The 64,086-nt window shown below is 32.6% G+C and overlaps 4 protein-coding genes, 1 long non-coding RNA gene and 1 pseudogene across 17 annotated transcripts; 3 read left to right on the top strand and 3 right to left on the bottom strand.

The window, feature by feature from the left end:
* Nucleotides 1-1,876: 1,876 nt before the first annotated feature.
* LOC130825006 (secreted RxLR effector protein 161-like) lies at nucleotides 1,877-2,629 on the top strand. The gene has a single exon (XM_057690040.1). It carries the CDS (start codon nucleotides 1,877-1,879, stop codon nucleotides 2,627-2,629), a length of 753 nt encoding a protein of 250 aa, XP_057546023.1.
* A 1,137-nt stretch (nucleotides 2,630-3,766) lies between these two features.
* Nucleotides 3,767-4,780, bottom strand: LOC130825054 (abscisic acid 8'-hydroxylase CYP707A2-like). Its single transcript, XM_057690116.1, has 4 exons — nucleotides 4,723-4,780; nucleotides 4,480-4,586; nucleotides 3,977-4,095; nucleotides 3,767-3,857 (listed from the first exon to the last, which is right to left on the bottom strand). Exons 1-4 carry the CDS (start codon nucleotides 4,778-4,780, stop codon nucleotides 3,767-3,769), a joined length of 375 nt encoding a protein of 124 aa, XP_057546099.1.
* Nucleotides 4,781-8,805: 4,025 nt separating this feature from the next.
* Nucleotides 8,806-29,453, top strand: LOC130824999 (uncharacterized). Of its 3 annotated transcripts, none has more exons than XM_057690026.1 (18): nucleotides 8,806-9,363; nucleotides 11,095-11,545; nucleotides 11,625-11,696; nucleotides 11,787-11,900; nucleotides 13,078-13,290; nucleotides 14,300-14,863; nucleotides 15,351-16,109; nucleotides 16,433-16,717; nucleotides 21,457-21,609; nucleotides 21,982-22,126; nucleotides 22,231-22,306; nucleotides 23,011-23,380; nucleotides 24,312-24,626; nucleotides 25,538-26,315; nucleotides 26,404-26,462; nucleotides 26,710-27,144; nucleotides 27,353-27,394; nucleotides 28,708-29,453. In XM_057690026.1, the coding sequence occupies exons 1-18, from the start codon at nucleotides 9,005-9,007 to the stop codon at nucleotides 28,891-28,893; spliced, it is 5,376 nt and encodes a 1,791-aa protein (XP_057546009.1). In that variant the 5' UTR covers nucleotides 8,806-9,004; the 3' UTR covers nucleotides 28,894-29,453. The 3 variants fall into 3 exon arrangements, with proteins under 3 accessions (XP_057546009.1, XP_057546011.1, XP_057546015.1); XM_057690028.1 differs by having other exon boundaries at nucleotides 11,095-11,491; nucleotides 28,708-29,446; XM_057690032.1 differs by having other exon boundaries at nucleotides 9,224-9,363; nucleotides 10,990-11,545; nucleotides 28,708-29,452.
* Nucleotides 29,454-30,400: 947 nt separating this feature from the next.
* On the top strand, nucleotides 30,401-40,422 carry LOC130825012 (uncharacterized). 11 transcript variants are annotated; one of them, XR_009046818.1, is made up of 10 exons: nucleotides 30,401-33,847; nucleotides 33,923-34,000; nucleotides 34,103-34,183; nucleotides 34,275-34,351; nucleotides 34,777-34,790; nucleotides 34,874-34,947; nucleotides 35,894-35,968; nucleotides 36,163-36,406; nucleotides 37,754-39,345; nucleotides 39,467-40,422. It is a non-coding gene; the product is annotated as an uncharacterized LOC130825012 (long non-coding RNA). The 11 variants fall into 11 exon arrangements; XR_009046815.1 differs by having other exon boundaries at nucleotides 30,401-33,635; nucleotides 33,742-33,847; nucleotides 34,275-34,790; XR_009046816.1 differs by having other exon boundaries at nucleotides 30,413-30,653; nucleotides 33,742-33,847; nucleotides 34,275-34,790.
* LOC130825010 (sodium/proton antiporter 1) lies at nucleotides 38,600-50,703 on the bottom strand. The gene is made up of 10 exons (XM_057690036.1): nucleotides 50,272-50,703; nucleotides 48,104-48,286; nucleotides 47,616-47,744; nucleotides 46,527-46,703; nucleotides 43,890-43,996; nucleotides 42,932-43,052; nucleotides 40,004-40,065; nucleotides 39,602-39,904; nucleotides 39,011-39,305; nucleotides 38,600-38,925 (listed from the first exon to the last, which is right to left on the bottom strand). Exons 1-10 carry the CDS (start codon nucleotides 50,521-50,523, stop codon nucleotides 38,809-38,811), a joined length of 1,746 nt encoding a protein of 581 aa, XP_057546019.1. The 5' UTR covers nucleotides 50,524-50,703; the 3' UTR covers nucleotides 38,600-38,808.
* Nucleotides 50,704-52,502: 1,799 nt separating this feature from the next.
* Nucleotides 52,503-56,944, bottom strand: LOC130825020 (uncharacterized; annotated as a pseudogene).
* Nucleotides 56,945-64,086: the final 7,142 nt, after the last annotated feature.

Here is a 64,086-nt window from a genome sequence, read left to right on the forward strand (position 1 = left end):
ATAAAGAATTATTAATCGGTTTATCGGTAAAATAGTCAAACAAATTTGTTAAAATGCTTAGCATTGTTTTTCTTGAAAACTCATTTCATATAGATTTTGGACCCTTAATAATTTGTTGGATTATGTTATTTTTATAGTGATGATAGATCCGTTTTACTATTTCACTGGTTATTTGATAAAATATGTTATTAAGTACTTAGAAATATTACCCGTGACTGTTATGATTATTTATGACACAATAATGACTTAGATTAGCCTCAGGAATCTTAGTATAGCTACGAAAATTTGTTATTTAATTAATATTAATTTATTAAATACTAGTAATTTTTTTTCTATTAAAAGGGTAGAATTGTCAAAAATTTGACTAGTGGAAGTTTGACTTATAAGAATGTAAACTATTTTGGTTTAGAGTCTTGTTTGATATTGCATGATATTGATTGTATGACTCTGATAGTAAGGTAACGTTGAACCATGGACCGGCATGTAAAATCCCGGCGTCCGTGTTAGCCGGCACGTAAAATGCGGTGTCAGACAGGGGGTCCGAGAAAAACCCATCCTGTGAAGTCTCGAGCATAACAGTATTGAGAGGAGTGACGACTCCCACCACAGTTAGGGTTTAGGACTACAGTCCTCACCTAACCAGACCCTTACATATATCAGTTGTCATTATTGTTGTGATCTTGTGATGTGCTATGATGGTAAAGCTATGAGGATTAATTGAACTTGATTAAATAAGCATTAAGGTTACCAAGTATTTAGTAGCAGTGTTGAACTTCTGCAAGTATTGAGAATGTAACTTAATGGCTTAGTAAAGGTCAATAATGAGTAATAACCTTCTATATTGTGCTTGATGATTATTTTGTAAGCATAATTTAACTATTGCATCATAAGCTTGTTGAGAAAATTGTACTCGGCTTTATCGCTGACCGATTTAATCGACTGTCATCCGTATTATGGATGACAGTATTTTGCAGGAAAAATTAGCTCAGGTTTCGATCCAGGCCTCAACTTTAATTATTCTATCGAGGACTTAGCTTCAATGATTTTACTTGATGACTATATTGTACTTACGTTTTTTTTATCGTATTTAAGTAAACCTTATTTTATATTTCCTTAGTTGTAAGATTTTTTTTTTTACTTATGTTTTGAACGATTTTTAGTTCAAATGGTTTTTAGCAGTTCGGCGTTTTACACTTCCGCATTATTTATCCTAAGTATAATTATTAATGTTAATTATGTATCGAGAGTGCCGCTCCTGCTACAAAACTGGAACCCCGTGTTGTTAAGTGTATCTTTGTGGGCTATGGTACTAACCAAAAGGGATATTGTTGCTTTCATCCGACTTAGAATAAATTGTATACCATAATGGATTGTGACTTAGAATAAATTGTATAGCACATGGGACATGTGTATGCTACCTAAAGGGAAAAAACCGTTAGGTTGCAAATGGGTTTTTACAATAAAGTATCATGCAGACGAAATTATTGAGAGATACAAAGCTCGCCTTGTGGCAAAGGGGTATACACAGACTTACGGGATTGACTACTCCGAAACCTTCTCTCCGGTTGCCAAGATAAACACCATCAGGGTCATATTCTCCATAGCTGCTAATAAGGATTGGCCTCTCTACCACTTCGATGTAAAGAACGCATTCCTACATGGCGAGATTGAAGAAGAGGTGTATATAATTTACTCCAGGAGAAGGATGCAGTCTTAAAAGGGCGTTGTATGGCTTGAAACAGTCTCCGAGAGCTTGGTTCGGTAGGTTTACCACAACAATGAAGAAATTTGGGTATGAACAGAGCCATTTTGACCATACTCTGTTCCTGAAGAAAGGGGTGGTCAGATCACATGTCTAATCATTTATGTGGATGATATGGTAATGATTGGGAATAATGAGAGGGAGATAAAGGAGCTTAAGAGGAAATTATTCATGGAGTTCGAGATGAAGAATTTGGGGAACTTGAAGTACTTCCTTGGTATAGAAGTTTTCCGGTCCAAGAAGGGAATCTTCATCAATCAAAAGAAATATGTCTTAAATATGTTAGCAGAGGTAGGTATGCTTGACTGTAAACCAGCAGAAACACCAATCGTTGCTAATCATAAACTCCAGACAACACCTGGAGAAGAACCAGCTGACAAGGAGAAGTATCAAAAACTGGTGGGCAAACTGATCTATCTATCTCACACTAGACCCGACATATCATATGCAGTTGGGGTTGTGAGTCGATTCATGCACTTACTACAGATTCCACATATGGAAGCAGTGGTAAGAATCTTGAGATACTTGAAAGGCACAAGTGATAGAGGAGTCTTCTTTGGCAAAAACCATCACCTTGACCTCGTAGCTTATACAGATGCTGATTGGTCAGGTGATCGAGACAGTAGGAAATCTACATCTGGATACTTCACCCTTGTAGGGGGTAACTTGGTTACTTGGAGGAGTAAGAAACAGAAAGTAGTCGCATTATCAAGTGCAGAAGCAGAGTTCAGAGGGGTAGCAAAAGAAATAACAGAGATTCTATGTCTAAGAAAACTCTTATACGAACTCGACTTTCCGCCAACAGAAGCATGCAAGTTATTCTGTGACAATAAAGCAGCTATTGATATCTCAGAAAATCCAAGTTAGGCATCGGAAACCCTATAACCTAACTTGAGGGGGAGCGTGGAAATATATTTTTTGAGGATATTCTGATTTTGTTACTCTTTTTAGCAAATGTATTAGGGCAAGTATATATTTCCTAGTTATATTATTTCTTTAATTAACTCCTAATTTGTGTATATAATGGAACTATAATGGTAATTAAAATGTAATACAAAATAGTATTCCTTAACCCTAAATTTCGTATTCTTAAATTCTTCAATTTCTTCCCCTTTATATGTCTTACAGGTGTACAACGTGATCCAAATGTAAATAGTAGTTTATTTTTAGATGCACTGCTTTCCAAAAAAAACATACTATTAATATATGCTATTAATATTTTATTATACACCACAAAGCATATAAACAAGCTAAGCACACTAAGATTGAGCATGATTACAATAAATAATTAAACAAGATTAAATGAAATTTTGAAAATTCAATCTTGCTGAAAAAACTCTTATTCAACTTTCATTTTTGATAAGGTCCGTAAATTTAACCATAATTCATAATTTTCTACATATTAATTTTCTTTTACCATTTTGCTATTTCCATCGGATGACTGATTTAAAGTTAAGTAATTTTATTTTGTGAATTCATATTTTTATGTTTTATTAATAATTTTAGTAGTTACTATATTGTAGAATATTGTTATAATATAATTAACCGTTTTATATTTTATATTTTTAGCTTTAGGTTTTTCATTATTTATTATAGTATATCTATGTAAGTTTTTTTGAGACTCAAAAATAAAAATATTAAAAATGTAGTTATATATTTCCTTATCGTTTTTCTCTCTTAACACATAATTTGAATAAATTGAATGGAAAAGTAAACAAGCAATGCAAGTTCAGGGAACAGGAGGCAAGAATAATTGACTACTTTTTCTAATTTTGATTTATTAATTATAGCAATAAATATAGTATTATTAATATATTAAAGTAATATACAAGAATAAATAATGTCATGACTCATGAATTAGGCCCTAAAATAGAATTTTTGTATTACACTTTATCATGTATAAATAATTAAAAAAATGTTTCAAGAGTAAACCCTAGAACATGTAATTTTAATTATTCATTTATTCTGTGTAAGTTGGATCATATGGTTGATGAATGGTTGAACTTAGAGCTTAGTCATGGAAGTCTCAAGGCCATTGGCAGGCAACGGATGTGATAAATAAGAGATTGGTACATTTGGATTCACCATTTCCCACCTGCATCATCCAAACACACATCATTAATAAAATATTCAGTATTTATTATATTGTATTAATTGAATAATTAAGTGTAATTAATCATGTTTAATTTCTGAATAAAATTAATGAACACTTACTTATATCCGATGGCCAAATGATGGATGAAAAGGGTCATTATTAGACGAATAATCTTGCTTCCTGGACAAGATCTTAAACCTCCTCCAAATGGAAGGTATGTACCATGTTTTGGGCGTGTCTGCACATTCACAGTTGATTTATTAAAAAATAATTTAAAGTTGAAATTATTCATAGCGCAGGGTGAAAGGTTGGATTATTAATATTAATTTTTTTTTATTTATATTATTAAATATTATAATAATAATTTGATTTTTATATATTACTCTCGCTATTTCGTTCCAATTATACCATTTAGTTTTTGTAGTCTATCCAATGTATTTATTAATACTAAATATTTCTATTTAAGAATAAAATACAAATTGAGAGTGTTTAATGGATAGGGTGAAAAAAGAAATGAGTTAATTGCTTTAAATTGAATAGATTATTTGACATTAGGAAAAAACACTAGAATAATTATCATATAATGTAAAAAATAAAAGATATATTATACTAAAAAACTTACATTCCATCTATCTGGATTGAAACACATAGGATCATCAAAGTTGTTTGGATCATTGTGAAGTTGTCTTAGCCATACCATTACTCTCCAACCTTTTGGGATTAAGTAATCTGAAATTTAAATATGTCAATTTCTTAAATATTAGCATATATTCCATAACATGTAACGTGTTGCCATATTATTATACATTGATGTTCTAGCTATTAATGAAGTAACTAAACAATATTTATGTCTTAAAATACATACCTTTAAATTCGGCATTTTCCATGACTCTTCTGAAAAGAAATTCAGAAAGATTTGCCATTCTAAGTACTTTCTCAACCACTTGAATTGTTGTTCCAAATGAAAACAATTTTTAGAGTTGGGTACATGAGTAGGTTTACTTCAAACATGAAATGAGTACATAAATTTTAGAGAAAATTATAAGAAACTACCTGATTTATACCCCTTTTTGTAAAAAACTACCTTATGTAAATTTTTTTGCAAAAAACTACCTTATATAATTAATAATACAATTCTTTGCAAAACACTACTAATCAACGGATTTTAACAGTTGACCGTTAATTTTAACCTTTGACCGTCACGTGACCCTTAAAAGACACCTCCCTCCTCATTTAATATTTATTGATTTTTTTACTGTGTAATTCCAATAATTTATCAGACAATATATAATTTTCTACACAGTACATCATATATATTTCCTAGTATAATTTTGTAAACAATATATTTATATATAATAGTGTAATTGAAATAGTTGTAATTTATTGTATTCACTAATATATAAATTTTTCCAAAAATGCAAATTCTTAAATATGGTAAATTCAAAAATAAATGTCAATCACTCAAATTTGTCAAATGAAAAAAAGACAAATGGTATGCTCACAATCAAACGTACTTATATTATTATATAATAAAATTAATAGAATGTATGATATGTAGATGAGATGAAAAAGAAATTCACTTTGTTGAGTACGTCTATAAATAAAAATGTACCAAAATGGTAAGTTGACTACGAATATACAATGCAATTAAAATTCATAAAGAATGTAGCATAATTTAATTCTCTATCTAATAGAATAAATAATTATTTTACAATTTACCAAAATAACTTTTTTTTTTGAAGAATCCTTCCTCTAAAAGTAATAGGGTGAGAAAATTACTACCTTTAGGAAGTGGTAGAAATTAAACCAATCACAATGATGAAAGAGAAAATCTTCAATCGCTAAGCTAATGTTAATTCTCAATTAAAAAAAAATCATTGATATGCTTTTATTAAAGGATTTCTCCCTCCTATGCATAATTCAAAATTACTTCTCTACACGGGAAAAAAAAGAACAATTGAATTAAAAAGGAAAGTAATGAATTAAAGTCAAAATGAAAAGTGGCCACAAACTAAGAATCTCAACTAAAAAACTAATTTTTTTTCATTGTTGAGAAAATAATGGATTTTTTTTTAAAACTTGGATATTTATTTTCTTATAGGCTATTTGTTTATACTACTACTTTAAACGTTACAACTATCAACATTTTGTAAACTGTTGTCAAATTGCTAAATGCTACTTAAAACACTACTTTACCTCAGATCAATATTTATTTATTAAGTAGCATTATAATCAAAATAAACAATTAAGCGTTACTTAATATGCTACGCCAAACGCATCAAAGTTAATTAGAGATTTTCAAAAATGTAAAAAAAAGATGTAAATTGTAATTTCTTCTTTGACTTTGTTGAGTACATGGCTATAAATAGAAATGTACCAAAATCGGTTGATTACAAATATACAATGCAATTAAAATTCATAAAGAAATTAAAGTACCATAATTTTAATCTCTATCTAATAGAATAAGTAATTATTTTACAATTTACTAAAAGAATTTTTATTTGATTTGGGAAAAGTATGAAGAATCCTTCCTCTAGGGTTAGTACTTTCAGTGAGTGGTAGAAATTCAACCAGTCATAATGATTAAAGAAAACCTTCAACCACTAAGCTAATCATTGATTCTCAATTAAAAAAAATCACTAATATGCTTTTATTAAAGAATTTCTCCCTCCGATGCATAAATCAATTGCTTCTTTGCACAAGAAAAAAAAAAAGCAATTAAATTAAAGAGAAAAGTAATGAATTACAAGTCAAAATGAAAAGTGACCGCAAACTTGGGATCTCAACTAAAAAACTAATTTTTTTCATTGTTGAAAAAATAATGGGTTTTTTATCTTTTTTTTTTTTTGAAACTTGAATATTTATTTTCTTAAAGGCTACTTTGTTTATACTACTACTTCATACGTCACAACTATCAATATTTTGTAAATTACTGTTAAGTTGCTAAATACTACTTAAAACACTATTTTACCTCAGACCAATATTTATTTATTAGGTAGCATTATAATTAAAATAAGCAATTAAGCGCTACTTAATACGCTACGTCAAACGTACCCAAGGTAATTAGAGCTTTTTAAAGATGTTAAAAAAGATGTAAATAGTATTTTCTTCTTTAACATCCAATTAATGGGAGAAACACCTACACAGTCAATGCGAAACAGGTACTTAAATCATCAATTTATCTTTTTTATGGTACTATATATTAAAACTTAAAAATTTCAAATAACAACATTAGAGAACTCTGCCACTTCAAATTAAATTATTAGTTGATTCTTTTTACAGTCAAACGTTTTAAATAAAATAATTATTAAGTTTAACGGCTTCCAAGAAATAAAGTGAGTAAAATAAAATTTGTAGGATTTTTTTTTGTTAGTCTTAAATTTTTTTTAGTTAATGGGTACACAATTAAATTTGAATATTATTTGTTTTTGCAATTGTTTAACGTCTAAGAGTTTCCTATAGCAGGTGAATACTGAATTTAAAGGAAATTTATAAACGGAATAAAATAATTTGATCAAAATATTTGTGTTTAGTAAGTCTCGTAGAAGACCATCTCAAAATATAATTATTACATTTTTATAATTGATCATTTTAATATTATAAGCGTAAAACTATAAAAAATGGTTAGCGGAGTGATCACGTTAAAACTATAAGTGATCACTTTAAGGTTATAAGTGATTAAGTGATCAGCAAGTCCGAGACCGTATCACCGTGAGACAAGTCCATACAAACGGCCCATTAATACAAAAATATAAAAAAATATTGAAAATTTGAATTTTGCAATAATTGTACAGGAAGCAATTTTTTTTAATTGTTTGGGCTGATCCAATTGAAATCGTCTCACCGTAAGACGACTCTCAATAAAAAATTAGTGTAAAATTATAAAGGAGATTTGAAACTATAAAAACTGATCATTAAAATGATCACATTAAAAATGTAAGTGATCACTTTATTATAGGTGATAAAGTGATCACTTTATAAAGGTAAAGGTGATAAAGTGATCACTTTAAAGTCAAAAAAATTACTTCTAAGATTATAAAAAATATTACTTCATTAAAATTTAAAAACAAATGACTATAGTAATATCACTAATTAATATTAAGGTCGTTTCATCGTGAGATGACTTTTATTATGTTAGCCCAAACGACTATTTAAAAAAAATTGCTTCTTATACAAGTGTAAATTCAGATTCATTGTTTTTTATGCCTTTTTTAGGAATGAGTTGCTTGTATGGACCCGTCTCACGGTGAGATGGTCTCATACAAGACTTGTAGGAAAATTTGAAATGAATAAGATAAATTATCAACAAAATGAATGAAATAAGATAAGTTTCAACTTATTTCCAAAAGTAAGCGTGCAATTCTAAACCTGTGGTTTGGGGTAGTTCGCAGTTAATAACTGCGAATAGGTAAAAAAAAAAAACAAACTAGTTGTTCCCAGTTACTAATTGCGAATAACTTTGACTTTTTTTTGACCTGTTCGCAATTAGTTACTGCTAACATCTACTTCACTTTTTTTTGACCTGTGCGTATTTGTGGAGCATGTTGTTCGCACTGCGAACAAGTTAAAAAAAAGTCAAAGTTGTTCCCAGTTAGTAATTGGGAACAACTAGTTTGTTTTTTTGACTTGTTCGCAGTTAGTAACTGGGAACAGCTAGTTTGTTTTTTTTGACCTGTTCGCAGTTAGTAACTGTGAACAGTCTCAAACCACAAGTTTGAAAATAAGTTGAAATTTATCTTATTTCGTTTATTTTGTTGTTAATTTGTCTTCATCATTTCAAATTTTCGACTTGTAGTAATATATAACACAAATTATTGTGAGAGATGATATTTCAGAGAGACACATTAGATGTATGGGCTAAATAGCCCGATCAACACAAGCCCAATAGAATTAGTCAAACTACGAAAACCTCTCGTAGGGAAATTGTGCTTTTTGTTTTAACAAAAAAACATGTAACTCCCTCCGCTTTCCTATTCACGTCGTCTATGTTTTCTGGACTCAGAGAACCCAAAACCTCTCAAGTCTCAACCGTTACCTTCAATTCCCGCCATCTACAACTTTTTATTTCTTATTCTTCTTCTTTAAACATAATAATTTAATCAAAAAAACCCTAATTTTTCTTACCGTCATCATTTTCTTCAATATAAATGGACGAAATTGTTAATTCAGCACTTGAAGGGATATGTTCACAAGGTATTAATGGAATTTCAATCTCCCTCTTATGGCCACGACTCCGTAATTTTTTGTCTTCTTCTGGGGACCTTTGCCCCGACGTTAAACGGGCTATCTGGTCAAGTCTTATTAATGTTCCGGGTCTTCAATTTAAGGACCAAAATGCATCTGAATTTGACCCGAAAGTAAAACCGTTTGATGAAATTGAGAATTTGGGTGTAAAGGTTTTTGCAAATGAGCAACTTCGGCGGTGCTTTGTTGGGCTATATGATGTCAAGGCTTCGAATATCACTCCTTCTCAACAGCGTGTTCTTGAGCGTCTGGCTCTTGCAAGGTTTGTTTTTTGATGATTTTAGATTGTGGTTTTGTTTGTTATTGTTGTTGATAGTGATTAATTTTAATGGGTAATTGGATTTTAATTGAATTATTGTTTGCATTTTGCAACTAAGACATTTTCTACTATGTAGAAAAATTGCTATTTTCGTGTTAAATTGTTTTGTTTGTATCATTAGGATGAAAATGAAGATGGGTTAGGACTGTTGTAATCCAACAGTAGTAGGGTTATCCATGATTTATGTTAGAGGAAAGTTGTTTTTTTGGTTAGTTTCTGGTAAAATCCTGGTCTTTTTATCTCACAAACAGTGACAGATTTAATGTATTTAATGATAATTTGTTGCTCATTTTGATACAAGGTAGTAGCTTTTTCCTTTTTTAGAAAGTGTGGTATGATTTGCAGAAATTCTGGGAATCAATTTTTAAAGCTATAGAGAGTGTATGACTGCCTTTTCTCAATTATCATTTGGAAATTCGTCCTAAAGTATTATAATTAGCATAACTTCCGTTGCCTTTCCAACTGATGATGCGGATGTATCCATTGTTACCCATGGATCATCATCGCCTTGATCATCATTGTTCTTGAGTCTTTGTGTTCGGACATCATCTTAATTTTTCTTGCAAACACATTTGTATAGTATGTGGACCGTGGAGCAAGATGAGATCTCTTTTCATCAAGCACACTCCTATTTGCATTAAAAGCAAGACTCCGACGCAATAGTAGAAGCTGAATCTTTTGTAATTCTCGATAATATTGAGAAATTTATAGATTTTCTTTCCATTATTCTAAAATATTGAAACAATCTGGTGCAATTTCGAAATGATTTTTTAGATAATTATCTAATTCTACTTTTGAAGAGGATGGATATGGAGATGAAGAAGACCCTATAAAACTATCATATTGACTGATTATGTTATTTATGATGGGATAAAACCTAGTAGAACGTACAGAGACGCTAGCACCCTAGATCTATCGCGGTCAGGGACTTAGGGTTATATACACTTGTATAGAAATCATAAAATTTCCCTAAAAGTTATTTACGGTTTTCAATATAATTATCTACATGACTTTGTGGACGACCTACACATTGATAATTGCGTAATTTAGTTAGTGGAGAGAGAATTAGAGAGAGTATTAGAGGAGGTGTGGATGAAAGGATCAAATTCATCCCATATTTATAGGCAAAATTCGACTATTTTTTGAATCCCAACGGCTAGTTAGGCGGTCTCAAGGAACCAGTGGGTCAGAGATACTGTATGGTTCTGGGGCGGTTCCATGGAACATGGCGGGGTAGGACGAGTGAACCGTGCGATTCGGGTGAACCAAACCCGTTCGTGGTTCGGGTTCTAATAGCGGTTCCGCAGGTTTTTTAGAAAAATTTTGGAACCTGAATGGACTCACGGGTTAGGCCTGTTCAGCAAACCCAAAATTCGTGTTAATTTGTAAATTTTCTTCCGTAAGGTGATTATTTTTCAATGTAATTACAGTAGGGTAATTGTAACAAAATTTTACCTTGTAGTTTTGCTCCTACCATTGATTTAAGCATCTTAACTGACATTTAATGCTACCAGGATTAGTAGAATATGATTGCATGAAAGTGATTTGTAACTATCGTGTTTTTTGTAGGAAACCTGGCAACTTTTGCTCAGTTTTGGAATTTTGATTTGAGGAAGCTTAAGTTCTTACAGACTCTTTTTTACTATACTAAGGGAATGGTTTAGTGTTTTACAGAGAGAATGGAGTAACACAGCATCAACTTAGCAAGGAACTTGAAATTGCTCCTAATAGTTTCTTTTATGTGGTCAAGAGGCTCGAGTCCTGGGGTTTGATTACTCGGCAGTCAACTATAGTGAGAACAAAAGAAGCTTCCTGCGGTAAGGAGCCAAAGAATAGTAATCCAATGCATACCAATTTGATTCACTTACATCGTTATGCATTGCCCTTGAGCTCTCAACAAAGACTTGAGATTACAAAAGAGAATATTAATTCTGAAGAAAAGCTTGGAGAGAATCAGAATGACAGTGGAGGAGACCGCCTTGAAGAATGTGGTCAAGATGATATGCTAGTCAATGATTTCTTGCCTGATATTAAAGCTGTTTGTGACAGACTTGAGCAAGCTGAAGGAAAGGTCTGCTATATTGGAATTGTCTACAATCTGCTTAGTTTTTGTGAAGCCAATAATGTATTTCTAACACTTGTTTTTTTTATTTTTTATTTATTTTATTTATTTTTTTTAATTTCTGTGATATCTTTTCTTGAAGGTTTTGGTGGTCTCGGATATTAAACGGGAACTTGGTTATCGAGAAGCGCGAGGACATAGAGCTTGGAGAAATGTAAATTGTCACGATTTCATGCTTGTCAATATGCTTTTTAGATGATGGCACACTCTAGAAATTGTTTGGCATCATGCTGTTTGTTTTCAGATTCTGAAAAGGTTGAAGCAGGCTGGTCTTGTTGATGTTTTTGAGGCAAAAGTAGAGAGCAAAGTGGAAGCCCCTACAAAACCGAAAAAGAGAAAATCCGGGGGGCAAAACAAGGTATTATTGTCTTATATTGACTTCATTGGGAGTTTTCAATGTGGTTTTGTAAGGAGATTTTTCGGAAGGCCATGTCATGAAGTTCTAAAGTTATATCTTACGTTTTTTATTTAACATAATAACTTGTGGATATGGTTTGATTTGTACTTCTATCGTTAAAGCCTAAAAACCTAAAGAACGTTGATGTTGAAGGAAATCTGAATTGACCAAAAATTTCCCAAGCTATTATTTGCTAGGGTTTACTTCTATAGTTCTATATATTAAATGCTTTATACCAACTAAAAATATGTTAGTTTTCTTGTTAATGAGTTGAGTTGGTGCTCATTCACCTTTTTAAAATTTCAATCCGTATAGTTATATCCAGTATTATATGTACTATTTTTGTTGTCTCAATTTCCCAAATTTATCTTCATAGTGCAAAAATAAGGCGGCATTGTACCGTTTCGGTTTTCAAATTTACTAAAGTGGTATTACCCGCATCGTAAAGGTGTAAAAAAACCGTGCTTTAGTCCATATCAAGCGATATTTCACAGTTTATGCCAAAAATTGACGGTACAACAACCACATCACCCCCCAATACGGCATTACCATATCCGTTACTGCAATCGCTCGTTACTGTATTTTGGCACTATGGGTTTCCTTCAAGACTTGTGGTATTTCCTCTTTGTGTAACTAAAAGGTTTTGATTTGAATGTGACAAGGTCTGGTCTAGTCACATATGAGTGGTTCTGATGTAATCTTATGAAAATCCCTAGTTTGGTTTAATCTTTTTAGTTTGGTTTGATTAGCCCGGTCAGATGTGATCTGAATTGTTTAGGTTTGATATGTTCAGTACTTCAGTATAACATAATTCACTAGCTAATTCTTTTTTTGAATTCGCGATTCGTTCAGCCCAAAAACAACCATAATTGGCTTTTTTACATTTGCGATTCGCGAAGAGATTGGTGAATCATGTGACACTGGTCTGGTTTGGTTAGTCTAATGAGGTTTGATCTGAATGTTTCTGGTCTGATTTGAAATGGCTTTGGTCTGATTTGATCCTAATTAGAATAAGTAATAAGTTGAAGAGAATAAGCATCTTGTTTTCTACTTTTGCTTTGATCAATTTACGCCTGTTATTGCTTGGAGTGCTCTTCAAAATTTAAGGTGAATAATAAATTTTCTTTTGGTTTGGCAGCCTGTCAGTTGTTTGCGACTGCTGAAGCAATTTTCTCGGAAACTTTTCCAACAAAAGATTTCAGATTGCCAGGATGACAATCTTGTATCAGAGCAGACTATCACATCGGGAAACAAAGTTCAAAGCACAGATCAGCTTGTAGAGCTTCCTCTCGAGCAACAAATTTTTGACATGATTGATAAGGAAGGATCAAAGGGGCTGCTTGGAGTTGACGTATGTTATTTTCTTTCTTGATATATCTTTCCAGATTAAGATGTTTCTCTTCCTGTCTTTCCAGTCTTCTTTATTAACTAATCTGTAAATCTGAGCTAAGTTTTTTAAACTTTAAAGCTTTGAGTGTTCAACCAAAACTACAAAAGGGAACATAGAATGTAAATGCTGTAACTGTAATGTCAATGTAATAATAGTAGTAATAAGAGTTAGAAAGGAGAAGAGAATAATAGAGAATGATTTTATATTAATCGATAATAAGCCCTTTGAGTGGCTTCACTCTAATTGGCTAGAAGGCATTACAAAACTTCCAAAAAACATCACATTCTCTACGAGTATTGCAATGTATATATATGTCTATTACTTTTGCTTTGTCTCCCAATTCTCAGTACGATGCTACATTGCTACCATGCTACTACCAAAAACTACTACTAAAGGAGGAAATGCCAGTCATCATGTTCTACTCTTCATGGCTCATGTGACCCATTTGCCCATTGTGAATTTGAGTTTGTCCCTTGCCACGCCTGGATTAAGTAAACTTTAGCATTGGACCTTGAGTGTCCTGATTCATTACAGAATCATGATTCATGAAGTCGTACCTTTGTCCACGAACAACGTTTCCTCTTTGGATTAGCCATACATAAATAATGATAGGGAAGAGAAAGAAAGAGAGTAGTGGGTTGAATGAAGAGGAATAGAACAACTTCAATGTAGTAGGAACCCGACTTGCAAAAGAAATTATAGTGCCATGTAAAATGGTACACAATCTTTCTTTTGTTTAAGTGAGGACTCACAGCTGACTAACTCTTCTGTACTCTTAAATCCTAATAGCTGAAATATTGATTGTGAGGTGCCAATTTCACAATTATTGTATTAACTTTTTTTATTCACTTGTCTATGGTTGAATGAATGTTTGAGTAATTGCATTTGTGCATATGAATTCAATTTCTTTTTTGTTTTTGTTTTTGTTAGTGGATTAATTTCTTTGACATCCTAATTCCTATGCGAGCAGGTTTGTAGAAGGCTTGGTATCAGCTCTAGAATGCTCGATAATTTATCCAATACGATGGTTTCACGGTTTGGTTTGCATCAGGTTTCAGAAAACCGTAAAAAAGGGTCAGCATATCGATTTTGGACGAGAGGAAATTTCTGCCCTGATTTGCCTAATCCTCCATCTAAAGGATTGCCTCATGATCCTGATGGTCATCAATCAGCTTCAGCCCCAGTTCTGGAGCCACCCCAAAATGTAAACTCCCAAAGACCCATTGCTGACATGGCTTCCTTATACTCACAAAAATGGCTAATTGATGAAAATGAGGAAAACAAGGATGCTGAGAAGAACCTTAAGCATGACTCTCAGCAAGGAAGTGGATCAAGCCAAATGTGTCTTGGAGGTTCTCCGGGTTTGGCCAATAATGTTATGAACAAGGTTGTGCCTGGTTCAACTAGTGAAATTGAATCAACTGAGGCTGCAGATAATAATCCATCCTCCAAGCCGACTAAACTTAAAAAAAGCCTGAGATATCCATCGCTGACTAGGTCCCAAAGAGAGATACGGATACTTGAAAGACTCAAGGTTTGTGGTCTATTTATTTGTTGAATTGAACTTAAACATGTTCTTTTCTCTTATGTTGTATTGTACTTTACTTCTGAAGATAAAATAAGGACATAAGGTTGTAGGTCTGTTGTCTTTTTCGCACATGTTGATTGGAGAGGCCCTTGTAGTCTTTAGAAACTTGACAAATGTTGGGATATGTAACTTCTGTGTTTCCTATATGAAATGATGTAATAAATAGCGGAAACATGACTCCATAGGCTGCATGGTGATATTGGGTTAGGATGTCTTACGAGGTTGGCTGAATAATAAGATTGGATTCTTAGCTGAGTCTTCTGTGAAATGTAGAATAATATTACTAAACCAATTGGTTTTGACAAATTGCATTATTTTAAGTGTTCGTGTTTTAATGATAGATTGGAGCTGTGTGTGGCAATGTGATCATCATACTTGTTCTTTTTCCTCGTATGCTTAGTATTTCTGGCATCTCTGTTTTTGTACTGTACAGGAGGAGAAAATTGTCATAAAACCTGAACTCCAGCAGTGGCTCGAGAGTTTTGAGAAGGACAAGAAGACTAGAATGGGCAGTAGAACCTTGACTCACTGTGTCAAGAAACTTGAGCAGGAAGGGAAGTGTAAACTCATGGTCTTTAGTATACCAGCTGTCACTAATTGTGGCCATCACCGTGAAATATTTGTAATCCTTCATCCGTCTGTTAAAGGTTCAGCTAATGAATTGTCAGACCAAGTGATGGATAGACTGAAATCCTTTGAGATGAAAACTCGTGGAGCTGTTTCTCTTTCAAAGAAGAATGTTCCCGTCCCTGAACTAATTGGCATTGAGAGAATTCCTCCAAATGCAAACTCAGATACTCAAAGTACTAAGTCAGAAGTTATGCGAGCTAATGGATTTGTCTTGGCTAAAATGGTTCGTGTAAAGCTCCTTCATCGTTTTTTATGGGATCATGTGAATAACTCTGCCACATGTAATGCGGTATCATCATCATCATCGACTAAAAATGGGGATCACTCAAGAAACCCACACAGTTCATGTGTATTGTTTGGGTTGGATACTGCTATCAAGGCTATGCCTTTTGAGTTATTTTTGCAAGTGGTTGGTTCTCCTCTTAAATGGACTAATATGATTGAGAAGTGCAAGAATGGTCATCTTCTGTCTGATTTTCCTGATGAGGAATACAGAAGTCTGATGGATCACCGAGCAAATGGAAGACTATCATGGCTTATTAATATTTTGCGGCGTCTCAAGGTATAATACGTGAATGTATTGTTCAATACTTTTTGATAATTTCTCTTTGCCTGTGCTTGACTTTTTCTTTCGCACTAAACTGAGCTTGTTTATACGTTGGAAATTGGCTATTAGTTTTTTGTCTATATAGTGCGTTGAAGCTTCTTTTTTAGTTTTACTCACATTTTCTTTGCCCTTTTTAGGGATGTGTTTTTGTTTTACTGGTTGCCAATTTTAACTATGACTTTGGTTTAGTCTCATCTGAACTCGATATAAATCAAATATAAAGTTGAACATTCTATCTATTGTTTCTTACTTGTTCCTTTTAAATTGGATTAATCCAGCTAATCCGGATGGTAGCTGAGGAATGTGACACGGATGCAGCCAAGATCTTACATGCCAACCTTATATATGCGTTAGAGCTAAAACCTTACATTGAAGAACCACCATCTATGGACTTTCTGCTTCAGGGCTCTGGTTCTGTGGACTGTAGACAGCATTTGAGGCACGACTTTTTGTTGTCCACCAGCGAAGCTGTTGAAAAATATTGGAAGACTTTGGAGTATTTTTATGCTGTGGCTGATCCAAAAGCTGCTGTGCTTGCATTCCCTGGATCTGTGGTTTCTGAGGTAAGAAGCTGACTTTTTTTCCAGTGTTTATATATCTGGCACCGTCACTTTTGGTGTTCTACTGTCTTTGTGTTCGCTGTTTTCATATAGCTCAGCTTTGCAGCATTTACGTAGAGTCAACTTTCCCTCCTAGGCAGATGCACGCCATCTTATCTTGTTAGAGATAATAAGGAGTTTGTTTTCGATTGACCTTGGTAGCAAATATTATATGCAACTTATTTTAGAAGACTTTTGAAACAGCCCAAACCAGCGTAAACAGTGTAATGATACTGTCTACAAGGCACAGCGGAAGACTTATAGAAGTCTGGGCTGAATCCGACCTGTGGCTAATAGCCACAACAAACCAATATCAAAGTATTTAAAAACTTTTTACATAATTAAGTGAATACTATTTACAAATTACAATTTAATTTACAAATATCTAATTTACATTATGAATTTCAAAAAGAAGTTCTCGCCTCGCATGTAACCCGTAATACAAGTATGCATCGTCTCCACTGCAGAGCTAACCTGAAAATGGATCTATCCCCCGCAAGGGATAGGCCCCATCAAACACTGTCAACAATTGAATTGTTGAGTGATCCAACCAACTATTATATTTATATACAAGTCATTAGCAAACATCTCCAATTTAATCTTTTGCTCGTTTGATATCTCCATATGAAACATTAATTTATCAAAACCCAAATTCTTTTAAAAGACCGTTTGGTATCGACATAAATACGACTAAGAACCTTTGGTTTATAGTGAATCAAAACACGGCTATAAATTTACAAGTTAATAGCGAAAATCAAAATGCGGCTATTACTTTACAAGTCAATAGCGAAACAATACGGCAAATGAAACATATGATATCATTTGCGAAACAAACAAAATTTTATGTACCAAACATAATTATTCAAAACTCATATTAAATCAATAATATAACAACACTTTAAAACGTGGGAATATATGGACCGTCATAAAGTAGGCTTGATCTAAATTCTGAGAACACGGGTGATCGTCATCACCGAAAATATTGTTCTTGCAATAATGAAACGGGATCGGAGGCTCGAAACCGATCCGAATAACCATTACCTAATATCAAGCTATAGGATTTCACAATAGTCCAGATACAAATATTCGTTGCCAATTCCCAAAAATGGACATTTTTCAATGTCGAATTTTATATTATAAAACCAAATAATAATTCACTTGATTTTCTTTGAAATCAATGACCATAACTCATTTTCATAATACAGTATATTTAAAAGCTCATATTTATATAGTTGTGAACATACAAAACATAATTTTGATCAAGGACTAGAAGCAGGGTAAGCAAAGTCAAAATCCAAAATTTCGAACACTAAAAATTATACAATTTTGCTCCAATATCAATAGTAGTAATACCACACCTTATAAAACATAACTTGAACTTTGAAATACTTAAATTTAATTTTAAATATAGTAGTTTGCTTGTAGGTTACCTTTCTATGCCATGAATAACAATCAATGATTAAAATACCAATCAATTCATCATCAACCATCAACATGTAAAAGCTTAAGTTACTATCAATGAAATTTAACTAATTTTACACAAATCTTAAATCCCAATATCCAACTTATATCACATCCAAATATATCAACTAATCAATACCCAATTGATACTTATGTTCCCATATTTATACTTGAACCAAACATCCATATTTATCAAATAAGAACCATAACTTAACAATAACAATCAGTAAAGAAAGAATAATAACCCTAATTTGATCTCAAATATCAAATAAATAACCTTAAGCATCCAATTTATTTCATAGTTTCTAATCCCACTTTATAAATTCTGTATTAGTACCATATCAAGACACCCTGTTAGTATTTTGGTCATAACTTCCTCATACGAACTCGTATAAAGGTGATTCAAGCGGCTACGCAACCGTGACTCAGAGCTCTACAATTCTTATGAAGGCACCAAAACCAAGAAACAATCAGAACTGCCGCGGAAATGGTAAAACAGAAAGCTTATTCTCGATTTTCATGACAGGCTGTTAGTATTTTGGACATAACTCTCTCATACGAACTCATTTTGGGGCGATTCAAGTGCCCCCGCGACCGTGACTCGGAGCTCTACAAATGTTATGAAGACACCAGATCTCAAAAACAATCAGAACTACCCCGAATATGGCTAAAACAGAACACTCAGTTTCTGAACTGAAATTTCAATATCCAAATACTAAATTTTATACTAGAACCCAAATAACCAATTCTAATCAACACTAAAAACAACCCAATTACTAATTGAATCCATATACTCATCTTAAATTCAAGTTGATACTTAAATTTGAATCAAAGACCCAAATTGAATCCACAAATACTAAACTACTTTAAAACATTCAATTAATACTTAAATAGAATAGTTTGTGGGTTACCTCAATCACCATTGAAATACCTTCCAACTTTCAATCTTGAACTTCAATACCATATAATCACCAAATAAACCCCAATTTAGCTTCTCTTACTTAAAATTCAGATTTGTAGAGATTAAATTGAAACCTTCAAACCCTAGACTTATTGGGGATTTCCAATTTATAGAAGTATTATTACTTATAAGAGTCTAGAATTGGTGATGGAAGAATAGGTAAATTTTTATAGAGTTTAAGAAAGCTTTATTCAACAAAAGGAATGAAATAGGGTTTAGAACTTTCTTTTAGAAACTAAGGTAGAAGAAGATGAGTAATGTTTGATTATACAAGGTCATAACCTAAAAGATGGGTTTTTAACTTTGTGTGGCTCATAGTTTGGATGAGTCATATAATGTAGTGGCATTACATGAGCTTATAGCTTCTTACATACACCTATTCATCTATTTAATTTTAATCTCAATTTTCATCATATAACTTACTTTGTCCCCAAAAATAATACGACTAATACCCAAATACATCTTTTACTTGTTCCCAATTAACTTAATTAACATACTTAAAATTTAATACCCAAATTAACTTAATTAATTACTATTGATTAAGCCGCTAAAATAGAGGCTGTATCAATTTCTCTCTCCTTTTATGGGTCTTTTTCGCCAGTAATTACCCTATAATATTGTTTATAGCTTGCAATTTCTTTTGTAAGCTACTTACATAAAAAGTTTGTCGAAATTCATTAATTGAACCCCTTGACTCTTTTTTAGGGGGTGCTTGGCTATTGGCTATTATTGTTGGCTTTTTTAATTGACTCGTTTGACCAACTGAAAATGTTGGTTGTTTTTGTTGGCTTCTAAGTTAGCTGAAAAGCATCTGTTTATGGAGATGTTTGATAAATTTAGGCATTGGCTGTTAGCTGTTTATTAGAGAAAAAGTGGGTCCACAAGCCAAAAGCCAACATGAAAAGCTAACTGAGTAGCTTTTTTATTTTGGCTTGAAAGCTGGCTTAAAAGCCGTTTACCAAACACTTTTTTGGCTGTTTGACCAACCAACAAGCCAAAAGCCAAAAGCAACCAAAAAACTTATGTAAAAGCCAACTAACAAACATCCCCTTAATCTAGAGGGAAAATAGAAAGGGAATGAAATCGTTTTAACCTCACTTCTAAGACTTTCTTCTCTTTCACCACCTCCAACCTTGCTATTTACAGCTTCCACTTCCATAACTAGTTTATTCGTTATCCCTTTCGCCAATTTCACCCCAGAAATTCTCTCGTCCTCTTTTAATTATTCATGCTCCCTTGAACTCATATCATTTCACTCCTCCGTACCTCTCTGCTCCTCACTTAAAATACCATCGCCGTTAATGTTGGCTCAAACTCTTAGAAATACATTCTATTGCCTTAATTTTAACAGCCAAGCTTGTAAAAAACTATTACTAGGAGAACCGTTGCTCTTAATTGAATTCGTTGGAAAATTTTCTTACCCATGAGAATGACTATTGACTTTAGCTTGAGCATTACCGTAGATCTATATTGACATAATTTACATCGATAGCACTTATAGCAATTAGTTCAGTGAAAAAAAATACAGTATACTGCTTTACTTTAATTAATTTGGACTCACTTAGAAGACCAAATAAAGAAACTAACAGTCATTAAATGAGGGAGAAACTTCAACAATTTTCCAAACGAAAAAAAAAATGAAAACTGCTAATAAAAATACATTAGAAAGCTTTTCTACTTTGACAAAGGATCCCAGATAAAGAAGATCATCCTCAAATTCAGCTTTTTGGGTGGATGGGGAAGTCACTTGCTCAAGGAAAAACCTTTTAAGGAAGAGAAACAGGTGGATCATAAATATGAACAATGAAGAGTTGAAACCGTTTTGGTAATTTGCATTGATGGCGTCAAAGAAGACGATGAGATGTAGAGGGAGAAAGCGACAGAGGGAGAAGATATGGCCAAGAAGATAGTTAGTGCGGCAGGTGAGGCCATTGAAGGAGAGAGATGGGAAGAGGTTTTACTGCTTTTATTTGGTGCAAATTTATTTTCTATGATTAAATGGTGTTTTGGTTTAAGTTAATAGCTTTAATTGTGTATTTGAATGACACTGGCAAGCTTTTGATGACTAATTAAACCAGATTAGCTATTTGGGTAGTAATATGAGGCAATATAAGGTAGTAGGTGATAGGAAAAAATAATCTGAAAAATTTAAATATACAAAATTACTAACTATATGGTAATAATTGGAAAAATGTCCCTTTTTAAATCTCTAGGATTGCAAGTAGGTGATACATGATAGGCAAAAAAGTAAATAAATTAAACAATATGAGGTTTCATGCAGGTATGTCTCTGTCGATCCTGGAATACAATTAGGCTTATGAAGGCGGAGCAACGTGCTGATCTCCTCAAGCGCATAAAGGATCAGCAAAGCAGAAGGCTCAGCTTTCAGGAGTGTGGCGAAATCGCCAAGGATCTTAATCTTTCTTTAGAGCAGGTGAAACAGCCTTTTGGTTCTTTAAAGTTTTCGATGTCTTAAATTCGATGGATAAACTATGGATGGAAATCTAGTCTTCTTCGTATATACGAAGCAAAACATTTTTTTCTGTCTTCTAGTTCGTTTTTTTTGTCAGAGTTGGTGTAAAAAGCATGCTAAGACACTTACAGGGACAGAGAGTGAGCTTATGTTACTAAATTTGCTAGTGAGAGTTTGTTCTTGTAGTATGTAATGGCGTTTACAGAATCCCAAATGGAGAATAAGTATCAATTGTTGGCTATTGATTGATAAGAGTGCTTTTTTAGCTGCACTTTTGTAATGCAGGTGGGAATTATGTGAACTGATTTCTAAGATCTCAAAAATATTTCGCAGGTTCTTGGTGTATACTATGATAATAGGCAGAAGAGTCTTAATAGGATCCAGGGAGATTTGGATATTCAACGTGAACCATGTCGCAAACGGAAAATTACTCTTGAAGATAGGCCGCCAAAGCATCCAGAAGCCAATCTACCAAGCGGTCTCTTTGAAATTTCACGTTTTTAGTCTTATCTACAGTGATTAACTGAGCCTACATGTTACTGATATTGAAGCATGTTGTGTTTTACGGCATCTATTTTTCAGAATCCTGTGAAGATGGTGACATCGAGAAGAAGCATACGTGTAAACAAAAGTTCTTCTGGACAGAGGAAGCAGACAGGTATACAAGGATTGTTATTTTAGATATATCTGCTTCTTCTAAGGCCATGTTTGTATTGGGAGTGAATATTTATGTAATACTTTCTCTGATTTTTATTAGTTGCTACAGATAGTGACATCTTGTACCAATAGTGACATGAATGACATTTTGTGAGGAGAAATGTCACTATCTGTGGCAACTAATAAAACCAGAGGAAGTAAAAGTCAAACCCAGAAAACAAGGCTATTAGAGCATATAATTGTTGTCAAGGGTAAAAAATGGTTGTAAATTGAGGAAATGGAGGAATTAGTCCCCTCATTTTGGGGTAAATATTTTTACCCGGGTAGGATAGAGGGGAAATATTTCCCTCCTTCTCCCACAAATGAGGATGATAATCTCCCTTTTCCTTCATTCTCTATCCTTCACCTCCCTTCAAAATTCACCTCTCTTCACCTTCATTTCTATAGTTTGACTTTTATTTCTCCTTAAATATTTACTGCCAATATAATAAGCATGCCCTGAAGCTTAGTGATTTATATAATCAATGAAATGGGATAGAAAATTGGTAGTTTTTAGGTCATGTACTGCTTGCTTGTTACACCTATTCACCCCTTAGACAAACATGTTTTGAATTTGAAAATCGTGCATGCAATTTAGTGATTTTTTTCATCAATTTGTGTGAATCACGTTTCACTATTTCTTTTTTCTCCCTCTGTTGTTTTCAGACAATTACTAATTCAGTATGCAAGACAAAGAGCAATGCAAGGTGCTAGGCGTGGCACAGACTGGTCCTTAATTAGTGACCTTCCCGCCCCTCCAAATGCATGTTGTAGAAGAGTATCTTTCCTGAAGAGAGACGTAATGTTCAGAAAATCTTTGATGAGGCTTTGTAACTTGCTTACTCAACGGTATGCTCAGAAGTTGGATCGTGAAAGTAAATTAAATGGAAATGAGTTTGGTCAAGGGTTCGATTCTCAGTGTCAACGCTGGGATGATTTTGATGATAGTAAGGTTAAGTCAGCTCTTCAAGAGGTTCTTACGCTTAAGAAGATAATGAAATTGGACCCTACCAAGAGAAGTGAATCTGCTGCTCAGGTATTTTTCTTGCCTTGGTGTAAATGCACTCCCTTTGATGAAATATAACCAGAAAATGACAAATTCTGAAAATTTTGATTGTGTCATCTTAAAGACGAAGTAGCTTAAAACCATACATCATTCAGACATTTAAACTTCACTAATTGGTGATCTATTTATCAACCTGTCGATAGATACCGTCGTTATCCTTTATCTGAGTGGATTATCTCATCTATTCATTTAGTAGTTAGTACATAGTGCTTATCCAATTTCGAATACCTTTTTCTCCATTCAATATCATTTATTCACTGTACCAGCATTTTCAGCTCATATCATTGCACTTATGGCTTGTTTTGTTAACGGTACCGATTATTGGTAATGGGAATGATTAGTAGTGTAAATTTTTATGATATATATTATGTCATTCCCATGGTAATGAAAGTTTGATCATAAAAAAAGTTTTTTTTTTCAAAATTTTCCATTACTACTTAATACCACATGATCAAATAATAATGCATTGGAATGAATTTTGTGAAGAAAATGAGATTGTTGAGGGAGAATAAGTATGGCCATTAAACATTTCAAGAGATATTCCTACCAAAATTACATTAACTTTCCATTACCATTCCCGCCATTTAGTACCGATTACCAAATGGGCCATAAAAGTCGTCCATTGCCATACCATGTTTTCAAAGTATCATTAATATTCTAGTACTCGGGTTTAGTATATTGCCATAATGAATGACTAGTCCAAAATATGTGTGCTTAATCTTAAAAAATAGATGAGAATTGGAGAAGCATTTTACATATATCTACACTTATCCTTCTGCACTTTTCTCTTTGAGGTTGGAGTTACTATAACTTCTCGTGCCAGGAACTCATCACCTGTATATATCTATTTATTAATTTTTTGAACTTATACTATCTTGTAATTAATTATCTATGGTTGTAGGACTCCTTTAATCCCACCACAACTAGTCGTGAGCTTGACGACAATTCTGAAAGACAAAAAACATGTTCCAGTCGTAGATCTTGGCACCATCGCCTTCCTAAGAAGTTTGTCATGCATTTGAAAAAGAGGGTTAGTGCTACGAAGAAAATAAATCAGTCTCTAGCTAGTTCTTGTGCTGTTGAGCTTTTTAAGCTGGTCTTCTTGTCCAACTCAAAAGTGGCAGAATTTCCAAATTTACTGGAGAAAACATTACGTTGCTACTCAGAGCATGATCTTTTCTCGGCTTTTGACTATCTCAGGCAGAAGAAAATCTTGGTACATAACTTTTGTTCATGTTCTCTGCTCCACGCTTCTTTCTGTGGGTATTTAAGTCATTCAGTGGAGGGCCTATGAAAAAGACTAGAACTGAATTGGGTTAGGAAAATATTCCGAGTTTTAATGCATAACCCATTTCAAAGCTGAAACTCTGATTTTCATGGGTGAAATATTTGCTTGATATCTCCCGAATATAGATTATATCTGAATGCTCTAGGGTTTTGATTAGCATTGCAGGTTTGGTAGCTTGCTAATTTGCATGAGTTTAGTATGCAAATAAAACTAAATTTAAAACGTCTTGCGTCTTCGGATGAGGTTGCAATCAGCCAGGGCCGGTTCTTAGCATAATCCGGGTAGCTGACTGCCTAGGGCCCCAAAAATAAGGAGCCTCAAATATTAAGTAGTGTAATTCAGGCCCTGTTTCGAGCAATACTTTTTAAGTGATTTGTTTGTAAACTTTAATTATATTTGAAGTAATTTTAGAATATAATGTTACAATACAATTTGTCTTGAATTATTTTTTTTGAAGTGGAAAATTTTTATCTTTTGATATAATGAAGGAGACATCGTAAAATAAATAGGGTCTCCAAAATCTTTGATCCGCCCCTGCATTCAGCCTATGAGATGACATAAGGGTGAAATTGTATTGGAAAAAGAGTGAAGTAATATCATTATGGGTAGGGGGTATTTTATTTGATTGGGGATTCTAAGAAAGTGGGTTAACCTGAGATTTATTTATTTTTTGTGGGAGGATGCATGTCCTTTTTTCTGTGTAAAGAATAGAACCTGAGCCAAATTTTTGATAAAATTGGAGTTCAAACTGATTTATGCTTGCTTTATTTTCAGAAAACAGTAATTGAAAGTACTATAAATCAAAAATAACTTTTCTTTGGGCTAAATGTTTGTAACAGGTTGGAGGTGGTACCGGCCACCCATTTTTTTTGTCTCAAAATTTCTTAAGTGCTATGTCTTTGAGTAAATTTCCAGCAAACACGGGGAAGCGAGCCACTAAGTTCGCAAGGTGGTTAAGTGAAAAAGAGAAGGATCTGATGGAAAGGAAGGTTGATCTTCCTTTAGATGGGCAGTGTGGAGATGTTCTCCATTTGTTTGCTTTAGTTTATTCCGGAGAGTTGTCTATTTTGCCTGTTTTGCCTCTTGAAGGTGTTGGAGAGGCTGAAGACTCTAGAGGTACAAAACGCATATATGATGACCATGAAATTGAGGACGAACGTGCGAGCAAAAAACTCAAATGCCATTCTTCGCAAGATTCTGACATCTATTCCCGACGAGAGAAAGGCTTCCCGGGTTTAAAAGTTTCTCTAAGTCGAGCCACAATTTTGAGGCCTAGAGTAGTTGAGATTTCCAAAGATGAAGATTATGCAACCCTGAACCGTAAAGATGATCAATCTTATCCGACTGTTGGTGAAAAAGTTAGCTGCCCATCATCTTCCATTAATAGTGTCGAAGAACCCCCTGATTTTGGCAGTGTTGTTCCAGCTACTGTTATTTCTGGTGAATCCATATGGGAAGCTACGACAAAATACCTTATCCATGATCTTTGCAAACTTAATAACCAGATACATGTTCAACTGCATCCAGAGCATATCAAAGCTGTATACACGAGTGTTAAGAAAGCTGGTGACCAGGGTTTGAGCATGTCGAAGATTTCCGAGTGCTTGGGCATGGAATGTATGTTTTGTTTCGATTTTACGTTTATGTTACTGCTTTTTTTTTCCTTTTCTCAATATGACACCGACTCTTTTGGTGTTTTTTCTAGGCTCCATTATAGCTGAACATGTTGTTGACACGCTTCAATCATTTGGCCTTGTATTGAGGGTTAGTACCGCTAATGATTACTGGATGAAGTGATGAACCAGTGTCACATGATTCACTAATTTCCTTGCGAATCGCGAATCAAAAAAGCGAATTATTGTCGGTTATGGGCTATTTTAGGGTCATTTTGAGTGAATCGCAAATTCAAAAAAGGAATTAGCAGGCGAATCATGTTACACTGGGATGAACACCTAATGATTTTTATGACCGCCATGATTAAATGAACTCATACAATTTCTCTACAATTTAGGTCAATGGCTACAATTGTGTCCATGTTGTCGATGGTAAATATCTTACCAAGTACTTTTTGACCTCAAAGCCGGCTTGTTCTCTTGGTGTTGCTTCATCCTTAGTCCCGAGGGAGGAGACACAAATGGTTGAAGAGAGTGAAAATTGTGAAAACATAGCAAATCGCATAGATGACATTGAATCACATGCTACAAACTCATCCGGAGAGGGTCTACCACCCTCAAATGCCATCCATGCTCGTAAGGAGCTTAAAGGATGCAGCACAACGAATTGTACATCCACTGGTGGGAGAAAGGAGAACCAAACCTTTGGTAACTCAACATTTCAGCCGATATTGCCTTGGATCAACGGGGATGGAACGATCAATGGGATTGTCCACAGAGGGCTTACACGTCGTATACTTGGTATTGTGTGTCAAAATCCCGGCATACTAGAGGTACTTATTATTCCTATGTCTGCTACTTTCTGCAGGGGAGGGGACTTGAAATTTCGCGTAAGGCCAAGATGCATGAATCTGAACTTTTCCAGACCGTGAGGTCGGGTGGGGGCCACAAGGATGTTGTTTTAAGTTATTTACTGAGTTGCATTATTTCATATCTGGTTGAGTCTCTTCTGATGTTGTATTGTGTGTGTGAATCTGACAGGATAATATCGTTGGTCAAATGGAAGCAGTACTAAATCCACAGGTATTTTTTTGCTTTCCCTGTTTGCTTTAAGCAGTATCTGGCTTCAGTTTGTTATGTAGAGGATATGGATACAAAAGAGATGAAAGACTAAACTTAAGTTTGACATTCCCGTGTTTGATTCTAACCATCATACGATCATTGTAAGACGAAGAAAAAGAAAAAGAAATGGAAGGAATTTAGGAGTTGATAGAAAAAGTTATCGACCTTTCCCCTTCCCTTCTCTTCCTTTCGTATTACACAGTAATAGCTAGCCTATTTACCTTCCCAGTCTCGAGTCTCGACTGTATTAGTCAAAGTTGTTTGAGAACTATACATTTTGACATGTCCCGGGGGGCCCTGAGTGGGAATCAAGCACTGTTTTGTTTAAACATAATATGTGAATCTCCAAGTGCTTGTTATTAGCTGCGATTACATGGAATATATGTTGTCAAAGTTAAGTTAACTAGGAATCGACCTGAGGGAGGGGGGGCACCGGGAATCACATACTGATCATGTTTGGAGTATCATCTAGGAGAAGACTAAGGAGTCAGTTGTAGAGAGATAGGTAGTTATAGAAAGGCGAGAAATGATAGTCTTTATCTAGCGTAAGTACCTTGAGGAAAGGATAACACCATCATCATCGTCATCGTATCCAATGTATCCTGACTAGGGGTGTTCAATGGCTAAATAAGGGCTGGGCTGGGACAGATTAGGGCTCTTTAAATTTGATATGACTTTATTTCAAGCGTGGCCCGTTTTCATTAATAGAAACTATTATTATCCCTATTGATCAATTTATATTAATTAAATTATCATCTATAATAATTAAATTGTAGAAATGTTAATAATTCCCATTGACATTGTCATTTATAATAACTATAGTAGAGCTCATTTGTTTATTTATAAAGGCCTGTTCCCGGCCCTTATTAGGTCCTTTTATAGCCCGCTCCATTTTAATTGTAGCAGAGCCCGTTTTAGGCCCATCTTATTTTCAACCCGACTCGTTGAACACCCCGACCATAGGTGAGGAAAGGATTACAAAGCAATTTAATGTTTCTTTCAGCAATCTCGCTTCAGTAATTTTTCCAGTTTTTAGCAAATAGAATTTTGTTTCCATTATCTTAGCAAAGTTCACCTATTTCACAATCAAATTATGAAATTTCGTCTCTTCATTGAATTATTTTGCTGCTAGAATCCTCGTGTTTAAGGACTGTTTCATGTTTCGGATGCCATACAAGATCTTATGGAAATCCGACGTTTTATATTTCACTATTTTTCGACTTTTGGAGTTGTTGAAGCTGCATTTTCCGACTATTGTTTGCATTTTTCCTCAGAGTTGTCGAACGCTTTTGGAGTCGATGATTTTGAATAAACATGTCATTGTGCGGAAGATGATTCAAAGCACTTCTTCAACACCTCCTGCATTGTTGGAAAACCTCTTTTACACCCATTTTGAGAAATCTAAGTTTGTTTCTCGACAACACTACTTCGCAAATCCGATGAGAAGTTCATTATTGTGATATTTGTATAGAGATAGTAAAAGTTATAATCTGATTTTGATCCAAATATTTATGATATTCGAAAATCCGGATATTCGAATATTAAATGTTAGCTTATTCCTTAATTAAAAAAATAGCCAATTTTCATTTAAAGTTAAGAGTTTTTTTCTCTCTATTTAGTTTAACGTTAAGTACATAATGTAATAAACATACATTTAGGATATTAAATCATACAATCACTCAACATAGTTGTTGGCTTGCTGCCACTGGTATAATGCCTACTATTGCATTTTAGAATGCTACTATGACAAAGAAAATTTGAAACAAATTAGTAATTTTCAAAAAAAAAAAAAAAACATAAACTCAATTTCAAAAATAAGCATCTTTGTGTCTGAGCTTAATGTTAGATATGGTTACAATTTGGATTATTATCAAGTTTTATTCTAAATGTAATTCGAACCTAAGGTCAAGTATATTCGCAGTTTGGATAATTGTCATAACATATGAAGGGTGGATAATTCGACATTGCTCCAGAATACACTTGGGTTACAAGTTCAGTTTACCTCCACTCATAGTCGAATTCTGCATACAGAAATTTGCTCCGACTCAAATTCTCATATCTTTAACGGAATGTGGATTATTATCAAGTTCAATTCTAAATGCATAAAATATTAACAGTAGTCTTTCAAATACAATTTAACAAAGAAAAGACGTCATTTAAATTCAATTTAGTTTGACTTTTTTATTTCTTAAATATTTACACCCAATTTAAGCGAGCAATAAGGACACTGAAAGAACTTCAAGTGCATCCAATAGCCTTAACTTCATGATCACTTTCATTTCTAGTTCAAAGCTTTCTAAATACTATAACTAGTAGAATGTAGAAACAGACCCTCCTGTCTGTAATCTGTATGTATGCAGTGTGTAGTAGAATGCAGAAACAAAATAAATTAATTTAAATCGACAAAAAATAAGCTTAATTCATTCATAAATAGTTAGTTTACTTTATTTAATGAAAGAAACCATCAAAAATATACTTTGGTATCGATTCAAAAAAATATATATTTTAGTATAAGTTTAGAGTTAAATTGGATTAAATATTTTAATAAGTTGATTTGTTATCCAAAGTAATTATTTTATTAAAATATATATCATTTATATACTTTTCTTAAACAAAGGAGTATATTCTTCTTGCATCATTCTTTGAAAATTTTATTTATACGTATTTCTATACTAAATTTCGTGCATTGCACGAGCTTTTAAACTAGATTTATATAATTAATCAAGTATTCTTGTGAGAGACCATCTTTTTGAAAAATGACCTCAAAACATAAAGCCAACAATCTTATTTCCATTTGTACTTCTATTAATTGAATTATTTAGTTACGTCATTTTCTATTTTGGTCCGTTCCACTTAATTTATATTATTTATATTTTTGAATACTTGCCCACCATCTTTTTTCAGTCTCATCCATATATATTTAACTCTCAATTCATTCCATCCAGATAATTTATTCTTCCTCTCGATTCATTACCATTTTCTTAGAAAATACGTCTTTCTCTTAAATGCAAATGAAAGTGGAGACTGGAGAGAGCAGTATATATAATTAATAATTAATATATGCTCCCACGGCTTCTCCTACGAAAACGACGGCGACGGAGACCACCCTGATTGCCACCCACTCCCACGGCCTTGATTGCCATAACCACCTTCAAAAGAACTTCCGCTTCCACTCCCACGGCCTCTATTGTCACCAGCGCTTCCACTCCCACTACAATCTGTAAGTATATACCTTTGGTATTTAAATCAGAATTCCATACATTCTTTTGAATTATGGTATTGCAAAATCTCTATTACACTCTCTACTCGGCGATAAGCGAAAATCTTTGTCGCTTTTGAGTTTTGATCCCTCTAATACATTCTACGCAGTAATTCCCTCTCTTATTTCTTTATTTTCGGCCATTATCGTCAATTATTTAATTCTCATGCTAAATTATTTCTATTTTTAAACACTTCAATCGTTACACTAATTTTTTTATGGCCAATTTGTGTTAGTTTTCATGCCGTTTTGCGCTGAATCCCCCATAAATCTTATAGTTGGAGTTAAAATAGGTTTGTGATTTTAATCAGTTATGGATTCCTTGGCATGGACATTGAAGAGTAATGGTAGCTTTTGTCCAACTTTTCAATTTTTTACTTTTTATTTCTATCTTCTGTGGGTATGTTTATATAATACAACTATTTAATTGTTTGGTCAATACTTTTTGTATTATCGTATGAGAACGATGATACTGTTTGTAATTGTTTAATGGGTTTTATTAACTTTATCTCTTATAAAAGATTTAACTTTGTCTTGTATTTCGATGTTGTTTACATAGTTCCTTTGTTTACTCCATTATATTTTTAAGAAAAAATTGTTTGGGAATAATTTTATTTATTGACAATCTGCTGTGAATAATTCGTACTATCGATTATTTATGAATAATTTTATCTTTTCACTATTTTTACTAGTGACACCCTTGAAAAAAGTGATTGGCTAACGAAGGTTTTCATGTGGATTTTATTTCTTCTATCCCCTTTATTTCATCTATCTCCTTAGAAATCTATTTTCAAACCATCATCTTCAAATTCCTCTTCCATCTTCAAATTCCAAATCATCATCTTCAAACCAAGAAGTAAACCAATACATTTTGCTGGCTTGATGTTGGTATTGAAGTTCATATTTTCAGAAATAAAAAAAATGAAGAAGATGGGTGAACAAGGTAAGTGAAGAAGAAGAAGAACCAAAATGAAGAAAGTAAGTGAAGAAGAAGAATAAGAATGAAGAAAATTAAGGTCAAGGAAGAAGATGGATGAACAAGATAAAGGGATAAAAGGGAATGAAAATAGTACCTGCAACAACTACATGGAAACCTGCATTAGTCGGTCACTTTTTTTTCAGGGGTGTCACGAGTAAAAATAGTGGAAAGGTGGGATTATTCATAAATAATCGATAGTATAGATTATTTACAGTGAATCGTCAATAATAAATGAGATTATTCATGACAATTTTTCATATTTTTAAAAAGTTTCTTTTATGTGGTGCATGTTTGTTACTTGATGTTGTTATTTGCTTTGTATAAATTTGACATTGGAAACACTTTAGTTTAAGCCAAGTAGTTGTCATGCTTGGATGTTTAGGGACTTGGAAGATTGCTTTTGTCTTGCATGATAATTGTTGTGTTTCGCCCATTGATGATTGAGTGGATGATCAATTATGTGCCACCTGGATTGTTTCATGTTTGATTCAATTTTTCTATAACAGTATATGTACGCATCCCTTTTCCCTTTGTTTTTTTTGGGAGTGGAGCGGAGGGTAGGGGTGTAGCTGTTAAAATGTGATTCGACTTGATAACTTGAATAGACCTGAAAGTTATCCGATTTGAAAATGTGTTTATTTTTAAGGTTTATTGAACCAAACTTGTACCCGTACCGATTGACAACTGAATCCGAACTGCGACCGATTTTTATAACCGACATATAACCGTTAACCGAGTCATCGAACCTAATAATGACCGAACTAAATCATATCTAACCCGAATCATGCGAAATCGAACTCGAACCGGTTAAAACCGATTTAACCCGAACTAATTCAAAATCGAACTACTGTAAACCTCAACCAATTTTTAATATAGAAGTATGATCGATTCATATTCAGTCATCTTATTAGTTAATCTAATAAAGTTATAGATCTTTTCATAAATTAAATTTTATAAAATACATAATTTCACATATTTAGAGTTAATAATCAATGGTCAATGTTTATTAAATTATTTTTAATCAAATTAGATGAAAAATGATAGAACTTAAATTTTAGTTTAAAGGCAAACAAGTAATAGTAACAAACTAATAATCACTATTGATTTGCATGGTAACTATTTTTCCGTAAGTAAAGAGAATCTGATCATTGATTAAAATACAACTAGTAAGTTAATCTGATATTGACTCGATCGAAAGTAATTAGTAAATTGTAGCCGAATTCTACTTGAAGAAAATACCCTTCCCGATCTGTACCAGGTAAAACCAAAGTATTTATTAACCGATGACAAATCGAGACCAATTGACACTCGACTCGAACTTCATCTGACACTGAACCGATGCAAACACAATATCTCGAATAACTAATGTTCAACCGAACCGCGACTAACTGTCGCGACTGGAGTGTGACCCGGCGGAACATGCATCCGGGAAAGAACTGATCCGAAATACAATCGAACTAAATTACAACGGTCTGAAACCGATCCGATAACCCGAATGAACACTTAGAGGAGTGATGTTAGAAACCTGTTTTTGGACAGAAGATGCATTAGCTTTTTCTAGTAAGCATTTGTTTGTCACATATTACATTACGCTTTGCTTTGGCTCTGTAATTACTTGACCAGATTCAGGATCTAGTTCTGAACTGGAGTTAGAATTAGATTCTTTTTAGTTAGATGATATTGTAAAAAAAAATCAAGAGCTATTGGTGAGGAACAAGCTATACAACAAAGGGAAGCACAAAAAGAATTGTATTTGCAGCTCAACATTCAAGAGGAATAAGATGGATTCATATTGCCAATACAGGAAGTGTTTTGTTTCTCTTTTAAATCAATATTTCCTAAGTGTATCTTACTCAATCTAGAGATGTTTAAATATTTTAGGAGCTGGAAGAAGAGGCTCATCAACCTCCTGATCTTACAAGTCGTGGAAGGCGAATACACCAAAGAATGTTGTGATTTACTATGTAAAATGTCACATGTCTGTGCATGACTTTATTAACAAGGAGCAGTTGAAGTTCATTTTCAGCCAGTCATGTTGTTCATGCCTAATATCTTTTTCAATGATTTTAGTTGTGCGGGTGCTCTCCAACTTTAAGGCTTTAAAGCAGAAAGGAGTGGCGAGTTCTTGTCCTCATACTATGGCTACAATGAGCTCCTTATTGGGGTGCTAATGGAGGTAAATTGATAATTTATTTTGTTAATTCAGATGTTATGTTGTATTGTGTTTAGCTTTGTGATTGTTCTTGTGCAGATGTTTCCACCTCATGACTTACTAAGGCTTATTGAAGCTTTTAAAACCCCGCGTCCTATTTGCTGAAGAACTATAAAGGTTTGCTCATGAATTTGATGTTCATATGATGTGTTAGTTCCATCCCTGCTCATTTTTCGCTTTACTATTTAAGGTTTAAGGTTGTATAATTTGTTCTTTTAGATGTAGACCCGCGGGCGTGACTTTGCTGATGTTCTATTAAACAGAGGAGTGAACTTAGCACCTATTGGCAAGTGGTCAAAGGTAAACTTGGCATTCATGTTTCGCGGGAAATGATGTGATCTTTATGTAGCTATTACAAAGTTACATTGATTTTTCCTTCTCTCTCTTAAAGGTTGGGCTGGTTTTGGATGGGTCACAAATGCCAGTTGGTGCTACTCCAGAATATATGGGAAAATTTGAAAGATATAAGTAAGTTAATGTAAAAGAATCTTAAAATAAATATTGTTTAAACAAATTTCCCAAACAAGTACTTTAAGTCCAATGCTAAAGATTTGTAGTACGTTCGCTCTTAGTAACAACGGCCAATTATTAAGTTGAGTCAACAAAAGTCAGCCCAGTAATGGGCCACTTCAAATGAACCTCTTTTACTAATAGTAGCCCATTAATAAGTTGAGTCAAAGAAAGTCAGCCCAATAATCGGCCGCTGTTACCAATTGTTGGGCCGACTTTCTTTGACTCAACTTATTAATGAGCCGCTGTTAGTAAGTGAGAACATATACCAAACCTTAGTATTGGGCTAAAAATACTTATTTTGGGAAATATGTTTAAACAATGTCTAATTTAAGATTTTTTTATATCAAATTGCTTATTTATTTCAAATTTTCAATATATAGCTGGACATTTCATGGTAATACATGAACGTATTGTTTGCGTTTTATGTAATTTTTTCTATGCATGAGATGTAAAGGCTTAGCATCGACCTTTCTGCAGCTTCAAAGTGCATCTTCTTTTTTGCCGGTGGTGGCCTTAGCTGCACAAGAAAATGAGAAAGTTGCAGATATGGCGTAAGTAATCATTGCTCATAATTCATGAATAAGCCTTCCCTCCTCCCATCCTTAAGGATTTCACCAATAAAATATTGATGATACTAAGAAATTAGAGGTGAATGTACATTGGGGCCTTGGCACCACTGAAAAAATGTATGACATGCTGAATACCTTAAGAAAAACTCTTAAAAATGCTGAATTTCTCACGTAAAAATTGTCATGGCTCACTTTTTTTTGGTTTTCGCCTATTTATCATGGGTGTCATTTTCAAGCTCCATGATAAAAACTCTGGAACCTATTTATCATGGGTGTCATTTTCAAGGCTCCATGATAAAAACTCCTTGATAAAAATTCATGAATAATCTTTGGTGCACATTGGCCTCCATGTGACCATATCCCTTACCAACAACTTCCCTTAAATTTTCTGTGTGCTTATTCTAAGTACAAGGCTCCATATTTATTTCCACCATCTTACATATTCCGTTGATATGCACTCTTGTTTGCTACTCTATATGCTCATAAGAGGCCAACCCTATATCTTACCAGAGCCTATTTGGCAGGTTTGGGATTATGATGTAAATAACTAAGAAATGGTTCACCTATTAAGGTCTGACATGATTGGTGGAGAGGCATAATTAAAGGATTGTGTAAACTATCCATAGTCAAAGTTTTTTTGCCTATGAATCTTAGGGAGCGAGTGATTGTGCAAAGAGTTAGATTAATCGTCGCCAATTCAATTGAAACAATCCCTTATGGCTGTTTATGTTGGGAAACTCTGAATTTCCTAACCATCTTAGCTATCAAGCTCAACACATCAAGAGACCTATTTCAGTTACCCGTCTTGCTACTTATCAACCTTGCAGAGTAGGCCCAGTTATGAAATCTTGTACTAGTATCTTTCTCTGTCATGATCTTTTTTTGGATCCTCTGATGTTTGTACTTGATTTGGCTTTTTTCTATATAGGTGATATCCAAAGACGTGTCTGTAAAATCCACAAAAAGTTTCAAAGAAGTCCAGAATTGTTCCCAGTTGTAGAAGGTTAGTAATTGTGATTGATTCGGTAGAATAATTATTTTGATGTGCCAAATTGAGTAAGAAAATTGCAAAATATTTAAGGAAAAATGGTTTAGAAAATCCCAACCTTGGGACATTTTAATAAAGAACTCTTACTTTTAGGATAGTCTAGCACAATAAAATTTAGAAGTGTGACGAAGAAAATTGACAATGGGCAGCCTGCACCTTATTCCTTCGAGGCATCTGACACATCATTGCGGTGTGTCCTCAACGACACCGAGGAAATTGATGAGGAGAAAACTAAGAAAAGAAAGAGAGGAGATGAAAAGCCACAAGAGAAAAAAGGCCACACAAAAGAGCAAGCTACACAATCGCCTTATGCGAAACGGGAAGGAAGAATCTCTAAAACATGCTGTCAAAAAGATTAGTGAGGATGCAGCTCCTGTACCAGCAAAGAGCAAGGTGAGCTCCAAGATTACAATCTTATAATATATGTAGCTTATTTTATGATTGGAAAGTTTTGACTAATTTATTCCGTTCAAGGAATTGCACTGTTTGAAGGCCATATTCTGCTAGGATTGTTTTGTTTATATTTTGCCTTTTATATATCAGGAAATTCTACTAATGACTTGTCAATATTCATTAAATTTTTAAATTATCTTTACAAACTTTCTCAAAAATAATTTTTTAGTTTATTTATTATGATATATTTATATGCTTGTTCATCAATTTTTTTGTAACTTTGACTTTGACCAAAGATAAAATTGCTGTCTTATTTTGCGAGAAGTTTAGTTTCCAATTTATTTTGAAGTTTATTTCTCTATTTTTTTTCGAAAAGAGTAAAAATATAAAAATATTCCAAACCCATATGATCCGGACTCCGGATGTTTAAAAACAAATTTGAAACCTGCATGCAACATCAAGTCAAGATATTGTAACTTCAAGAATTGAACCTGGAGTTTTTGTCCAAGGAATTGTTTGATAAGTGAGAATGAGGTATTAGGGACTTGGGTCCTGGAGTTTCTAGAATTGATAACTTTTTTTGTATTTAAAAAGAATTATTTATTGATACAACTATTGCTATGCTGTTGGTCTATACGTGATAACTTTTAATATACTACCTCCGGTCTTTTAATTATTGTTATTATAGCATTAATTATTCATTAGTTGATCTTATTTGACTTATATTTAGGTGTTTGATGTAAAATATATTCAATTGAGATTTTGTTTAGTTCATGTGCATTTTTGTAAAATTAATTTTTTAGAAATTTTTTACATATAAAATTGCTCATACAAAACGAGTTCTTGAATACACGGACTTCAAATCGATAATAATAACGTCATTTGTCTGTTATTACATAATACTATAAATTTCATGACAAAACTCTGGAAATATTTGTATGTAATCCCTGTTGACTTCATCAAATCAATAATTACCTGTTTTTCAAGGGAAATGTGATATAGTACAATCATTTGTGATGATGTCATTTAAAATTGTTAATGATCTCTCTTTAATAATCCTGTACATTGGGCAGGGGGTTCGGAATCCGTGTGAGACCTTAATGCAGCTCTTAATTATGAGGGTTTTATAAGGTGAAAATTTGAAATGATTAAGACAAATTATCAACAAAATAAACCAAATAAAATAAGTTTTAACTTAATTTCTAAAATAAGCGTAAAATTTCCAAACCTGTGGTTTGGGACTGTTCGCAGTTAATAACTATTAACTGCGAACAGGTTAAAAAAAACACAATAGTTGTTCACAGTTACTAATTGCGAACTTTGACTTATTTTTTTACCTGTTTGCAGTTTGACCTGTTCACGGTGTAAGCTGCTGTGCGTATTTGTGGAGCTAGCTGTTCGCAATTACTAACTGCGAACAGGTCAAAAAAAAAGCGAAAGTTGTTCGCAGTTAGTAACTGCGAACAATTATTGTGTTTTTTATGACTTGTTCGTAGTTAAAAATTGCAAACAGTCTCAAACCACAGGTTTGAAAATTTCACGCTTACTTTTGAAAATAAGTTGAAACTTATCTTATTTGGTTCATTTTGTTGATAATTCGGCTTAATCATTTCAAATTTTCTTATAAGGTTTGGGCTGAATAAAGTGACTATTAAAATAAAAGAACATGGGCTAGATAAAGGTCGACATTAACTCCCCCTTCAACTTAAACCCTAACGTTACGAATCTCGCTAGCCCTTCCTCTTCCCTAATTTTCAAAATTGAAAACTTAAACATCCTCCCTTCTGTCTTACACCAAACTCTTCCCAACCAGATTAGTTGCAGAACATACTGGGGAGATGCAAAGGAGAAATTTATGGCAGCAATTGAAGATCTGAAACTTGATTTCTTGGTCTCTGTGGGCCTCAAAAGGTCTTATAATGATCTATTTTTAAAAATTGATTTTCTGGAGAGTTTTGGTCTGAACGGCCTGTTTGGAACTTCATTTTCTATAATCTAAAAGGAAAGCTAATAACTCTTTTTGAATTAAGAAAGTTATACACAATTTTATAGCATCACAGTCCTAAAAAATATGATAAATGGGTTGGATTGGGCTTGATGGACCCATTCTGTTTCTACTAGAGGCCAACCCGGCCCTTATATGACCTGTTGCACAGCTTATGCCAGATGTCCTTTCCATGAAGAAATTACAAATACAAACAAAAGTTTACCTTTAAGTCTTTAATAATTACAAAAGTATGGACGTAAAACAGATTCAATATAATTTTTTTATGCCAGCTAAAGATATAAGAATATTCACAAGTGCATTAATTCTGAGTCTTTACATTATACAGCTCACAGACCGTTTCTAGTCCGAATTTTGCTTAAAGCGAATGAATGTTGCAAACTTCCAGGAGAATAATTCAACCAGTCAGGAACGGAACATGGGCGATTGTAGTAGGCAGAGAGATATTGAGGTTATGCAATGCCAAATAAGCTGCAATTCCCGCTGCATAACCAGCAAAAGCAAAACCACTCACCTGTGCATAACGACCAAGATACTTATCAACCCCATTCTACGTAGAGGAACAGACAAAGATTATGTCATCAAAATAAAAGCATTACCTTCCTCAAGTACCAAAAGAAATCGATCTTTTCCAAGCCCATAAATGCAACTCCGGCAGCAGATCCTATAATTAGCATGGAACCGCCAGTGCCAGCACAATATGCAACCAACTGCCAGAATTCAGAGTCTTTCGGGAAACTAGATACATCATACATTCCCATTGTGGCAGCAACAAGAGGAACATTGTCTATAATTGCTGAAAAAACTCCTATTGCACTAGCAATCAGTTCAACATTTGGGATATGGGAATCAAGGTAATTTGCCAGCTCCCGAAGGATTCCTGCTGCTTCCAAGCTACAGTCAAGAAAATAGCCTGTAAGAATAGCTAGAAAAGGTATAAAAGTGATTGCACGCAGCAATCTGTTCTTATGTGCAAAGTTGTCCATTAGAATTTCAGGAACGTCCTTATTATGCTTTACACAAATTAATTCCACCATTCTCATCTCCTTCCCCAGATCACACAAATATTAACAAAAGGGAAATAAAGAATTTTCAGTGAAGCACAAAGTAGCAGATCAAGATCAACTTTGTGAAGCAAAAGGCAAAATATCAACTAAAGACTGAAGAGATGGAAAAGGACTTGATGTTACCTGCTAACAGACAAAAGAATCCCTAGGAAAAAAAGAGCTCCTTGAGTATCAATTCGAGACAATGCTTGGGGAACCTTCAGTTTCTGTCTTTCTGATTCACCATAATGAATGGCATCTGTCAAAATCCAGAGAACACCCAGTCCTAATAGCATACCCATATATGGGGGCAGACCAGTTAAGGCTTTGAACACAGGAACAAAGATCAAAGCACCAATTCCCACTGAGAAAACAAGCTGTCCTCGAGGTGCCATCTGCTCAGATGCCAAGACACTGGAAGTTTCTAGCCCCTTTCCATTCACTTCACTATGAGGAAGGGAAGCGATAGACATAGTTTCAGCAAAAAAGAATGAACATTTTTTTAAGCAGACATAACTACCAAACTCATTTTTTGAAGACATGTACCTTGTAAGAGACATAAGGGCCAATGGGACAGCCAATGAGATAGCAGAAGGTATAACCAAGTCCTGAACAAATAGGAAATATTAAGTTAGCAGAACATGTCCTATATTGGAATCAGAATGCAACGGGGCCACCCCGCAAAAAAAGCTCATGCAAACCCTTTGTTTTTTATTGTGGCCACTCCCAATGTTAAGTAAAATAGGAGTATAAACAAAGGCCAAAGAAGGTTTATTCTTACAAGTAAATTAGAGAAAGATGAGCATCACAGCGTGGGCCCATTATGGCATTGTTCATACTGCTTTTCATTTCTTCTTTGAAGACTTAGAGGCTGTGGCCTCATGTTTTTTAATTATAGATTTTGGGACAATATAATTTAATCAACATACTGGTAAATAGACAATGAAAATTTGGAATTATGGAGATGAATAATGTCTAAGCGAAGTATTTGCAATAGGAGTCAAAAATCAAAATGATAATAATAAGAAGGTGGGTGCAGTTATATGTTAATTGAGTGTAGTAATTTTAGATTGGCTGTTTATGCACTTAGATTGAGTGTAGTGAATTTGAAGTCCATCTTTATAATACGTACAACACAGGCAATTTTGATTTTGGATGAGTGACATTTCTAACAGCATTAGCTTCAATTTTTTCCTAAAATGTCTATACTTTTTAAAGAAAATTCTGCACTAGGAAATCTATGCTCTTTTTAAATGTATGTATTATATTATGAATTTAGTATTTGTTTGTTTTTAGTCAGCAAAAAATTATTGGTCCTTCTAGTTAAATTTGTCAAAATCCATCACTGTCAGAATGGGAGAGAAATTGTCCAAATGATAAGACTCCAGGCAACATCATAAACAATAAGTCAATAACAGGTTAAAATTTGCATAGCCAGAATTTTTTGCAACTTTTAAGATGCAAATCAGGAGGAAGATTGCATGGTGCTTGTCGCAGCCATGCTAAAACCTAATCTTACTGAAAAGCCTTGGCTTTCTGGAGTTTTAAATCAATAACAAATTACTAACCAAGAAATAACCAAAATCTCAGTATATATAGCAATGTATACATTTGTTGATGTTTGATATATAAGAAACTAACTGCAGAAGGACCAAAAAAGTCAGCTACTAAGCATGTAAAATCTCCCTCTTCCGGGCATAAATAATCAACTAGTCTCTTGAGAAATGTATCTCAAGCCCAACCCATTAAAGATTAATACCTACTTACCATATTCTTAATGGCTACTTACATTATCCTTAATGCTTACTTTCAACATCTTAAATGTCTACCTACATCATTCTTAATGCCACTTATAATATTTTAAAAAATATATAATGGGCCGGCCTAATTAGAGATGGTCTCTCACAAGAATTTGTGTAAAAAAATTTCCTCTTTACAAAGCATAACTTATGCTCGACAACATCGTTACCATATTCATGGAAAATCAGAGTTTTTGCATAAGCAGATAATAATAAGGGAATGGATACGGGAAACCCAACCCCAAGAAGCCTGGAACCACAAGGGGTAGGAAGTATAACAAAAAAATAATGGCTGTTGTCGTGATTATGGTAACAATTGCAGGCCGTGGAAGCGCGCACCTTTTTGTGTTACGAGTGCCTCGCCATGTGAATTGTTAACTTGAAAATTCCACTTAATTATAGTACTTCACGTTAGATTATATATTAGTTTCAGAAAAAAGTAAGATTATATAATAAATTGAAGCTTATAATAGACCTTTTAGAACTGAATATATACTAAAAATAAATGCTAGTATTTTAGAATAATATCTTATATTGGCCGTAACTCCGTGACTTTGAATCACAAGCAGTGGCGAACTCAGGACTCAAACTCAGTGAGAGCACAATATTTAAAATCATAATTAAATAAGAAAATCATTAATACAAAAAAAAAATCAATTTAATCCTATAAGAGAATATTTTATGTACTATTTCGACGAGTTTTCATATCTTGAAACTGACGAATGACACTTTGATCTCTCTCTCTATATATATATATTAAACAATAATATATCACTAATCAACAATTATTAATTGAAACTTTTATCAAAAGCAATTCACTTTTTTTTTTAAATTTGTAACTTAAATAAAAATTTTATAAGAATCAATTAATCCAAAACATAGTTAAATAAATAATCAAACAATTAATCAAGAACATATATACAACTAATTTAAAAATTGATAATAATTGAAATTAATCAAGAACAATAATCAATTAATCAAGAATTTATATATAATTTATTCAAACAAATTGATAGAAATTGCAATTAATCAAGATTATATTATCATAATTGATAATCATTTGCAAAATTGAATAAATTTGCAAAATTGAATTAATTAAAAAAATCGCACCTTTGATTAAACTTGACTATAATTCCAAAAGTTGGATGCAATGGTGGTGGTGGCAACCGGAAACCAACGGTTTACGGTGGCAGCCTGGGGGGAGGGGGAGGCGGTGGAGGTGCAGACAGCAGACGGCAGACCCACGACACAGTAGTGGACAATGGTGATTGGGTGACTGTGTTTGGTTTATGCCCTAATAATAGTGAACTGATTTCGTGATGGTTTGTATTATTAGTTTAGTGGAACAAAACCAGACTATATACAATTGATTTCAATTTATATCACTGATATTATATGTCTCAGTTGGTCGCGAGTGCAAATTTATACAGTCGCGCAGTCGTGAGTTCGATTTCTCTTGGCAGCAGAAAATTGCAAATTTTTAATTTTTTTTTCAAATGCCAGTGAGGTTACCTGCGGGCGCAGGAGCCTACTAGGTCCGCCCCTGATCACAAGTTATGTAGCAGAGTGGTAAGCTCATATAACGGCCGTTATGTAACAAAATGACCTCACTTATACCAAGCAACCTAATCAGAATCGAGTAACATGGAATATTGCTTCATAAGATACAACAAACCTTCATTGTTGGCAGTGTGGATATCTGACCGTGTATCCAAAGCATCGTAGTTGTGACATCACCAATGGGAGTCCAAGCACCTCCAGCATTTGCAGCAATGACAATAACAGCTCCTAAAATCCTGGCACAGTTTGGTAAGTGGGAAGAAGATTTAGAAAGAAACCAATAAACTATGAGTAGAAAGCAAAGCTCTTAATTCTCTACACTGATTACATAAAGGTCTTTTTCCAGTCAACAGTTATCCAAGTAGGTCTCCTCTTTAAACAACATTCCTTTGCCCAATGCCCCTAAGCCCTGAGTGGCTCTCGCCTACACAGCGCACGTACACAGCCTTACCCTTGTAATAACAAAGTTGTTACCTATTGACCCTAGATTGCAAACATCACTTACAGATTTACATATATATAACAAGCACACATGAACTAATGAGCCTTTTATTTGGTCCATGGAGGATTAAAATTGAAATAATGATACCCTCATATCACTATTGTAAATTGTGATCATACCAACTTTCTTATAATGGACAATATAATGTCTTCAATACATTTAGCATGCTTGTGGAGCTTTAACAACGCCAATGCCTTAATCCCAACAATATGGGATGGTTATAGTAATTTTTAACATTCAAACTACAAAGCCACACAAAAGAAAAATACCTAAAGGCTAATATTGAGTCCATTTATTTAACCCAATGCTATTAAGCACCTACTACGTAGCCGAGGCTTAGGCCTTTAGGGGGCGAATGTACCCAATGTTATCCTTGTAAAACAAGGAAGTTCTTAATGTTTCCGATTGAACCTTAATAGAAGCATTCCACGATTTCACATGAATAGAAATATTGCATGATTTCACGAGTCATTTCACTATTAGTCCATTGTAATTGAAACCAAAGAATTATAAATTTTTGCCTCCATTAAAATTCTTAAAAAACTGTTACTAGAAATTCATGGAAACTTACTTGCGGTATTCTGATGGGGGAACTAGTTTCCTTAATAAAGAAACCATGACTATTGTAGATGTCAGATTGTCAAGAATTGCACTCAGGAAAAAGGTCACAAAACCAATCTGCAATGATAATTAGAGCACTAAGTAACATCATGATTTAAATGGATGCAAAGTAAAGCCAATGGTTATAAACAAATTCAATATAAAGAATATAATCAAAAACTCACAAGTGAATAATTCAAGTGAAAAAGTTTGCAAAAATGTCAAAGGCTTAATCCAACAATATAGGAAAATTAGTTAATGTGTTCTATATTGTTCCCCAGCCTCGTAACTAACTTTCAATCCACCAAAAAGGCGGAGCAGATGTGAGGTGGTGTCGCTCAACTACCCAAAAAAATCATGCACAATAATGTTCAAAAAAAGAGAAGCCACACAACCATCGACCCAATCTCCTATGAAGTGATCATTACTTTTTAATCCTCAATTTGGGAAATAGAATCCGTAATTTTGTATTCAGTCTTTCACCGCTAAATATGAATATTGAACCAAAAGTTTTAAGAATATAAAATCAAAAAAGCTTCAAAATTCTAGATTTCCAGATCCCCGTTGTCTAAACATGAATGCCTCATGCCAAGTTCAAAAGATGGCACCAAAAACTCTCATTTGATAGAGTGAATCAAGCAAAACATTATCTGATTTAAAATTCAGACATCTTTCGAAAAACTTATCATCACGAGTCACAACTCAAATAAAATATTGACTTATTAGTTTCAGTGAAAGGAAATGGTTACCATCACAAGAAATATTGAGATGCATGCAAGTATACCAGCAAACATAAGAAGACATAAGATACATAAAATTTGCTTACGTAACCAATAACCAAAAAGTAGTAAATTAAAGGCCTAATTCAAAGTCTTGGTAAAAGAATTATTGTGGTTTTTTATAATTTTATATGCTCCTTTTTTAGTTGTTTATTGGTCGTTTAGGGCCGTTTTAAACTTATTTACTCCAATTGATGCCTTCTAACAAATTTGTGAGAAAATCAGTCAATTATGGAGTATTTGAGTTGTTATTGTGTAAAGTATGGCTAGTAGTGTTTGCAAGAAAAGAAGAAAGTGTGTCTTATGTTGTTAAAAGTGCCAAGCCATATGAAGAAAGTCAAGCAAGAAACCAAAAATTAATGTTTCCAAAGTCAAAATTTCTCCCAGCTTGCAAACCCGAGTCGGCTGAGGAGGGTCCTTAAGCCCCGGCGACTCAGCGAGAAAAGAAAAATTGATGCATTTTTCCAGCAAGAAATGCCCACTCGGCGTGAGGGGAGGAAAGACAATTGCCAAGTCGGCGACTATTGCTGCACAAAAGTTGATTTTCCAGCACAAAAAGCCGACTCGCTGAAGTGCAGCCCTTGTGAAAGCTGACTCGGCGAAATGTAACTTGGGCTGCACAGGAATTTTTCAAGCTGCAGTTTTCTTAATCTTTAATTAGTTTTCATTGGCTTTTAGGGTAAAGTCCTTTTGAGTATAAATAGGGAGACAAACTTCATTATTGGGGTTCCTTCATCTTCTACTCCATTGAACGCCCTTTACAATTCTTGTAAGCATTTAATTTTCTTCTCATTTTAATTTCTTGTCAATAATTTGCTTTCTCATTATTAGTTTAATTTTTCTTTGTCAAATTTGTTTTGTTTAATCTTTCTTTGTCAAACTTTAATTGTTTTTCTTAGTAGTAGTTATTAATAAAAGTAACATTATTTCTCATAAATTGTCTCTCTTAGATCTTAAATTATGTCCTTTCATATTTTATTTATTGTTTTTAGCATTATTATTATAATTTTTGTCATGTTTAGTTTTATCTTAGGGTTTTTATCTATTGCTTTCACCATGAATGGTGAGTAGATCTATTTTCTAAGGCTATGGTTTGAACCTATAATTCAAGTATGATTTGACCATTAAAGGTGTCTATAAAGTTAGGATTAAAGTGATTAAAGTGAGCTAATAACCCTAAATTAAATATGTTTTGTTAAACTAATCAACAGAACTAGCGTGTGAGATTAGGATTTACTTTGCTTCAGGGTAAATTTTAATTAAATTCTTATTTATTCATTCAATTAAAACTAGCATGTGAGAATTGAATTAATAGGGTCTAAATCTAATAGTTAATCAACGAGAGTTTGAGATTAATAAGATCTTATTTAATCACATATTTAATCCGACATTTTATAGACACTGATAGAGGTTTGATCATACAAGAAATTTTAGGGGACTTCCAACACCCTAGATTTCTTTATCATACATTTTCAGACCAATTATCATTGCATTCTTAGACCATTAGATACACAACATCAATCATTTATCTTTTTCACCAAGCAATACAATAAGTAGAGATTAGCAATTTCTTATAGCTTCCTTGTGTTCAACCTGCAACTACACGTTTATCGTGCACTTGCAGTAAATAAATTTTCACATCAAGACATGGCAAATCCATATTCTAATATGAACTCTAATATTCTAACAGTCTCAACCATATTCTAATATGAACTCTAAAGCAACTGATATAGAAAACATCAACCATAAATCTCACTAGACATGGCAAATCCACAAAAGCAAATGCATGTGTGATGGTATGTTATGCTATAACAAAACATAATACTTACCACCCATAGGAGAGTACGCGGCTTACGCGTTGTAATGTTCTCGGTGACTAGTTTAAAGCCTTGATGAGCATCAACTATTTCGACAATTGTCATTGCACCTAGTAGAAAGAATACAATTTGGCTCACTTCAGCTGTAGCATGCTCTAGCTCTGACATAGCTACCTCCGTAGAAGGAGCCTACAAATTTATTATTAATGAGAAAAATTAAGCACATCTTATGAGAGGAATTGTTTCCTTCAAGATTACTCTATATACAGCTAAAAAGAAACTAACCACATCTTGATTAAGGACTTTGTTCATATGCAAATGTAATGGAAGAGTGATATCCTTGATTTATACCGAGATTTGTATAAATGATATATTATAGCATAAAAGTCAAATTATACCATAAGAATGATTTCCTCATATGGTCAAAGTATTTGTATATCTTGGCATATTAAATGTAAAATCAAAACGTAAGAAAACAATAAACATAATGATTTTAACTCCAACAATCACAAGGAGTGTTAGAATCAAGAGATCATCAAGCAAAATGTGCATTACATTTCAGGACCAACATATTTAATTCATTATGCAAACTCATTTCTTCCATACAAACTCTAATGGCTTGATCTAGATTCATATGAAGATAGTGAACGCTTATAATTGATGTTGTAAGCATTTTAAGTAAACATTACTCTCCCCTATTCAAATTAAATGTCCCATTTAGTTTTGCACATTTGTTGATGCACTATTTTAATTCTAAATATTGGTAATTGTGCTTGGTTAAAAATTTCAATGAGTTGATATTAATAAAATTTACATTGAGAAGAATCAAATAAGATCTCGCTTGATTATCTTTTAACTTATAAATTGAGAATAAAATACAAACTAAAAGTGATTGGTGAATAATGCAAAAAACAGATGGGACATTTGATCAAAATAGGATAGAGTATTTTGGTTTTCAAGTTTCGTAATAACATGTCAAAGAGCCTGTGGAGTGTATCATAGTATGGAGTTTGAAGAATTGAAGGGCAGTTAATGAAGATCTTGACATTGTTGCCATACGTACACAACCAATATTTCCATAAGAAACAAAAACAATCTTACCCCTATACATCTAACGGCCCACAAGCTTACTCCCATGAGTAATCCTACTCCACTTTTGTTGAAGGCTAAAGATTCCTCAAATATTATCCCAATGTATCCTATGCCAAAAAGCAATGTCATAGCAAGATCCTGCATCACAACATTTCACTAGTGCTCATTTGTTAGTATGTATCCTTTAAATCCAGATTGATACTCCTCCGTCCCTTTGAATTTGTAACAAGTAGAAATCGTTTCTTTATTAATTTCTTGTTTAGTTTCAGGTAGAATTAGACAAAAAATTCAAATTGTGTGGATAAAATGAAAAGAAAGATTAAACTTGTGGATAAGAATTATGATAGGGTGTGGGGTCATTGTCAAAAAAAAATGTAGCAAATTAGGTGAGACAAACTAAAATGGAAATTTTAGAAAATTCAAGGGCCGGAGAAGTATGCATTAGCAAGGCACCTCAACAATTCATTAAAACAGTAGAGACTATAATTAAGAGGAACCTGATTTGCAGCAACCCAAGAATGGTTAATGGCTACTGTACCCGTCAGAGCAACTGCAAAAACAGCAAGAGCCTTCACAAAATCAGTCTTTGGCTCGTAATTGGCTTCTAAATCTTGGGAGCTTGTTTCATCGATAGAACATATAGGATCACATTCTCCTGAAGACGGTATTAGTTCCTGAGACTGTCAAGGTAAATAAACAACTCAGAAGATGGCCCATCAAGAAGCTACAGCCCAAGTGAAATAATATGCAAGATAGCGCCATCTAGCTATTCTACCGAACCAATCCAAAATGACGAAAAATGTGGTTTGGATTTTCTATAATATGATTTGTATTTGCATTGGAAAATAAAAATCCAAAAAAAATTGATTTCGACTAGGCGTGTCAACTAAAATCTTAAGTGCAACAATACTAAGCCTTTATTCAAGAATCTAAGTGTCATTTTTTTCAGCCTCACATTTGGTTCTGTTATTTTATTTTATTTTTTATTTACTATTTGGTTCTTAATTTGATTTTCATTTAGAATTAATTTTTAGTTGAAAAATTGGTTTGATTTAGTTTGGATTGGACTAAAAAAATGTACTAATGGAATTCGGTTTGGTTTGGATTGTGACAAAATGTGATTTGGATTTGGATTGAAAAAAAAGTAATTAACTTCGGTTTGATGATTAAAAAGCAGACCAAACTTTCACCCCTAATTATACTAACGGGCCACCAAGGACAGAAAACAACAAAAACTTAACGTGCCAACAGCCAATAAGCATTCCAAACCACTAAAAAAGGGTCTCAAACACGCTCAAGAGGAGATGACAGTTGGTGACATATGTCACCCACAACAAAAACAATCAAGCGTTTCGGTATGTGGATGCAGGTCTACTAACAAGTACATCAACAAGAAAACTAATTTGCAGGATATATTTGGAAAGTTTACACTCAATCAAGAGTCAATACCATGCTTAGATGGGAACCAATTGGCATTAGGGTAATGTTATGTTGTTGTACATTCACTCGAGAAACATGACATTAATCTATGTCTTAAAAAAGTCCAACAAATGAGAAGTGACCAAAGAAGTAATAAAGATATGGTAAGAGCAGTAGAGATTTCCAACAATTGTACAATTAACTTCTAAAATAAACTCTATGATCTTGTAAGGTAGCTTCCTATGATGTACCATCCCATCAGCTTTCAAATATTCTTCTACAATTCTGTTTTTTATCCATACATTTAACCATTTACAACGACCTAAGCATGTTTTATAAGAAAAACCCAAACTTCCATAACCACTAACAATTAAAAGAAAAAAGTGTTTTTCCATTAAAATACAATAAAGTTGAAACTTGAAATGTGAGACCATATTTTTTAATAAAATCCCTTTTTCTTACAACACCAAACATCAACATGGTCAGTTGTAAATGTAAATGATAAACTTCAATATCATTTCATTTACTTAGAGGCAAATCAATATGAATAGTCAATAGTCAAAACCTATTGAAGTGTCCATTTATTACCCACATGTGAGTTGTTCCACATCGGAGAAAGAGAAGAGTAAAATCACTTTATAAACTACAGGATTAACTCCTACTACAAACAATTAGTTTTAGTTGTAAAGCTTCTTTGGGTTTATAAGTGGTTTAAGTGTCCATTTGTTGCCTACATAGCAATTGGTTTTAGAAATGAACTTTCTTTGGGTTTATAAGTGGTTAAACTCTTCTCTCTTGTTAGGTACCAATCCCATTTTCTAAAATTCTATCAACTAACATTTAAAAGCTCAAACCACGGTTCCAGAAAATTCATCATTAAGAAACTATCTTATCCATTAAAATCCTATAAAGATGGAAATGACAAACAATATATCTTTAACTTAACACAAGACTTCTATGTTCTTACAGCATGAAACCAACTAGAAACTAATAGTAAACCAAAACTCTCAGTTGATAACAGTTATTGTTTTGCGAATTAATTTCATAACAATAAACATCTAAAATCAATCTGCTAGGCGTTAACTGCTTTACAGCTTTATATACAAGCAAAAGTACGAATTCAAATCAATGCATAGCGAACAAGACACGGAGAAATTCATACTAATGCAATAAATTGTTTCAATTAAAAAGCCAAAACAATAAATATAACAAAATATAAATTCAAAAGGGACAGAAATCAAAAGACCTTAATTTGAGGTGATGTAGAAGAATTTCCAACCCTATCTTCAGCTCTAACAATTACACCGTCGCCACACAAATATCTTCGACGTTTACCGCTCCAAAGATTCGAACTCAAGCTCGCCGGTAACCTAATATTCGGCGGCGAAGTTCGCCGGAGAACAGTCGGAGATGTTAAGGAAGAAGACAGAAATGATCGTTTATTGAACGGCCGTAATGCCGACACGTAGTAAATCGGTGAAGACATGGATGACGCCATTTGAGACAAAGTTAGAGCAAGAGAATGCAATAGTCGATTGTAGTTTTGTATACTCGATTGTAGTTTTGTATACTTGATTGTAGTTTTGTGTAATCGGCTAAGAGTGGCGAGAAACTGTTTCTCCACATATTTTTTCTTATATTTGTCAACTGTTTCTCCACATATTTGAGACAAAGTTAGAGCAAGAGAAAATATATGAATTGCACATTACCATATACTAATTAATAAATATTCATAAAAATCTTTTATTAGGGGCTAATAAACATTACATACTTAGAAAAAAAAAAAGAGTGAAATTTTTATTGTAGTGTCGACTAATATCATATATTATTTCTTTATTAATATATTTTATAGATTATATAGATGTGACAAGTAGTCATATTTTAAGACTTAAATTGATATCTAAAACGGATCATATTCAAGGTAATATTTATGTCTTAAATTGCATATTTAAGGTGGTTCTAGTGTGCAACTTTGTTTTGAGCCTTTGAAATACTATTGTAATATTGATATTGATTATTAAGGTGGTATTACCGTATTAGTGTGCAACTTTATATTGAGCTAAAGAATTTTGTCATCACATTGAAGATATCGGGTTAGTGTTAAACAGTGCTTTAGGTGCATACCAAGTGTTTGATGAAATGTACAAGTGAAGTGTTTTGATATTTTTGGTGTTCAAAACGAATTGTAGAGTGTTATTTGTTATTTTAAATTGGTTTTAGTGTTTTTATTGTTATTTAATTCGATTTTATTTTTATGAGCTCTTTTTAAAGTTTAGCCTTGGAGTGTTGATGGTTGTTTTGGTTAGTTATGAATCTAGGAGTGTTGTTCTCCTTTTAAGGTTAAGTGTAATTCTTTTAAGTTAGGGTCTTTGAGATACGTAGTAGGATAGAGCGTTTCACAAACCATGTCAATCTACGATCTAGTCCAAGGAGGAGGGGTGCAATTTGTGACCACAAGTTGGAGTTTCAACTACGGATAGGGACATGGAATGTTGGACTACTTAAGGGAAAATCAATAGAGCTTGTGAAAGCACTTAAGGAATACAAAATTCATTTAGCATGCATTCAGGAAATTAGATGGAGGAGAGGAAGACCGGATGAGATAGAGGGGTATAAAATGTGGTACGTAAGCGCAAATGGCAGGCGAAATAGGATCGAGATTATAGATGTAAAGGATCTAAAAGAACATAAAGTGGAAGTCAAGAAGTGCAACGATAGGATCATTTTAATTATAATAGTAGTAGGGAAAAAGGGGATCTCGATTGTTGAAAGGATGAGAGATTTACATAAACATATTTTATGGGGTAACCTAAGAGATGGTGTGCGCACAACATTCACACAAAGAATTAGCTCGAAGGGTTTTTTAGGCAGTCAAAAGATGCTAGCCAAATATAGGATAGTTTGGCGCAAAACATTAGATTGGTCGAGAGAGACACTTGGGGAGTCGAACGAGAAGCTAAAAGCATATAAGGATATATGGTGGTGGAATGACGAAGTTCTGATCAAAATTAAGGAAAAGCTTAAATTTTAAAGAGTTTATGAACTTTGCAGAAGAAGTAAATTCGGATTAACAAGAGAGATAGTTACAAAAAGGCCAGGCGAGTGGCAAAGAAAGTAGTAGCTGAGGCAAAGAAATACTTAAATAATTTTATTTCTCATAATCAATGGAAGTACAAAAAAATGCTAAATGATTGACCAACAATTTTTTTTTGACATATTTTCACACTCAAAATAAACGTAAAATATGGGTTTACTATCTTTTTCCAAAAATAATTTACTCCAACAATTCAATTTATGAATTAGTTTTCGGGTTGAAGACACTTATTTTGAAATTTAGTTTTGTTTCAAGCTTAATTTTAAAATTTTTTTGCAAAATAAGTTCATTTATCTCAAATTTTCCTCATGAAGACCTCTTGACTTTAAATCAAATATATAATCATTTAATTTTGTATTCAAGGTGAAAGTTGTAAAAATATAAATACTGCTTCCATTCTAAATTATTTGCTATATATTTCTTTTTATAAATCATTCAAATTTGTTTCTATATTTGTACCGAACACAATTAATAATGAACAAAGTCGAGATTAATCCAAAGATTATCCTTATGCAAGGGTTTAAACTGGATTACATGTTTGTTTTTTCTATCAAGCCAAATCTTGCAGTAAGACTACTCTTCTAAATGCCCTGATTACCTACACAATCAAAAGCGTTAAGAACGCCCAAAATAGTTATTCGAAAAAATATACTCCGATGCCCAAGTCAGTATTCGTAAAATATAGATTGCCTAACTTCTTCCAAGTGTACAGTGGCAGCAAGATGGATTTTAACTTAGGGCCTTTTTATTGTCTTTTGAAGATCAATGGGTTTAAATAAAAACAGTTCTTATTCAACGCACAAGTAATAAGTTGGTCTTATGCTTGGGTTAAATTATCTCTTTTGTTGAAAAATTAGTTAAACGGAGTATTTATAGCCCATCATTGGGCTATAAGGGAATGTCCTAAAGTCCATCAGTAGATATCTTAAGCAATCCCAAAAATATCGCCTTGTTGGGAACACAACAACTATTGACGTGTCGATTGCTCATTAGTCCTCCAGTGGTGCAGTTAATGATCTAATCAAAGTTACTCCCATTAGCATTTGAGACATATTCTCAAACCTATTATGTTTAAATGACACCAAGCTCTCCATGTATGCAAAAACTCCATAACATTTTCGATGTACCCCAAAAGCAAGATCCTTCAGTTCTTGTGAGTCTGGATCAATCAGTACCAACTTACAGTCCCGATTTTCTAACACGATTAAATTATCCTTCCAATGGCCAACGGGATTCCATATATGTGATAGAGGTCCTAATGTTAGTTTTTATCGTCCAACATCCATTCCCAAAAGTCCATACATCTAAAGTCGGATTCCACAAAGCACGGAGATTATAACTGTGCTCATACAGATAATAAATACCATTACAAGGACCACAAATAATCAGCTCCAACCAAAACTCGAGGAGTTTCATGTACTAATAGCTCATACAACTTAAGTTCAGCATGGGTTTCATGATAATTAGCAGGGAGACAAGAACGCCAATCGTCATTGTTGTTATAGTAGTTTTTCAAATGTTTTGATACAAACGCACCATTTGAAATGATAGCATAACATGATTTGCAAACACTTTTGTATTGAAGCACATACTTCACAGGAAGCCACGAAAAAATTTCAATAATCAAACTTTCTGGCAAATCAACAGCCTTTTCCATTGCATGCTTCATTGATCTCTTAAGTTCTTTGTCGTTTCTAAAAAAAATCGATAAAAACAAAACCAAAAAATCTTTTCAATTTCAATTATCATCATCAACAATAACAATCAATCACCATTGCAACTATAATGAGAACAATATTTTATTTAAGAGTAAGCTTTAAAAAACACCCAAAGGAAATTAAAAAATATCATTCTTTCCATTAAAACTTTGAATAAACAAAGTACATAATCTGCTTCATAACATACCAAAAATAAAGAAGAAATAAGAAAAAATATTAGAATTAAAAAATTTATTAACATTTCTACTCTAGGGAAGAACAAAATAAACCCAAAAGTAGAAATCCCACAAGAGATTGTACAAATGTATTTACCTTTGTTTCAAAAGTTCACTTAAAACCTCGTGCTTGTAATCACAAGAATAACGTTGCAAGGAGAGAGCCATTGCTATAAAATAGATATCAAAACATCATTAGACATCACTCTGATTATGGCAATTAGTGAGAAAAAAGAACAAGAAAGGGATTTATAATCAGAAAATGAGAATACATAGGTGAATGAAAATTTTAAAATTTCCTAACTAATGATTAGTTTCGCACAATCCTTATTTCACAAACATGCTGCAAGAAAAGGAAAAGAGAAGGGACATGAGTAATTAAGTTGCAAATAAGAAGTACTTTAAATTTGGATGAAAAACACAATCGAGGAAAATTGAGAACATAGATGAATCTATCGACATCAACTGCAAAGTAATAGTACTGCCAGTTGTCACAAAGGAAAAGATGAGAAAATTGAAGTTCAACTCAACTCCTTAAATAGATTCAAAGTGCACCCTTAAGTGAAAATATTACCTAGAAATTTAGTCTTATCTTTGAATCTTCATCATATGATTGGTGTATGTTATAGCATGTATAGTGTATTAGTGACTTAGTGAGTATGAGGTCTTTCTTTCCTTAGCTATATAATTTATTATTGCATGTGGAGTATGTATGACTTATATCTTTCCTTCGCCAAATTATTTGTGATAGCATGTATAGTCTGTATGACTTATGTCTTTCCTTAACTATATGATTTGTTATAGCATATAGAATATATATGCATTATTTCTTTCCTTATCTATATGATTTGTGATAGCATGTAAATTGTGTATGAATTATTTCATTCATTATCCGTATGATGTGTTATAGCATGTGTATGAATTAATTATTTCCATAACCATATGGTTTATTTTGCAATGAATTATTTATTTCCATAACCATATGGTTTATTTTGCTTGTAATGTGGATAATGATATAAATATTGATTAAAAGGTCGAGATGGTAGAATACCAAAATGAATAGAGAAAGAAAATCCAGGTGGACGACCATTGAAAATCAAAAGTATATTTTCTATTATAGCTTTTGTTTTACATAACTTAGCATTCAATTTAATTACTTTACTAATGTAAGCGTATATATTATCTTTAATATAAAGGTGTAATGGAAAATACTCATGCTAGCTCTACTATTATTGATGACTTTGAGACCGTTGTGGATGATATTGAAACATTTGATGTTATTGTCATGGTAAGATATATTTTATTTTCCATTCTTTAATTAAAGATTAAGAATGTGCTTCTGTGTTTGATAATTAATTTTCATGTTTGGTAAGATCTAGATGGAGATGATGTTAATGATAATCTGAACTCAATGAAGGATTATTATACATGTTTTTTCAAAATTTTTTATGTGAATTTGTTTGTTTAGTTTGGAACTTTGTTATACTTTGGATATGTTTGATTTGGAACCTTGTGTAATTTGGGACTTTATATGATCGAATTTCTTTATGTAATTTGTGTTTCTATCGTTGTATGTTTCTTTAGCACTTTAAGAACTTAAATGTTCGAAAACATTATAAACTTGGTCGCCCAATTAGCATAAAAATATTTAAAATTTCGTACTGGTTAAAAAGGTCTAATGAATTTTATACCAATAAAAGAAAATTGCATGATGTGTGCTTTTATAGTTTTTAGAAAATAAATTTATAGTTTTAGATCCAGATTTAGACCCTAGACTAGGCAAAACCTAAGGAATTGGGTCTAGATCCAAATTTTTCGAACCCTATAGATTTGGGTACTAAAAAAATTAGGGTCTGGAACTGGGTGCGGGTGGACAACCATTGGAACAAATATATTGGTTTATGTAGGCTAGCTGACCTCATTCATTAGAGATTAAGACTCATACAATTTTACGTGAATCAATATCCCAATTTGATCAACAAAAGTATCACCACATTGTAGATTCATCAGCAAGCAATTGAACATTTAAAAAATGGACCTAATACGCTAACATTTAGTTTTAAACTCAGCAACTTCAATTCACTAACATGGTTGCATAGTTTCAAATATCCACTAACTCTGAAGCAAACAAAATATAGAAAGATAATTAAAAATGATATTTAAGAATACAATACTCCAGCTTATACATGCAGTAGAGGAATGCAAGTTACCCAGGCAACTGGCAGGTGGTTCACGAGTTTCCAGCAACGAGCTCCCTTTCCAAGTCTACACAAATTGAATCCAAAAACCCCAATTAGTTGGTTGCAATTGTTTGCCCGGACATCAGAAACTAATTAAAAGAATGAATCAATGGCAGTGGACGGGAATTAGAGATGTACATTTTAAAGGAATTGGTTCATTGTGATGCTATTAAGTAGTAATGGTTCGTGATTGCTTGAATTCGAGCGAAATCAAAGAGGTAGAGAAATTAAAGACCTTTATAGTTTACATTACATGAATTGAATTGAGGATAACACTTAACACAGAAAGAACATAAGTTTGCAAAAGAGAAGGAAAGTACCTCCGTTGATAAAGCTCACAGATTCAGGTTTAGGATCAACATCGCTACTAAAACACAAATCCTAAGTAATCATAAAAATAATTTAGGGTTCTTTACAACAACAAAATACTCTGAAAATTCATCTTCAATGTTGGATAACCAAGACAAGTAATTATCAAATAACCTTGTTTTTCAAGTACAGAATTGAGAGCAGGGAGGGGAGGCAGAGATGGAGTAACAAGATTATTTAATTTTGACAAATTATTAGATAACCATGGTTCTGGAGCAGTAGAGTGCGCCGCAGGAAGTTGAGGAATGGGGATTAGGGTTTGAATTTTGAAAGGGGATTTAGAGAAATTATTAGATAATCGTATTATTAATCTTACTTACATTATTCTTAATGCTTATTTACCGTATTCTTAATGTCTATTTCAATATCTTAATCATCTAATAACATCATTTTTAATGTCTACTTATAATATTTAAAAAAATATATAATAGACCGGTTCAATTAGAGATGGTTTCTCACAATCTCTCTCAATATTTTGTGTTTAAGTATACACTAGAGAATTGCTTGATGCCTAGTGGTATTTTTTTTATCTACTTTTGTGAAAGATGGTCTTTTAAAGAGACGACCTCAAAATAAAAGCCTAGAATTTTTTCTCTTTAATTTGTATTAATTGAGTTATTTAACCCATAAATCTAATGCGACTCTTAGAGAGACCGTCTCTCATAACAATTTGGGTATTTTTTTTAACAAAGACAATACTAAAGATCCACATGTCTGGATAATTATCAAAACTCCGATCAAGATCTGTCGGTTTTAAATAGATCGAACCAATCCGAATCTGACGTATCTCAAAATTTTAGGACCCAAACCCACGAAAACGGATCTGGATTACAAATCTTGCCCGGTTCCAAGATAATTTACACGAATTATCTCATTTAATTTTCACATTGTATTCAATACACTTATCAATTCAATATAAAAAATTATAGTAAAAAAAGTTTTAAAATTAATAAAATTTACATTGAGACGAATCAAATAAAATTTTACTTGATTATATTTTGACAATAAGAAAAAAATATATAAAGTAAGAGTGATTGATGAATAAAAAACCAAATGGGATAATTGCTCTAATTGGAGGGAGTATTAGAAAAATATGTATCCGGACTCCAGACTAAAGTCATCAATCTATATGACACGTGTTGCAACTATATTTTTTTCACCAAAAATAAAAGACAAATAAAAATATTTAAAAAAAATCAACAAATTAAAATGTATAAACAATAAACTAATGAAGAAACAATTTGTACCACGTGTCAACACTAAAAATAAAAGTTGCTCTTTTTCTTTTCTAATTAAAAAATATTGGTTAGCCTATGATAAATTATCTTTCTATTAAAAATTAATTTAATTGATTTGCAAAATATTGTAAAAGTATACCATATTTACTTAATTTTCTATCTTAAACAATTAATATTCTAAGAAAAGAAAATATTATTGAAATATTTATTGTATCCGCTATGAATTATTAGAAAATATATTCTTGAAACAATTAATGAATTAAGACCAAAAGATATTAGAAAAGATTATTAAGGTAAATTTTTTTAATAAACATATCATTCATAAAATGTCACTAAATATATGATCATATAATGAAGACAAGAAAATATTGCTGAAACAATGTTCTCTCATATGTGTTATATTAGTTACATGTGTATACATTCAACGTATGTAAAAACAAATTAATAATTATTTTCAATTTTTTTATTAATTTTTTCATAGATTGTGTATTTTTGGATTAGTTAATTATAATAGTAATCAATATTTCTAAAGTCTTTTTATAATCTTTTGTAAATATTTTAATTTAAAATTGTTTATTGAATAATGATCTTTTAATAAATGATTTTCGATGCATTTTCAATAATACTACTATCGTTTTACATTTTACAATAATATAATAATACTCATCTTATTCCAAATATTTAGCTCTTGTTAACGTCATAATAACGTGTGATTATCCATTAGTTGATAAATATAAAACAATAACATGCACATATATGATAGTATTAATATTTTAATTGTTCTTAAATTAAGTTAATATATCATTTATTTCAATTTATAAATTGCACAATAACTTAGTTATATATATGATTAGTATTTTTATTAAGAGAATATTCATAAATCGTATTTAGAAGGATAATCTATCTAGATAATTATAAAGGGAGCAAAACAAGCAACATAATTAATACTCCCTCCGTTCCTTTTTGATCTTCCACATTACTATAACGGGTAGTTTCAAAAGTTCTTCCACTTTAGAATACTTTCTATTTTAAAAAGGTTTTATCTCACTTTTACCCCTTAAAATCCCCCTTTTCTTTTAATGTACCCATTTTTTTTATTTATAATTATTTTCTCTCTCATACTTCCAATATAATCATTACTTCACACTACTATTTAATTAAAATAATACCCACTACAACCTCATACTTCCAATACAATCATTACTTCCCACTATTATATAATTAAAATAATACCCACTACCACCAAAGATTCTCTTTTTCTTAATCTTTGTGAAATACCCAAATAAGAAGAACAAATAGGAACGGAGGGAGTACTATTTTATTACACAAATTTTACCAGAGTGACTACCATCTAGGCGAAATAAAAATATTATCAATCTATCTATAACTATTACTAATATATAACACGGCAAATATCATCAGCTTTTAAAATTGCTTATGTGTCGCTCTCATTAAAAATTTTCCCTCTAAAATTTAATGATGATGTAGATTATCTTTGACTTACTACTTTCTTATTTTGAGTATATTATTATTCTTATTAATTGTTTTTTTTTTACTTTTTAGATCAAATCATATTTAATGTATTAGAAAACTATATATTATATTTTGTTTATTTCAATTATTTATAAAACGTTTTCAATTTTATTTATTAAATGAATATTATTTAGTGTATTGGATATTATGAGATGGTTAAAACATATATACTTTTATTAGGATTTGTTTTTGTTATTTATACTCTTGATTACTTAAATGCAATGATTAATTCTAATATGATTTAGGTTGTAACTAATATAAATCACTTATATTTTTATGAGAAAAAACTATCTTTGTTGTTCAAACTAATAAAATAATTTTACATATTTTGATGTATTTATATTTGATTTTAAAGTGTGTTATTAATAGTAATAAAATTTAATACTTCTATAAATTATTATAATAGTTATTTTTGTTAGCAAAAATTGGTATGTTATTTTTTATAAAAAAACTCCTAATTTCTTATTTACTCAGGGTACGAACCATTTGCTCTTTTATTCAAAATAAAAAAAATAAAAGTATAAATATAATTATATTGCGCACAATGCAAAATATGATATATAATGTACGTACTGTATACAACTGTTCAGAGTGAAACGAAATATAACTATAATGTACAATTTATTTTTTAAATTTCAATTTCTTAATTTATACTAATATGTTAGAAAATTTTATAAAGCCGTGCATCACACGAGCACTATAAGCGGGCTTATACACAACAAGACCCATATAAGCGGCGAGTTGGCTGTACATAAACTCGATGAGATTTCATCCTTAAACCAATTAGTAATAGAAGGAGTAGCCCATCTAGCTATATGTTTGTCAACCTCCCTTTAATTGTTCGATGTGGAATCACATGTATGTTATTTTTCCATCTAGAAGTGTTAATTCGGGTCATTGAGTCAATTTCGAGTCAAGTATTTCGGGTCAAGTCGGATCATTGGAATTACATTATTTTAAATTTATTTTGAAGTCGGATCAAATCGAGTTCGAATTCAAAATCGAATAATTAGTTCGAATTACATATACATATACATACATACATACATACATACATACATACATATATATATATATATATATATATATATATATATATAATATATATATATATATACATATATATATATATATATATATATATATATATATATATATATATATATATATATATATATATACACACACACATGTGTGTGTCTATATATGTATATGTGTGCGTGTATGTATATATGTATATATATATATATATATATATATATATATATATATATATATATATATATATATATATATATATATATATATGTGTGTGTGTGTGTGCGCGCGCGCGTGTATATATATGATAGTCAACTCTCTTTGATTTTTCAATTTGAGATCACAAATGAGTTATTTTTCAACAATAACATTATAAATCACATTGTCCAAACGACATTGAGCAACTCTGATATAAGATAGTTTCACAGTGTAATTAGTATATGTTTAATTAAAAGTAATTAATTTAAGTATAAAAGTGAATATATAATTAATTTTCGCGTAGTAGGAGAAGGAATTGTTTGATGCAGCTGATTCGAATGGCTAAAGGATGAATGCCTGGTTTTTGGGTTCATACGAAAGTGAGAGAAGGATTTGGGTATTAAATCAAATTAAAAGAAAAGGAAAATAGAAAAGAAATTAAATTGAGAATGTTTTATCTTATGTATATTTAAGGTCATTCTCGTACTAATAATTCTCTTAAATTCACTCATTTTAAATTATAATTTCTCAAATGTTACAACTAATGCAAGTAACTATTTAGTATATCTTTATATATTTATAACCTGATAAGGATAATGATAAAGATAAGGATAAAGATAAAGATAATGATAAGAATAAGATTAAAGATAGACGCATAAAATATGTGAAAAAAGAAAGCATTGTATCGTATTAATTAAGTTTTAAATATTTAAAATCTACCACGAATATTATATAGCTTATAAAAATGTATATAAATAGTGGATTAGACCCGTTCAAGGGATATCACATGTTCTCACCTTAGTGGTATGACAACCGCCACACTCCATTATGTATACCATAATATGACAAAAAAAAAATCGTATTTTTGCACTATGTTCAAGAATTGCAACCTGCCATAGGATAAACTAATATATGAAATTTTAGAGCGCATTCAACCATATAAATTATTCCACAATTATCAAGGCTTAAGAAAGCTCTCTTTAGTTGAACAGTTCAAGAAGAGGGAAAAATGTTGGGTGTAGGTAGAGATGAAAGTCATTTGGAAAAAATCTTGTGTGTAGGTAGAGATGAAAGACATCAAATGAAACTAAGTGACAAGCAAATACAGGACGAGTGAGAACGTAGGGAATGGTTTAAGGTACTATTGTGATGCCTGTGATGTCGTGTTTCGCCAGGTTTGTGCTGAGCACCCGACTAGGCTAGTTTCTTACCTACACCCTCAGCATGAACTCGAACTTAAGCTTAGGCTGAGGTTCAAATCTTGTAGACAATGTGGAACTAAAGGAATTCGGAGTAATAATCTAATGTACAAATGTAAAGAGTGTTGTGCTTTCTACTTGCACCCAGGGTGCAGCCAGTTGCCGTTGTACTTGTTGCACCCGTTACACCCTACACATCCACTCGTGCTTAAGATATCATGTAACTGAGTAACGCTGCTCTGCTCGTATCGGGTGGCAGACACACTGGTTTAAGTATAGTTGTACGCGTTGTGAGGTTGATTTTGATCGTCCATGCATCAATGAAAAGTCGATACTTGGTCTACAAGATGATTTGAGACACAAATATACAGAGCATGAGATTATGGTACTGCCAGTAGCAAATTTGATCTCTTCATATCCACCTATAAGGGGCCCTCCTGTTCCTACAGGAAATCATCCAGGCAATATCCTTAGTTCCTTACACTTCCAGGCATTATTCCTCAGCTCATACCTGAAATGAATCAATGATCTCCATCCAACAGGAAATGTTTGATGTTTCATAGGTTATATGTATTGTCATGCTTTGAATTTTGGGATTATTGTATGATATTTGCAAAGTGTGAAAATTGTGGTTTTAAAAACATTTGCCATTTCTTAAGATGTTCAAATTCAAAGAAAAATTTGATAACGTTGTGGAAATTGTGATTTGCAACAATCTTGTTAAAACGGTCAATCAATTGGATTTCAAGTCGGATTATTTTTAATTGGATCAACATTGAATTGGGTCATATTGGTTTATCTTTAAATTATATGGCTAAAGATTTATAGTTTTTGGTTCATTAATAAGGGTAATATTGCATGCATTGGACCCTTCTAAACTCAATCCTATATGGGAGCCACTTAATGGCATTGGGTAATATTGACAATACCCTTGATTGCAAAATGTTATGTGCAACTTCACATAAAAAAGGTGTATTGCACACATAAGTTAATGAGTTATCTGAAACCAAAATAACTATAAATCTTTGGCGACATTGAAAGACGAACATGTGATATTAGGCACCGGGTGCATCACATAAAGGGGCCACTCACTACGATCAAGGTGCACATAAAACTTGCACTTTTTGCACCTATACATCTATACTAATAGTGGCGGCAAACATAATTTCATGTATAGATGCACCCACATTAGTCTAGTCCAGAAATTTTGATGCAAGACATGCACCCGGTCTTGCAAAGTTGCAATTTGCAATTAGGAATGGACATAGATTGAATCTGGATTGGGTTCAGCTAAATCCAATCCAAATTCTATTTTTTTCGTTGAACCTCGATCGAGACCTAAATTTATAAGGTAAATTTGGATCCAGATGGGTTTAGGGTTTGAATCTGGGTTTAAAACTGCTTTTTGTTTTTTTTACTTTTTATGCAATTTTTGTACATTAGTATAAAATTATTTAGATATTTTCAATCAAGAAGAATTTTTAGATATATTATACTAACTGAGAGATCAAATATATACAAAGTTTCCGTGATTTAAGTTCTTAAAACGAAATTTTCAACATATTTGATTTTCAAAGTACAAATATAACAACCACATTTCAAATTACATAAACCGATAAAGTTTCAAATCAAACAAACAAATACACATAATATTTTTTATATAATTTTTATCAAAAATTAATGTAAAAAGGTTTATGGGTCGGATGAATCTCAAAAGTATAAACTGATACCTAAGAATTTATAAACCTAGATTCAACCTAGTCCCTAGAACCTTAGGGGTGTTTGGTATGTGATTTATTAATGTAGGAAATGAAATCATTTAACCTTATCCTTTACAAGTACGTAGTTAAGAATATATGATAATAGATAATAGATCAGCATTTTTGCCCTATTGTTATTGCTCAAAAGTAAGCGGAAATAGATGACGTTTCCAAGCAGTAACACTGTAAACTTTTAGCAGTCACGCATTCATGAGGTAGGAGAACGAACCAAATTCAAAGAAGCTATAAACATATAAATAGCACAGTTACCAAAGCTATACAAGGCAGTGGATGAGTTTCATTATGAATTGGAAAATTATATCCTTATCGCCATGATACACCAAGCTTCTGTACATGCTATTGGCATTGATATATTCCACGAATGTATATGATAATTAGGGAAATTCAGAATATATGATAATTAGGAAAATTTAGGGTATTTAACAGAGTGTATTAATT

The sequence above is a fragment of the Amaranthus tricolor genome, chromosome 1 (genome assembly GCF_026212465.1).
Source record: "Amaranthus tricolor cultivar Red isolate AtriRed21 chromosome 1, ASM2621246v1, whole genome shotgun sequence".
Classification (NCBI taxonomy): Eukaryota; Viridiplantae; Streptophyta; class Magnoliopsida; order Caryophyllales; family Amaranthaceae; genus Amaranthus; species Amaranthus tricolor.

Coding starts and splice junctions, on each gene's coding strand:
- LOC130825006 (XM_057690040.1), top strand. CDS start 1,877: ATGGTAATGATTGGGAATAATGAGAGGGAGATAAAGGAGCTTAAGAGG.
- LOC130825054 (XM_057690116.1), bottom strand. CDS start 4,780: ATGGCAAATCTTTCTGAATTTCTTTTCAGAAGAGTCATGGAAAATGCC. Junction 4,587..4,722: donor GGAAAATGCCGAATTTAAAG/GTATGTATTTTA, acceptor TTTAAATTTCAG/ATTACTTAATCCCAAAAGGT. Junction 4,096..4,479: donor TCAATCCAGATAGATGGAAT/GTAAGTTTTTTA, acceptor GTGAATGTGCAG/ACACGCCCAAAACATGGTAC.
- LOC130824999 (XM_057690026.1), top strand. CDS start 9,005: ATGGACGAAATTGTTAATTCAGCACTTGAAGGGATATGTTCACAAGGT. Junction 14,864..15,350: donor GGATACTTGAAAGACTCAAG/GTTTGTGGTCTA, acceptor TGTACTGTACAG/GAGGAGAAAATTGTCATAAA. Junction 27,145..27,352: donor AAAATCCCGGCATACTAGAG/GTACTTATTATT, acceptor TGAATCTGACAG/GATAATATCGTTGGTCAAAT.
- LOC130825010 (XM_057690036.1), bottom strand. CDS start 50,523: ATGGCGTCATCCATGTCTTCACCGATTTACTACGTGTCGGCATTACGG. Junction 47,745..48,103: donor CTTGGGTTGCTGCAAATCAG/GTTCCTCTTAAT, acceptor GTTGTGATGCAG/GATCTTGCTATGACATTGCT. Junction 46,704..47,615: donor GGGCCGTTAGATGTATAGGG/GTAAGATTGTTT, acceptor ATAAATTTGTAG/GCTCCTTCTACGGAGGTAGC.